Below are 72,089 nucleotides of genomic sequence, written 5' to 3' on the forward strand. Positions count from 1 at the left end.
CCCTGCCTGGATAGCTAAGTTGGTTAGAGTGTTGTCTGGAAGTGTAGAGGTTGCTGGTTTGATCCCTGGGCACATGAAAGAACAGATTAATGTTTCTCTCTCTTTCTCTCTCTTACCTCCCTCTCTCCCTTTTTCTCTCTCACTAAAATCAATAAATAAAAATTAAAAAAATTTAAGTTTATTAGGTCAACTCCTTTTTTCTTCACAACTTTCAGTGAGATTATGTCATACATTTGTAATATAATGAAATTCATTTGTTACAGGTTCTGTTCATCTTGAAATATTCTGATATACTGGTTGATTTTTTTAAACCTTACATACATTCAAGTTCATTCTTTGTGTTATACAATTTTATAAATGCATAGAATCATGTATCCACCACCTCAGTACCATACTGAATAGTCAGTCACATCATATAAAAATTCTCCTGTTCAATCCATCAATAGTTAACTAGTCCTCTGGCAACTACTTATCTGTGTTCCATCCTTACAGTTTTATCTTTTGCAGAAACTCATACAGATAGAATCAGGTAATATGTAGCTTTTTGGATCTGGCTTCTTTCACTTGTTAAAATGCATTTGTGATTCATTTATTTTGTTACATTAATCAAGTGTGTTTCTTTCATTGCCAGGTAGTATTTCATTGTATATATAGAACTTAGTTCTTTTTTGACAATTATCTGTTTGACAGACATTTTGGCTGTTTCCAGTTTGGAATAATTATAAATAAAACCACTTTAAATATTAGTATACAGGTTTTATGTGCGTGTGTTGATATAATTCACTTGAGTAAATACCTAGGAGCAGGATTACTGAGTTGTATGATATGTCTATTATATATGTTTACATTAATAAAAACTGCTGTTTGATCCCCGGTCAGGGCAACTCAATGTTCCTGTCTTTCTGTCTCTCTTTTCCTGCCTGTCACTAAATAAAAGAAAGAGAGAAAAAAAGAAACTGCCAAATTGTCTTTTTTCCCCCAAATTGTCTTTCAAGGTGGCCATACTATTTACATCTTCATCAGCAATAAATGAGATTCCTCTTATTCTGTACTCTTTATAATATTTGGTATTATTGTCAAGGAGGTCCTTAAGACCACCCTTAGGTTCAATAATTCACTATAAGAACTCAGAACTTAATACTCATGGTTATAGTTTATTATAGTGAAGGATATAGATTGATTAAAATCAATCTAGGGAAGAGGTGCATAGGGCAGGGTCCATGGCTATTTTAAGTGAGAATCTTCTAGCTGTCCTCTTCCAGCCAAATCATGAACAGAGCTAACTCCTCTAGCCATGGTGTGTAACAATACACACGGATTATTTTCAGCTGAGGAAGTTCACCTGAACCTTAGTGTCCAGAGATTTTATTGTGGCTCAGTCACATAGACATGGTTGACTGCCTATGTGTGGAGATGAAACTATGACAAAGGCCCAACCGTAAATCACATTGTTTGATTATCTCATGTGGCCATACTAAGAACTCAGACATTATCTTCCAGGAGCCAGGGACACTAGCCAGATCTCTTTTTAAATAAGGTTAACAGTTTAAAAAAGGTTAACAGATAAAAAAAACTTAGTATTTTTAATCCATTTTATCAGTTTGCATTCAGGAAACTGAGGCTTTTTTTCTATAAACAAAAATAGTTACTTTTTCACTAAAATATAGTAGTACTGTGGTGTGTGTGTGTGTGTGTGTGTGTGTGTGTGTGTGTGTGTGTAAGGACAGACTGAAATTATAGTAATAATACATTTAGAAATATTTTCCAGATTTCATTACAGTCATTTCTGAGTTTGGTTCCTGTTCCATTTGGTTGCTAGGAGGAATGGGATGAGAGGTAAAGTCTTTTTTCTATTGTTTTCTCTTTTCTAAACATCTCATATCAGTATTGTTTAGAATTCAATTAAATTGTATTTTTTACTTCATTACATTGTATCTTTTAGTATTTTACGATTGATAGATCATAGACCTGATGGACAAGTTTTTCAAAGGTCGTCAGATTTCAAGTATAAGATGAGAAACCAACATTTGTATTTACCTTGTCTTTCTTCCACATCCTAGTGAACTGCTCAAATAGATGTTTTAAAAGATATCCAAAAAAGTTCTGAAAAAAGTAAGGTGCCAGCAGTGGATCAAACATTTTAATTGAATTCTGGAAGATAAAAATTGGAAAGTTTCCTATTGATGTGAAAACCAAAAGAGGAGAGCTGTCTGGAGGAGACCCCTTTTTTCTCCAGAAACCTGAAGACCAAACTCAGTTCACCAGCACAGAGAGAAAGAATAGGGTCATTATTGTAATAAAGAGGTATTCTAGTGAAGACATAACTTGTATATTCAGTGTTTCCTAGTTCATACAGCATCTTTGTGCATAGATAATAGTGCCCCTTGTTAGTAAATTATTTACAAAATGGCACAACTTCCTTATGAATTTGCCCAAACCAAGGCACAGAATTCTGAAAGGGGAATGTGACTGAATTTCAGCCCTCTACATTATCTCAGTCGGGTGCCTTTGTTCAGGGTAAATCCTCCACAAGTTTAGCTGGTGGCCCTGCTTTTTCGTTTTCTTTTCTTTTCTTTTCTTTTTTTTTTTTTTTTGTGCTTCTTCAATATAAGTACACAGGAGTTCCTCTGCCCTCCTTAAAGAAGGTTGTTCTTCAGTGCTATGTGGAAAGGGTCCTTAAAGGCAGCACATAAAAACTTTGTTTTTAATATCCAGGTTTTTCAAAGAGGCTCTCAAATCACTTTCAGTTCTATGCAAGATGGAGTATCCCTATTCCTCCCAGTCTTACCTTTTAAAATTAAAAAAACCTAAAAACAAAACAACAACCTAGAAATAACACAGAAATATGAATAGAAGACTCTGAAAGGTAGGAAGAGAATGCAGACTGCCTAAGGACCTCAGAACTTGACAAACAACATGGTAGTAAAGTTACTCACCTTTCTTATTGCTGCCCATGTATCCTGGAAAAGAGACTACAGAAGGCTTGACTTGTGGTGGCGCAGTGGATAAAGCGTCAACCTGGAAACTCTGAGGTTGCCGGTTCAAAACCCTGGCTTGCCTGGTCAAGGCACATATGGGAGTTGATGCTTCCTGCTCCTCCTCCTTCTCTCTCTCTCTCTCTCTCTCTCTCTCTCTCTCTCTCTCTCTCCCCCTCTCTAAAATGAATAAATAAAATAAAATAAAAAGTAAAAAAAAAAGTTATCTACAAAAATAAGTTTAAAAAAAAAAGAAAAGAGACTACAGAAGCCTCCAACCTGGAACTGTCAACAGGCACAGATAGAAATAAAAACAAAATGCCTCAAGAAAGCCCTGCTTACCTTAGTGAAAGAAACACATAAAACAGGTGGCCTTATGTAGCAGAAAAAAAATTGAAAATACCCACCTTACTCCAACCACCATATCACTGTCCCCATGGCTGCAATGGGGCCAAGCATGATGCTGACCTTCCACCTAACCCTACCCCAGACCCCAGTGGAAGCTGACAGTGGTACTCCAATGTCCCTGCCTATGGTGTCAGGGAATTGAGCAGCCTACATTATGTAGGACCTTTTTGGTGATTGCAAAGACTTGGGTTTTTACTCTGAGAAACCAGTGGAGAGTTTTGAGTGAGGAGTAACATGATCTGGTTTAGTTTTAACAGGATCTGGCTGGTGAGTTGAGAATAGACAGAAGGGAAGAAGAACAGAAGCAAGCTGTATTTTCTTTGCTGAACCACAAGAACATACAAGAAAGTTGTCAAGGCAGGTTTTATCATGTTCATTTTGTGGTAAGACAACTAAGGTAGGTGGTATGTTCAAGGTTACACAGCCAGTATAGGACAGAGCTGCATTTAGCACCCAGATCCTCAAACTTCTGTGCGAGCAGCTAAATTTACAGAATGCAATATCACTTCAGGAAGATTTATTAAAGGTCCTTAAAAGGACAGAGTTCCTGCTAAAATACTGTTAAGTGTTTGTGAAAATTTCATCAAAAAAAGAGGATGGAGGCGAACAGAGAAAGAATTGGGGGAAAGGATAATAAATGTAGGCCTGCACTGCCTCTTTTCCACCATTAGATGGCAGTTTTCCATTTCATACAGAGGAAATAAAATAGGGCCACAGTTTTCTGGGCAGTGGACAGAAACTAATGAATGTGTGTAAAACTCTGAAAAGCACAAAATCCAAATTGATCTATTACATGTGTGGGGCAGTGGGAGAAGGGGATCAGAATTCTGAGAACAGCAATTGAACAAAAAAATTGACAATCACAGCTAATAGCACAAATTAGAACATTATTTTTCAAACAGCCCATCATAAAGAAGAGTAGTTCCTAAAACCAATGCTTTGAGGAACATCTTACAGAATAAAAAATGTCAGAATGCATTTTACATAGTAGGATCAGAATTAATTTGTGAATCTTGTTTGATTTTACAAAAATATGTGTAATGCTGGTGGTCGAGGCCAGGCAGGTTCACATCAGGCAGACCACAGAAGAACCATGGAGCTGACAGGCATTGGGCCATTCCGATTTATTGGATTCTCACTGAGGTGGACGAGTGACCAGGCAGAGGCAAATCACTTATTGTGGTGGCTGGTGAGCAAACGGGAAAATTGTCCCTTGTGGCGGCAGGCAAGTGATTAGGAAAACTACTCCCAAGTGGAAGTATGTGTAGCCTTATATAGGTTACACACACACACACACACACACACACACACACACACACACACACACACGTGGCTTTCTCCCACGTGCTCATGCACTAATCATGCAAAATGCTTAGAGTTGGGAAAAAGGCAAGCAAGCCTAACTACAGCTTTTTTTTCTACAATGTTTATGTATGTACTGAACCATAATGCAAAACGTATTTAAAATTTCTTTTTTCGCCTGACCAGGCAGTGGCGCAGTGGATAGAGCATCGGACTGGGATATGGAGGACCCAGGTTCGAGACCCCAAGCTCACCAGCTTAAACACGGGCTCATCTGGTTTGAGCAAAACTCACCAGCTTGGACCCAAGGTCACTGGCTTGAGCAAGGGGTTACTAGGTCTGCTGTAGCCCCACGGTCAAGGCACATATGAGAGGGCAATCAATAAACAACTAAGGTGTCGCAATGAAACACTAATAATTGATGCTTCTCATCTTTCTTCGTTCCTGTCTGTCTGTCCCTGTCTATCACTCTCTCTGACTCTCTCTCTGTCTCTGTAAATAAATAAATAAATAAATAAGATTAAAAAAATTTTTTTTTTCATGGACTGGGTGGTCAAAAAAGTTTGAAAGACACTGGATGAGATGAAATACAAGTGAGCAACAGGATTGTACCTACTTGAATCACATATGATTTTGTGGAGGTGTTTATCTTGGTTAAAAACTATTTTTTCCAAGTTTCTGGGTTTGTTATGGGCTGAATTGTGTTCCCACTCCAAAAATTTATATATTAAATCTTTACTCTCCAGTACCTCAGAATGTGACTGAATTTGGAGATAGGGCCATTAAGGAGGTGATTAAGTTAAAATAAGGCCATTAGGGTGGGCCCTAATCTAATCTGGCTGGTGTCAGAGGAAAATTTTAACAGATAAAGAGACATCTGGGACATTTATTCACAGAGGAGATACCATGTGAGAACAATGGGAGAAGGAGGAAATATAAACCAAGAAAAGAGACCTCAGGAAAAATCAAATCTACAAACACCTTGATCTTAGACTTTGAGCCTCCAGAGCTTTGAGAAAATAAACTTTCTGTTATAAGACACTCAGTTTGTGGCATTTTGTTATGGCAGCCCTAACAAATTAATACAGAACTAGAATCTGATATTTTATTTTTAGGTCCTGGGACAAAAAAAGACCTAGGCCAAGTGAATGTCTTGCTTCTTTCTAAGTGAGAGTTCCTGGATTCAATTCAGTTCTTCACAGAGGACAGCGCATAAGCTCTAATGCCAAATGTACTTATATTCTTATAGCCATTCCATCATTTTAATAAAGACATGATTTTGGCTGAGGTATCTAACTTCTCCAAGATTATATTTTCTCATTAATAAAGTCACACTAGTAAATCTTTCCTCTAATGTTGATAAAAAAATTAAATAATATAATTGCTTAAAACTCCTAGAAGTCAGTAAATCATTGTAGTTTTTCTTGCTATCATTGTAGTTGATGTTTATTAGTGTTTTGAATTTATTTTATGGCTCTTGCAATTTCTGTCTTTCCTTCAAAAGGAGAAGAGAGAAAGAGCAAAGGATTGAGAACCTTTCTGAAAAATAATAAAATTTCCCTAACCTGGTAAAGGAAAAAAGACACACAAGTCCAGGAAGCACAGACAGTCCTAAATAAAATGGACCCAAAGAGGCCCACACCAAGACACATCATATTAAAATGGTGAAAAATAACACAAAGAGAGAATCATAAAAGCGAAAAGGGAAAAGCAGTTACTTACTTATAAGGCAGCTCCCATGAGCTGATTTTTCAACTGATTGTTTCAGGCCAGAAGGGATTGGTATAAAATATTCAAACTGATGCAAAGCAAGGACCTACAACAAAGACTATGTTACCCAGCAAGGTTATCATTTAAAATTAAAGGAGAAATAAAGAACTTCCCAGACAAGAATAAGGTAAAGGAATATGTTACCACTAAATCAGTAATCCAAGAGGTATTAAAGGGCCTGCTTTAAAGAGAAGAAGAAGAATTTTATAAAAGAAACATAGTTTAAAGCATAAACTGGCAATAAATACATACCTATCAATAATTACTTAAAATGTCAATGACTGAAATGCTCTAATCAAAAGACAAAGGGTAGCTAAGTGGATAAGAGAACAAGACCCATATACAATATATGCTTGTTGGGCAGATAAAATGTATTATGCTCACTTTGTTAAAGATGACACGAGGAGGCCATCGCCCAGGTGATATTAATGTGTGTTGGGGGTGGGCTAAAGGCAGGCAGAATCCTCGTAGCCTGGGGCTTGGTTTCGGGATTAAGCCTTTCCTACCCTTTTTGCTGTGGGGCGGTGCAATCCAATCATGCCTCAGAAGTGTCTTTGTATTAGAGACCTCCCTACTTTGTATATTGGATTAGAGGTTGTGAAGCTACAGTATAAAGTGGCGGCAAAACGGGAGTTTGCTCTCTTGGTTCTTGGGATTAGCATTAGAGAGCCGATCAGAGAAAGGCCACGTGGAGGAGGCCAGGGGAAGCAGCCAAGATGGTGGAGTGTTGAGTGAGATGCCAGTTTGTGCAGTTTGATGCTGGAGAAGGAAGGAGATGGGTGTAAATCCAGGAGCCACGGCTGCCACTATCAAAGCAGCCTTCTGGCCCATGCAGGTTCGCATTGGATTCGGACAGTCAGTAAAGAAACAATGGAGCCAAAAACTGGTGGGCCATAGTCTTTAATTCTAGCTTGCACCCAGCGGGCAAGTAAAAATACACACTGGGCTCCAAAACCCAGTCACATTCAGTGCTCACAAAGCCACTGACTTATCCGAGTTTCCTAGAATCAAAGGTTTCTAGCTCACCAGCCTTATTCTCCTCAGTTCCCCATCTCCTTCCTTATCCCAGATACAAACTCTACACAAACTGGAATCTCACTCAGCACTCCGCCATCTTGGCTGCTTCTCCTGGCCTCCTCCATGTGGCCTTTCTTTGCTCTGCTCTCTAATGCTAATCCCAGGAACCAAAGGCCGAGTCCCGTTCTGCCTCCATTTTATAGTGTAGAAATCCAAACCCTTAATCCAATATACATAATAGGGAAGTCTCTAATACAAAGTCACTTCTCTGAGGCATGATAGGATTGTACCACCTCACACCAAAAAGGGTGGGACAGGCTTAATCCCAAAACCAAGCCTCAGGCTACAACAATTCTCAACACACATTAATATCACCTGGGCAATGGCCTCACGTGGGCAGCGCCTATTTTTAACAAAGTGAGCATAATACATTTTATCTGCCCAACAATGGGGAACTGAGGAGAATAAGGCTGGTGAGCTAGAAACCTTTGATTCTAGGAAACTCGAATAAGTCAGTGGCTTTGTGAGCACTGAATGTGAGTGGGTTTTGGAGCCCAGTGTGTATTTTTACTTGCCCGCCGGGTGCAAGCTAGAATTAAAGACGATGGCCCATCAGTTTGTGGCTCCGTTGTTTCTTTACCGACTGTCCGAATCCAATGCGAACCTGTATGGGCTGGGCTGCTGTGATAGTGGCCCTGGCCCTGCCTACTGGCTTTACATTTGGCGTAGTCTGTGGCAGGATTCGATACAGATTGGCAAGGAGCCTTTGAGCGGTGGAGTAGAGGAGTGGCTAGTGTTAGGGTTCCCCATGGCTGTCCTTTTGGGGATTGTAGGCTGGCTGACTTTTATAGCCATGCGTGAGGAAACTGAGAGCTCTGCGGAAGAGGCTGCCCGGGACCTGCAAACCGAGCAGTGGAAGGAGCTGGACCAAACGCAGGAGAAACCGATGCTGACCCTGGAGCTGGAGGAAATGCTGGAGGAGGAGGCCAACCAGGTGTTTGAGATTCGCCTGGAAATGGAGCAAACGCTGGAGGAGGATTCAGAGGTTCGTGAGTTGCAGCTTGCCCTGGATATTGCAGAGAGCCAGCAGCGGCAGGAGGCCAGGGCTGAGGCTGAGGCCGGGGCTGAGGCTGAAGCTGAGGCCGGGCCCGGAGCTGCAAGGTCTGCGGAGCAGAAGGCTGCGGCAGCCTGGGGCTTGAGACCGGCAGCGGGAGCTGGTGTTTTCAGTTCCTCTTTGGAGGATGAGGAGAATCGGACTGGAGTTGTGATCTGCAGTCTCCATAAAATGAGAGCCCAGCTGGAAAGAGCACCTACTGCGGCCCTGGTAGGTCTGCGATCTTGGGGACATAGGATGGACGTTATCATGCTCTCCAGAGCCAAGATGGAAATGCTGACTGCCATTGCCACATGCTTCTCTTTGGGACAGTGTAAGACCTGCCAGGATGGCAGGGATGAAGGGGGTGGCTGATGCCCCATGTGCGTGGACTGGTTTCCTGGACTACGACTGGAGTGGGCATTGACTCCTTTGTTGGATGGATTTACGGATTACAGATTTTGGACAATGTGAAATACCCTGATGGGGGTGGGGGGTGGCTTTGCTGGAAGCAATCCCCTGCCCCGGGAAGCTTTTCCCATGACTAGAAACAAGGCCAAGGATATTTTGCGCTAAATGCTGAGAGACTGGTGAAATGTACCTTTGTAATTGTTGAAACTGTATGATTTTTGCTGTTGTAATCTGTGTAATGTTCTAACTTCCTTGCACAGGAATGCTGGTGATGTAAATTGTGGGTAGTAAAGTGAGCATAGGGGTGGATTGTTGGGCAGATAAAATGTATTATGCTCACTTTGTTAAAGATGACACGAGGAGGCCGTCACCCAGGTGATATTAATGTGTGTTGGGGGTGGGCTAAAGGTAGGCAGAATCCTCATAGCCTGGGGCTTGGTTTCGGGATTAAGCCTTTCCTACCCTTTTTGCTGTGGGGCGGTACAATCCAATCATGCCTCAGAAGTGTCTTTGTATTAGAGACCTCCCTACTTTGTATATTGGATTAGAGGTTGTGAAGCTACAGTATAAAGTGGCGGCAAAACGGGAGTTTGCTCTCTTGGTTCCTGGGATTAGCGTTAGAGAGCCGATCAGAGAAAGGCCACGTGGAGGAGGCCAGGGGAAGCAGCCAAGATGGTGGAGTGTTGAGTGAGATGCCAGTTTGTGCAGTTTGACGCTGGAGAAGGAAGGAGATGGGGAACTGAGGAGAATAAGGCTGGTGAGCTAGAAACCTTTGATTCTAGGAAACTCGGATAAGTCAGTGGCTTTGTGAGCAATGAATGTGACTGAGTTTTGGAGCCCAGTGTGTATTTTTACTTGCCCGCCGGGTGCAAGCTAGAATTAAAGACGATGGCCCATCAGTTTGTGGCTCCGTTGTTTCTTTACCGACTGTCCAAATCTAATGCAAACCTGCATGGGCCAGCAGGCTGCCAGGATGGTGGCCCTGGCTGTGGCTTCTGGCTTTACAATGCTGTCTATTAGAGATCACATGAACTACAAATAAAGGGATGGGAAAGATATTTCATATAAATAGAAATTAAAAAAAAAAGCTGGGGTAGCAATACTTAAATCTTATAAAATAGACTTTGAAACAAAGGTTATAAGAGATAAAGAATGACACTACATAATGATAAAGGAAACCATCTAACAAAAGGATATAACCCTTGTAAACATGTATGCACCCAATGTAAGAGCACATAAATCTGTAGAGTAAATATTGGTGGACATAAAGAGAGAAATCAACAGCAATGCAGTTCATATTGGGGGATTTTAACACCTGATTGACATCATTGGTTAGGTCCTCCCTACAGAAAATCAATAAAGGAATGGTGACCTTAAATGATATATAGGTCAGCTTGGTTTAATTGATATCTTCAGAGCATTTGACCCAAAGCAGCAGAATATATATTTTTTTCAGGTGCACATTAAATATTTTCTAGGATAGACCACATTTTAGGATACAAAACAAGTCTCATTAAATTTAAGAAGACTGAAATCAAATCAAGCATCTTCTCTGACCATAATGGTATAAAACTAGAAAACAACCAAAAGAAAATAAAAAGACACAAAGACATGGAGGCTAACAACATGTTACTAAAAAATGAACAGGTTAACAATGAGACCAAAGAAAAAAATCAAAAGATACCTTGAAATCAATGAAAATGAGAATACAACAACGCCAAAACTGTCAGACACAACAAAAGCAGTCCTAAGAGGAATATTCATAGCAATGCAGGCCTACCTCAAAAAATAAGAAAAATCTAAAATACAGTCTAACTTTACCTTAATGGATCTTGAAAGAGTACAACAAACATAGCCCAAAGTGAGTAGAAGGAAGGAAGTAATAAAGATCAGAACAGAAATAAACAAAACAGAGTCTAAAGAAATGATACAAAAGCCTAATGAAACTAACAGCTGGTTCTTTGAAAAGGTAAAAAAGATTGAAAAACATTTAACCAGACTCATCAGGAAAAAAAGAGAGAGTAACCCTGGCTGGATGGCTCAGTTGGTTAGAGCATCATCCCCAAGTGCAGAGGTTGCCCATTTGATTCACAGTCAAGGCATATATAGGAATTGATTGATGTTCCTGTCTCCTTCTTCTTTTCTTTCCTTTTCTTTCTCTCTAGAAAAAAATTATTAAACTAAAAAAAATGTTAAAAGTCTTTTCTTTAACAAAAAAAAGGGAAAAATAGAGGACCAAAATAAATAAAGAAATATATACAAAGGATTGTCTTCCTTCCTGCTTGTCTCTCTCTTGCAAAAAAAAAAAAAAAAAAAAAAAAAAAAGATTGTATGAAAATATTACAAATAGCTATATGGCAACAAATTAGACAATCTGTACAAAATGGATAAATTCCTAGAAACACACATTCTTGAAAAACTGAATCAGGAAAAATTAGAATATCTGAAGAGACAGATTACAGCTAGTGAAATTAAAGCAGTAATCAAAAAACTCCCAACAAATAAAAGTCCTGGGCTGGATGGCTTTACCAGTGAATTTTACCAAACATTTCCAAAGAATTAACACCTATTCTTCTGAAATTATTCCAAAAAATTCAAGAGTAGGGAAAACTCATAAGCTCATTTTATGAGGCCAGCATTATCCTAAATCCAAAACCAGATAAAGACATTACAAAAAATATATACAGTATAGGCCAATATTCATGATGAACAAAGATGCTAAAATACTCAACAAAATGTTAGCTAACCAGATCCAGCAATACATCAAAAAGATCATAACACCACGATCAAGTGAGATTTATTCTGAGGAGGCAAGGCTGGTACAATATCTGCAATCAATAAGCGTGATACACCACATAAAAATTGCAGGATAAAAATCACATGATTATATCAATAGATGCAGAAAAAAACATTTAATAATATCCAGCACCAATTCAGGATAAAAACTCTCAGCAAAGTAGGCATAAGGAGAACATGCCTTAATGTGATAAAGACCATCTGTGACAAACCCACAGCTGATATACTCAATGAGCAAAAAATACAAGCATTTCCCTTAAGATCAGGAACAAGACAGGAATGTCTGCTATTTCCACTCTTATTTAATATAATACTGGAAGTTCTATCCACAGCAATCAGAGAAGAAGAAGAAATAAAGGACATACAAAAGATGAAAAAGAAGAAGTAAAACTGCATTATTTGCAGATAACTACTAGAACTGATATACATGTATTCAGTAAAGTAGCAAGATACAAAATTAAATAATCAGAAATCAGTTGCATTTTTATATACCAATAATGGTCTATCAGAAGTGGAAACTAAGTAAACAATCTCATTTACAGTTGCTTCAGAAGAAATAAAAAAAAACAAGAAAAATATTTAATCAGGATGTAAAAAGCTTGTACTCAAAAAATTATAAGACATTGATGAAAGAAATTGAAGAAGATACAAATAAGTGGAAGCATATACCATGTTTATAGATAGTTAGAATTAACATCATTAAAGAGTCCATTATTCCCAAAGCAATCTATAGATTCAACATGATTCTAATTAAGATATCAATGGCGTATTTTACAGAACTAGGACACATATTCTAAAAGTGTATATTAAAGCACAAAAGACCCTGTATAGCCACAACAATCTTCAGAAAGAAGAACAAAGTTGGAGGAATCAAGCTATCTGAAATCAAACTATGCTACAAGGCCATAGTAATAAAATAGCATGGTATGGGCATAAAAACAAACATATAGACCAGTGGAACAGAATAGAGAACACAGAAATCAACCCATGCCTATGTAATCAATTAATATTTGACAAAGGAAGTAAGAATATACAATGGGGTAAGACAATATGGTCAATAAATCATGTTAGGAAAATTGACACATACATGCAAAAAATAAATAAAACCAGGCCACGTTCTTGCACCATACACAAGAATAAGCTTTTTCTAAAGGGATTAAAGCCTTAAGTGTTAGACTTGAAACCATAAACATTTTAGAAAAAGACACAGGCAGTAAAATCATGGACATTTCTCTTAGAAATATTTTTCTGATACAGTTCCTTGGGCAACAGAAGCAAACAAAACACTAAAGAAATGGTGCTACATCATACTAAAAAAGTTTTTGTACAACAAAGAAAGAAAACTATCATCAAAATGAAAAGACAACTCATTGAATGGGAGAGCATATTTGCTGTACATCTGATAAGGGATTAATAATTAAAATTTATGAAAAAAAGTATAGAACTCAACACCAAAAAATCAAACAATCCTAATAAAAAATGTGCAAAAGACCTGAGCCACTTTTCTAAAGAGGATATACAGTTACACAATACACATATGAAAATATTCTCAACATCACTAATCATCATAGAAATGCAAATAAAACTAAAATGAGCTATCACCTTATACCTGTTATAATGGCTATCATCACCAAAACAACAAACAACAAGTGCTGGCAAAAGACTGAAGAAAAGAGAACCCTTTCACACTCTTGGTGTAAATGCAGATTTGTACAGTCACTGTGAAAAGCAGTATGGAGTTACCTCAAAAAATTAAAAATGGAACTTCCTCTTGACCCAGCAATTCCACCTCTGGGAATATATCATAAGAATCCTGAAACACTGATTGAAATGAATACATGCACCCTTATATTCATTGCAGTGTTATTTACAATAGCCAAGATCTGTAAACAGCCCAAGTGCCTATCTGTAGATGAGTGGAAAAAAAGCTCTGGTACACAATGGAATACTGACATGGCTATAAAATACACGTAAATCTTACTATTTGTGACAGCATGGTTAGACTTGGACAGCATTTTGCTAAGTGAAACAAGCCAGTCAGAAAAAGACAAGTACCATATGACTTCCCTGATATGTGGAATCTAATGATCAAAATGAACTAACAAACAAAATAGAGACAGACTCATAGACATCAATCAGGCTGATAGTATTAGGGGGATGGGACTGAGTGAATGAGTTGGAGGAATTGAGCAGAAAAGGACCAAAAAAAAAAAAAGGGAAAAAAAAATGTACAGGGACTATAGTGAGGTGATTGTGGGGGATGGAGGGGATGGAGGGGATGGAGGGGATAAATGGTGATGGATGAAGACTTGATGAGAGGAGGTGAACACACAATATGGTGTACAGCGATGTGTTGTAGAATTGGGCACCTGAATCCTGTATAATTGTGTTAACCAGTGTTACCCAAACAAATTCAATTAAATCTTTTTTAAAAAGCCAATTTGGTTTTCCTCTATAAGTAATGCATTATTTTCCTTTGGCTGCTTTCATAATTTTTTTTGTCTCATTAGTTTATCAGAACTTAGATATTTTGATTCTTAGCATACATTTCTTAATGTTTATCCTATTTGGCGTTCACTTAGCTCTTTGCATCTTCTTAAATTTACCAAATTTGGGAACTTTTCAGCCATTATTTTTTTAAATATGTTACCATTTCAGCCCCATTCTTTCTCCTTTCTGGTATTCAGTGATACAAATGTTAGATCTTTTGTTATTATCCCATCAGTCCCTGAGACACTTCATTTTTTTCTTGTTCAGATTGAAAAAATTAATGTATTCTCAAAGTCACAGATTTTATCTTCTGTCATCTTCACTATTTAGGTTGTTTTATTTTTTTAGTTCTTTAATTTCTATTTAGTTTTCTCATATAACTTCAATTTTCTTGTTGAAATTTTCTATATTTTTTCATTTGTTTGAAGAGAACTTGTAATTGCCTGTTGAAGTATTTTTATGATGGTTGCTTTTAATTTTTTTTTTAGGTGAGAGGAGGGGCAATAGTGAGGCAGACTCCCACATGTGCCCTGACCAGGATCCACTTAACAACCTCTGTCTAGGGCCTATGCTCAAGTACCAAGCTATTTTTAGCTCCTGAGGCTGACCTGCTTGGACCAACCAAGTCATCCTCAGCACCTGGGGCCACACTCAAACCAATCAAGCCACTGGCTGCAGGAGGGAAAAAGGGAGAGAAGTGGGGGTGGGAGGGGCAAGAAGCAGATGGTTGTTGCTCCTGTGTGCTCTGACTGGGAATTTAATCTGGGATGTTCATACATTGGGCCAGTGCTCTATCCAATGAGCCACCAGCCAAGGCCTAAATCTTTGTCAAATAGTTCCATAATCTGATTTATTTCTGTGTTTGTGTCTGTTGATTGTCTTTTCTCATATATGTTGTAATTTTCCTACTTCTTGGTATAAGTGACGATTGATTATATCCTGAAGATTTGGACATTATATTATTAAACTCTGGATCCTATTAATTCTTTTTTTTAACAGACAGTTTTCTGGTTTGAGATGTAGCAGGAGAGCTGAATGGGAATATATATTCAGCATCCTTCTGGCCCCTGATGATATTACCTCTAAAAAAGCAAACATTGACTCCCAGTGCTTCATTATAGATACATGGGGTAGAAGTTCAGCTACCCTTTTGGCTTCATTAGCATCTTCTCAGTGAAAATGGGGCACTGACTCTTTCCTACTCACTGCCTCTTAGTGAGTATGTAATGTCATCTTCCCACGGGTCCCTACTAACTTTAGTGACGATTAACTTACTTTGCTTTTTTCCTACAGAGTTGGAGCAGTAGCTGAGCTTTGCACTGGGCCCCCCAGAGACAAAAGGAGGGGAAGAATAAAGTGGAGTGACAACAAAAGTATCTTTCACCACCTCCTTCTTCCCTGTTGACGCATGGTGGGGATAAAGGTTTATCTCCCAAATGGGCCCTTTGATACGAGATTGGAAGAAGCAAAGTTTAGATTAACCCACCTTGTACCACTTCATTGTGCCTCATTAATGTTGAGCAGTGCTGGAGACTAAGCTTTTTACTGGAACTGGCTGGGGGTGGCAGGAGAAAGAGGAGTAGTTATTAATCTTATTTCACACTAACTTATTTGATCTTCTGGCTATTGGGTGGTCATGGAGGAGATTCAGCTCCCTACTGGGACTTGCTGACACCAGAGACAGGGAATAGTGATATTAGAGTACAGATTGGACAAGACTGACACCATCTTGTTCAGTGTGGTTGATTCCAGGTAGAGATTGATACTTATAGTTTCCGCACTGCTGGACCCTGCTACTACTTGGGAAAGAAAGATAGCAGAGTACTGACTAGCCTTGTTTCTCTCTGCTTCAATTCCCATTACTGTCCAAAGAGGGTAGGAGCTCAGCTTACTGCTGAATCTGCTGACACTATTCTATGTAGGAATCAGAGCACTGACTGCTTTTCTGCACAGAGATAGAAGCTCAGCTTTCTGCCCAGCACCATTAGTACTGCTGCAAGGTAATCAAATACCACCTATTCCTGCCAGTGGGGATTGGAAGATCATTGGTGTATGGTTGGAGTTATACTGGTATTGCCAAAACATTTTCTGTTGTTATGCCATTCTTTTCCTGATCCTTGGCTAAAGATATCAATTTTTTCTTGGATTTTGTTTATTTTATTTTTTGTCTGTGCTAGTTGGCAGTTCTGGGTTGGAGGTTTTTGTAGAGTCCTGTCTGATATATAAGGGAGGCAATAAGGAAACCCAGGGAATTCCCTTGTGTTGTTAAATCTGAGGTCCTTAGACAGTTTATCTTCTTTCCACCTTTCAAAATCTTCTTATGCTTCTTTGCTGTGTGATGTCCAGGGTTTCTTAGTTGTTAGGTGAAGGCCCTAAGAAAAATGGGGCACCCTATCTTGGCCTGGGCTAAAAGTCCTTTATTTTTCTTTTTAATATGGGAATAAGTTTTTTGAACAATGACTTAAAGTTTAGAATAAATAAATGAAAGATTAATAAATTTGTTTACATTATAACACAAAGTCATAATCAGATTTAAAATAAAACTGGCCCTGGCTGGTTAGCTCAGTTGATAGAGCATCAGCCCCATGTGTGGATGTCCTGAGTTCGATTGCAGATCAGGGCACACGGGAGAAATGACCATCTGTTTCTCTCTCTCTTTCCCCCTTCTTGTTCTCTTCCCTCTCACAGCTGGTGGCTTGATTGGTTCGAGTGTCCTCTCCGGGCTCTGAGAATAGTTCATTGGTCCAATTGTGTCTGTCAGCTTCAGGAACTGAGGATACCTTGGTACACAAGCATCAGCCCCAGATGAGATTGTCGGGTGGATCTTGGTTGGGGCACATTTGGGAGTCTGCATCACTGTTTACTCTCCTCTCACTTGGAAAAAAGGGGGAAAAACTGAAGAAATATTTGACCTATATATGACAGAAAAAGGATTAACCTCCTTAACACATAAAGAGATCTTAACCAATTGAGAAGAGATGAAAATTTTGATAGAGAAAATCAACAAAAGGCAGAGCTTACAAAGAAGTATAAGTTCACACTTGAAAAGATGCTCACTTTTCACTCACAAAATTAGAAATGCCAATTAAAACAACACTATTACCATTTTACCCAAATCACACTGGCCAACATCTCAAAGTTTGAAAAAAAAACATTACTGTCAGACCTGCAGAGAAGTGAACAGTCTAATACACTGCTGGTGAGAGTGTACCATGGTTAACATCTTCTCAGGAAAGAGAATTGGGCAATATCTAACAAAATTACATTTACCTCTTGACTTAGAAATCTCACATCTAGGAATTTACCCTGAAGGTAGACTTCTATAATTATTAAATAAAAAGTGCATAAGGTTATTTATTGTGGCCTTAGTTCTAATAGAGAAGACTGTAACTATTTGAAATGTCCACCAATAAAATACTGTTGAATTATTGAAGGTACAGCCTTATAAAGAAGTACTATACAGTTTTATAAAAAGAAAAACAAGTCTATGAACTGATATGGAGGTTATTATGCTAACAAAAATGTGCAGAACTTGTATATAGTGTTTTGTTTTTTGTATATGAGAGGAGGGAATTTTTTTTTTTTTTTTTTACAGGGACAGAGAGAGAGACAGATAGGGATAAACAGACAGGAACGTAGAGAGATAAAAAGCATCAATCATCAGTTTTTCGTTGTGACACCTTAGTTGTTCATTGATTGCTTTCTCATATGTGCCTTGACCGCAGGCCTTCAGCAGACCGAGTAACCCCTTGCTCACGCCAGCGACCTTGGGTCCAAGCTGGTGAGCTTTTGCTCAAACCAGATGAGCCCGTGCTCAAGCTGGTGACCTCGAGGTCTTGAGCCTGGGTCCTCTGCATCCTAGTTCAATGCTCTATCCACTGCGCCATTGCCTGGTCAGGTGAGAAAAGGGAATTTATTTGCTTCTTTCCCACCCCACCCCCAATACTATAAGAGTAACCAGAATGTAATAAAAATGGTTACTAAGTGGACTTGCAGAAGGGCTGAGACAGAGAGAGTAGGAATGGGAGAGAAATTTCTGAGGATGTCTTTTTATGTAGTTTGACTTTTGAAATATAAAAATAAAAAAGAAGACAAAGCAAAGTCTGCAATTGGAAACAGATAAATGAGCTTAACTGTATATCAAAAGTAGCAATCTCACAGAAACAAAATTTCAAATGACTAATAAACATAATACATAAATTGTACTCAAGTAAAAAAGAAGTAAAGAGAAACCTTAAACATTATTTAGTCATTTTGTTAGTAGTAACATGGTACTGAAAATTTGAACTTTATGTAGGTGTATGTATTATAGATAAAGCAAATAAGTAATTATGTTAACTATGGTTTGAACCAAAAATTTTAGTTTAATAGAACATAAATACATGTATAAAATAAATGTTTAGGAAAACCTTATGATGTTAAATTTGAATGAAAAACTTTAATTACATAATTAATGTATAATATATATCATATATATATATATATATATATATATATATATATATATATATATACACATACACAGTGGTCCCTCATCTATTGTGAGGGTTAAGTTCCAGAAACTCCCACGATAGGCAAAAATCCATGAAGTAACAACCTTATATTTGTTTTATTATTTATATATATCTTAAGGCTTTGTAAACCCTCTCCAAAATCTTATAAACCTTTCCCACACTGTTATTAACCTTTCCCACACTCTTATAAACATTTCCTATGCTCTTAAATACTTTCTACACTCTTAAACCTATGTAATTTTAACAACATATAAAATTCTATATGGGTACTCACCAATGAATATACTACAACTTAAATGATGAAGATTTAAAAAATATTAATTAATATGTTTTAATTAATATTTTATATTGCTTTCAATTTTTTAGGCTAGAAAATGCTTATATTACTGCAAAACTAATTAAAATAATAAAAAATACTTATATACCACAAAATTCCACAATATAGCAAAAAATCTGCAATACAAAATTAGATATATACAATTTAAAAATCCACGATACAATGAGATTGCAAAAAGTGAACCATGATATGGTGAGGTATGACTGTATATATATACATGCACATATATACTTATTTATATATATAAGAGCAGAGACATAATTAGTGTGGCCAGTGTACAATGAAATGTTGGACCACTTGCTCAAAAAGCAAGAATAAAACATTGTTAAAATAAATATAAAATTTTTTCTTTTTTTCCAGTTTTTTTACTCACTCAACTTGTCATAGCGTTTGTTATTTAATGTTGTTCTAAGTAAAGAAAAATTGAAATGTTAAATTATTAGCATGAATTTTACCTTTCATCTTTACATTGTGCAGTGATTGTTTTAAAAGCAAATGTAAGAGTATTTAATTTGCATGTGGAATAATTAAAATTTCCTAATTTGTATTTTGTGACTTGTCCTAGAGACTGCCTTGAATTGGGAAGGAGAAACTAACACAAAACAGATTCAGGAAGGTAGGAAGGAAGAAGAAGGGGTATCTCTATGTACAGGATACTCAGTTTCTACGGAACACTCAAGGGGCAAGTGCGTAGGCTCATAGGCACCCAGAGACCCTTCCCTATGATATGGAGCTTGTAAGCACTCTAGCCTGATGGTTGCCAGTTTCCCATTCCTATCAGTCTCTTGACTAATGTAATGTGATGTGCCCTCTGGGTTAGAGGCAGCAAGTCAAGCCAGGCATTTCTCCTTTCCACAGTCTTGCTGTTCCAAACCAACAGCTTGATGGGAGACCTCCAAGTATATTACAACCTCAGTGCTTGAATGCACTAGGGACCTGAACTGGTAATGGGTGAAAAGTTACCCTTGTTTAGTTACCTGCTAAATTTGGTGTGGCATTGCCAACCTGGGGTGGGGACAACACTACCATGCCTGATCTTAAGATGTGGTAGGGCAAATACATTCAACCCTATCTTCCTTGTACTCACAGCCAGACCTCCACTGGAGACAAAGATAAACACTAGTTTCTAAGAAGTGTTGGAGATAGGGAGACTGGGCAGGGCCTATGGCAGGAGTCCCCAAACTTTTTACACAGGGGGCCAGTTCACTGTTCCTCAGACCATTGGAGGGCTGGACTATTAAAAAAACTATGAACAAATCCCTATGCACACTGCACATATCTTATTTTAAAGTAAAAAAACAAAACGGGAGCAAATACAATATTTAAAATAAAGAACAAGTAAATTTAAATCAACAAATTGACCAGTATTTCAATGGGAACTATGCTCCTCACACTGACCACAATGAAAGAGGTGCCCCTTCCGGAAGTGTGGTGGGGGCTGGATAAATGGCCTCAGGGGGCTGCATGCGGCCCGCGGGCCGTAGTTTAGGGACCCCTGGCCTATGGCATCAGGGGTTAGGGAGTGACATCCAAGAATCTGTCTTAGGACACCATGAATGAACTGAATGAAGCTCCAAGCCCGTGTGGTGCATGTTCCATTATCCTATTGGACTCCATTCACCAAACACAAATATAAAGATAAAATTGCAAAGAATTTCAAAGCAGTGATTATAGAGCATTAAAACCCAGGTATAAGACTTTTCTGAGCATGAATACCTGTATGGCTATGCAAGGAGCTTGCTCATTAAGCTGGTCTTGCTATTTCCTATTGTTGCTCACTGCTCTGGCCTAGAAGGAATGACATCCCCATCCCAGTAACAATAATCTTACATTGAAACCAGATCTTGGTTTCTAAATAACATTACATAATAAATGAAAACAGTGCTCCTTGGAGAAATAGCTCATTCCTGGCTTGGTACAGACAAAGTTTAAGTTGCGACTGGGAGTTCTTATGCCAGAAAATCAAGAGAGCACCAAAAAAACCCCAAAACAATAAGGTGTGTCAAAAGAACACGGAACCAGCTTAAAGGGGTTCGCACTTGGCTACAATTTTAGGACATGTGAGCATTAAGAAGAATAATGAATGCAGATGATTATAACAATTGAATAAATTAAAACTATGTGTCCATTGTGATTCTCAAATAAGAGAAAATACTCATTAATGGTTGATAATGACTATTATACTGACAACTTTATTCTGAAAATTAGAAACTGAAAGAAAATGTCAAGCATTTATCCTAACTCTAAGTAAAACTGAAGCTCGTCTCCATTTCTTTCTTCCTTTTTGAAGAATGGCAGCACACAATTACAAATAAATTTTACAACAGCTTCATTTTTTAATCCTCCAGGAATATAATCCATTCAGGTAAGGATCATTAATGTATGCTAAAGCAACTGGCTGACAGATTGATAGAGGCAGCATACATATGTAGTGACAAAGTATCATCCCACAAATTACTTTATCATTGCAAATTGAAAAACGTAGCTTGTTTGTCATAATCTTAACCCAGTGATGACACTTAATATCACTTATCGTGAGAGAACTTGATGATATGTGATATAATATGACGTGCACAGCATCACCTATGTAGTATTTTTACCAAAACTGCTTAACCTCATTCTAATTAAGACTCTCTAGACTTAAGATCAAATAAATGTACAGGTATATTAGTTTGCTAAAGCTGTCATAACAAATTATTACAAACTGTTCTTGAACAACAGAAATTTATTGTCTCATAGTTTTGAAGGCTAGAGGTATGAAATTAAGGTGTGGGCAGAGTTGGTTCATAACCCTTATGAGGGTTATGAAAAAGTATCTATTCCATGCCTCCTAAATTCTGGTGGTTTGCTGGCATTCTGAAGTTTCTTTATATGTAGAAGCATAATCTCTGCCTTGATGTTCACATGGTGTTTTCCTTGTGTGTCTATGTTCTTTTATAAGGACACCAGTCATTTTGGATTAGGGACTCACCCTACTCCTGCATAACCTCATCTTAACTAACTATATCTGCAACCACCTTACTTTCAAATAAGGTCATAATCTGAAGCATTGGGGGTAAGGACGTCAATATACTTTGGGGGACAGACACAATTCAACTCATAACAACATGAAATCAAAGAGATAGAAGAACAAGTTTTTTAACTTGTTCAGATAAACCCAGAATGTAAGACTTTATACAAAGTCTCTTCAAAGAGTTAATGACATTAAACAAAAAACAAACAAACAAACAAACAATAAATAAAAGAAGATGTAGTAGGGAGACTTCCAAGATGACTGTTGGGCAGATAAAATGTATTATGCTCACTTTGTTAAAGATAACACGAGGAGGCCGTCACCCAGGTGATATTAATGTGTGTTGGGGTGGGCTAAAGGCAGGCAGAATCCTTGTAGCCTGGGGCTTGGTTTTGGGATTAAGCTTTTCCTACCCTTTTTGATGTGAGGTAGTACAATCCAATCATGCCTCAGAAAGTGACTTTGTATGAGACTTCCCTATTTTGTATATTGGATTAAGGGTTTGGACTTCTACACTATAAAATGGGGACAGAGCGGGAGTTTGTTCTCTTGGTTCCTGGGATGATTAGCATGAGAGAGCAGAGGGAGCAGAGCAGAGAGCAGAAAGAGGCCATGTGGCCAGGAGAAGCAGCCAAGATGGCGGAGTGCTGAGTGAGATGCCAGTTTGTGTAGTGTTTGTATCTGGGATAAGGAAGGAGATGGGGAACTGAGGAGAATAAGTCTGGTGAGCTAGAAACCTTTGATTCTAGGAAACTCGGATAAGTCAGTAGCTTTGTGAGCACTGAATGTGAGTGGGTTTTGGAGCCCAGTGTGTGTTTTTACTTGCCCGCCGGGTGCAAGCTAGAATTAAAGACTATGGCCCACCAGTTTGTGGCTCCGTTGTTTCTTTACCGACTGTCCGAATCCAATGTGAACCTGCATGGGCCGGGCGGCTGTGATGGTGGCCCTGGCTGTGGCTTCTGGCTTTACAATGACTAAAGAAACCAAACGTATAAACTGTGATTGGATCCTGGTTTAAAAAAAAGAAACTGTTGCAAGCATTATAATGGAAATTAGGAAGATTTGAAGATGGACTGAGATTCGGAGAGTTAAATGGTATTTGGAAATTACTGTTAATTTTCTTAAGGGTGTTAAACGTTATAAGAGAATGCACTTATGTTAAGATATGCAAACTGTACCTGGCCGGATAGCTCAGTTGGTTAGAGCATTGTCCTGAAGCAGAGATGTTGCTGGTTCGATCCTTGGTCAGGGCACATACAGGAACAGAGCTATCTATGTTTCTGTTTCTTTATCTCTCGCTCTCTCCCATCCTCTCTCTCTAAAAATAATAAATAAAAATTTACAATACGCAGGTTGAAGTATTTGGGGTGAAGTGTCACATCTTTGATTTACTTTTAAACAAATTAGCAAAAAAGTACATATATACATGCATGAAGCAAATTTGTATATATAGTTGTGTATATAAAGAAAATATACCAAACGGTTAGCATTTGTTGAATTTAAATGGTGGTGATATAGGATACTTATTGTATTATTCTTTCAACTTTCTTGCATGTATAAAATTTTTTCACAATAAAAAGATGATAACAAATGAAGAAAATGTGTTTTTGCTTGTTTTTTTAAAGAGAATAGTATGTCCACCTTTCCGCTGAAAATGGAACATGAAAATAATCTAATAAACTTAAGGTAAAGGAGGGAAAATTTAGTAAAAAAGAGAAATTCCTTGTCAGGATTGTTAAGCAGTTGTGCTGGTTTCCTAGGGATTCGTTCACTCAAAGTCTTTATTACTGTGCATTAAAGACTAGAACACAAGGCTCTTAATCAAGAATGATTTGAGAGCCCCCAGAAGACCTGCTGACCTCTAAATATCTCCCCTGCTGGCTTCCTATGTGGCCTGAAATTCCTGTAACCTGAGTTAGTTCTTAAGAATCAAGCCTTTTCTCACTATTCTGAGGCCCCTTTTTAAAATGCAAAGCTGGGTGGATTCTGGGCCTATTAACTGGGAACAATTGCCTAAGGAGCCAACACCCGCCCAAAGGCCCTCAATTCTAATAGTTCCTTTCCCAACCCCTTACCACCGCTGAGATGGGACTATACACGCCCTAGGAAACTGAAATTGCACAATGTGTGCTCTAAGAAACTTCTTAGGTGAAGATACCATTTTAAGAAAGCTTATTTTCTGTGAATAAAATGGGGTGCATGAGGTCATTGCTTTTTTTACTTTGTAAACTGGGTGGCCTCTGAAAGCTTCTTAGAACTCTTCAAAGGAAGCCTTCTCAACAATTCCAGCCCCCTACCCGTTCCTTTTGTAACCAAATTCTTACTGACCTCAAAGCTTTTCACTGAATGAAGCATTTCCAAAGGGGTCTAAAAAATACCTGAGACAATTAGAGAAATGAAAACCAGGAGGTCAAGATGGATTGACCCTTGGCAGAGGATTTACATAAATAGGTCCTAACCTTTGGCTGTGAATAAAAGATAAATGCTCCATTAGGGTCAGAACCTCAGTTCAAGGGCATTTGTGAGGCCAAGCCTGGCTTCTCTGCTATGTCAGGAATTTCAAGAATGCCACTGATCCTTGTGTGTTGGCAGAGCTCAGGGGGTTGCAGCCAAGCCAACAGAAAAACAACCCTGCCCACTGGGTGAGAGACTGCAGCTCTCCCATGCAGGGATCTGCTAGTGGAGAGAGAGCATGGGAAACCTGAAAGTTGAGAGAGGACCCAGAAGTAATGCCTTCCAAAATGAGAAGGATTTCTGCTCCTGAAAGGTAACCAAATTCATTTTTAGATGGTGGCATTAACCTGAAAATAGAGGAGAGAAAGGGCAAGTCCTCTGCAAATAACCAAGTTACTCTCTCTGTAGAGTGCAGCTCTGTGGGAGGCATCTGCCCCTTACCTGTAAGCCACGGTCATCATGATTCCTTCTGCTGCTAGCTCAGAAAGAGGTCTTACAAGGATGTTACAAAACAATTTCAGAAAAAAAGGTAAAATTGTGACCTTCACAGCAATATAAAAATGAACATATGTTAAAGATTTTATTTTATTTATAATAACTGAGGGAAACAGACACGTGTTATAACTGATTTTTTTAAAAAGCAGCCTAGATTCATATAGAGTAAATGAAATGAATGGCAAATGGAAATGAACTGTTCCCCCTACTCCCCCCCACACAAGGGAGAATGAAATCAATTAAACCAGAAAGGACAGAATTTGCATGTTCTATCCTATACCTTTACAGAGTTATAAAATAGCTCTTGTAGCAGAAGCAAGTACTATAGGCAATAAATAATTTTCCATTGTATACATTTTCTCTATTGGGGCAAAAATTTTTGCTTTACAAATATTGCCTTAAAAGAAGTGTCTCCTGTATCCACTTACCTTTCAACTCTACCCTTCCCCTTCCCAACCAATACATACTATTTTTTAAACTGTAGAGAGTGAGGTAGGATTGAGAATCTTTTACCAAATTTGATTCTCAACTTCCACGATTTCCTACCTCACTTTATTTCCCTGTCACATAAAAATGCACACAATTTTGGTTGGGCTGCTCTTTGGTAAGGTGAGAAGGATGACAAAGATACTGCTTTGACTAACCAAGAAACGTGAGGAGATTGAGAATTTAGGATGAGACTCCACTTGCTCTGTAGCTGTTTTGGCCAGCAAATACCCTAATCTTGATGGCCATCCTGGGCTCATTTTTCTGAAAGCCTTCAAAGTGACACATTGCACCATAGAAACAAGGTGCAGGGATGTCTTTGTGAACCCTTAGAAGGAAGTTATCTGCTGAAATGGACTTCCCATGGTTAATCAAGGGACCAAATTTTATGAATAATAAGTCTATGGCCTGACAAGGCGATGGTGCAGTGGATAGAGCATCGGACTGGGATGTGGAGGACCCAGGTTTGAGACCCAGAGATAGCCAGCTTGAGCATGAGCTCATCTAGATTGAGCAAGGCTCACGAGCTTGAGCCCAAGGTCACTGGCTCGAGCAAGGGGTTATTTGGTCTGCTGTAGCCCCCCAGTCAAGGCACATATGAGAAATCAATCAATGAACAACTAAGGAACTGCAAAGAAGAATTGATATTTCTCTTCACTCTCCCTTCCTGTCTGTCTGTCCCTAACTGTCCCTCTCTCTGACTCTCTCTGTCTCTCCCACAAGAAAAATAAATAAATAAATAAAGAGTCTATGGCCTTTTGCTGACAGGAGCTCATCATGAACTCTGTATACAAGAAAGAATGTTAGCTTGAACTCTGGGCTTCCTGCACCATGTCGTGCTTGTTTGTGCAACATGGGTCAACCACTGCAACGAAGCCCTGGTTTTGTCTTTCTACCAATGGATTAAGACCTGCTCCATCCAACCAAATTGTATCTTCACTTGTATCTACGCCTACCAATCATAACTGTTTTATATAACCAATTAGAAATAGAACTGCATGATTTGGTAACCTCATTTGCGTAAAATTGAGAACTGGGGCAGAAATTTTTCCTATAAAAGATGGCCTCCCCTTGGTCTCAGTGGAACACAGTCTCTCAGGGTGCAGTTCCTTTTGCTCAAATGAATGCTTTTTACTCTTTATTACAGTCTAAAATTAATTTTGGTTTACACCTGAATTTTATTGCTTAGAGAGTATGTTTTTTTCCCATGTTACATCAAAGAGGTCTTTCTAAAAGTACTAACTCTGACGTGATAGCTAAAGTAACAGATGGAAATTTGGGCTTTTTTAGGTGGAGCTCTTTCCCTTCTAACTGAATTTAAGTGAAGAGGTGGAAATTCAAAACAAAATTATGTTGGAAAATTATTTTTTATTCTTGGATTTAATTTATATTTATATTGTTACAGAAAAAAAGTATTCTAACAAGCATCTATTTGTGAATTCAGGAAATCTTATTCTAGGTTTGTTTCTTTAAAGACAAACAAATAAAAATACTAAAACCAGTAGCCCAGGCTTTTTTGAGCATCCCTCCCCTTATTTTCCTCTGGAGCAGTAATGATGGGGCTAGTGCATGACTTTCACTCTATTATTTAATGAACAAAACCAAGGCTGGTAATGCTGAGAAAGCCTGAGAGGAAAAAAGATATCACAGTGACAGCACACTTTGGCAGAGTTTCATCCAAAAGCAAGTAAGCGATCTACATACTGTTCTGTAATGCACAGGGAAGATTCTCTCGATTAAAAATTGCTCTCAGAAGTGTATGTAAGACCCTGGTATGTGTAAAGGAATTTACAGAGCTCTCTTCTTGCTGGCATGCAGGTATGTTGGTGTGGGTTAGCAAACATTCCTTTCTGACTCATTACCCATTCTGCCTCTGTGCTTTCCCCTCTGTAGTGCTTGAGGCACTTTTTCCAGCTTTCACTGGACTGGGTCAGAGATTGATGGCATCTTGGTGCTTTCCAAAGAGAAGCTGTGCCCCTTTGCACTTTCCTTTTGTAGCTGGTTGTTAAGACACTGCCAAGCTCTGTTAAATGAATATGGCACAGCTGCTTCTAAGCTGAGAGCTGTTCCCTGTCACCGGCCCTGGTACATGTAAATTCTTCTGGAAGTTGGCAGTCAATACATATTTATTAATCAGATAGATAGTAATGTAGGGGAAGAGAACTTTTACTCTAATATCTTATGTTCTATAACTGGGGGTTGCAAATTAAATGGACACACAATAGATTGACAAAATAAATTGATGTTAATACTTTTTACATTCACAAGGTTTCAGAGAAAAGAAATAAAAACCCAAAGGAGTGATTAGGCCTGGGTGCTTGTATACCATTTTAAAAAAGGGTGATAGTTATGGAGAAGTGACTAGATACAGAGAAGAGAGTTTGGGCTTTTAAGGGTTATAAGTTGTGGGAAAGTGACAAGGAAATATATGGGAGAAATTAATGGTAGCAAGGAGTTACTTAATAAGGTTGATTTATATAACTACAACTTGGTACGTTCTCTGTCTTCAGTGATAAGTGCTGTTCTCCTCTTCTTGGTATGGGAGAGGGAGATTGCCTTCAAAAGGGAAATGATGTCAGAGAAATGGCTCCATGAGGAGGGCTCCCGTTACCTTTCCCCGAAATTTGAACAAGTTTGACAACTAGAGACAGAAAAACGATCCCAGGAGCATCTGAAATACACATACACTGAACAAAGGTATGATTGGGCAAAATGGTAGCTAAATATATATTGACCCTGAAGGAAATAAGATGGAGAACGGAGCACTCCGCCTTCCTCACTGACCTGAACAAGGGCTACTTTCACTTGGAACGGAGAGAAAGTGAGGGCTGGGGTGTGGAAAGAGATGGGCTGGGGCAGAGACGTTCAAGCTGAGGAGAGAGTATGCCCGTGGCGGCTCAGCCCATGTGAGCTAATGCCAGCGGTGTACCCGGAAGATGTGGGTGAGCAGTTGCCTTGTTTATTCCCGATATCCTGGTCAGCGAGTGCACACAGTGTGCGAGTGCTTCCTCTTAGTGTCCCAGGAGTGGGCACCCGCTTTCTCTGACAGAGGGGCAGGGTCGGAGACTGTCAGTAGTAGCCTTCTGCATGGGCTGTGACCACAGTGTCGGTATAATCCAAACAACAGCGCATGGGGTGGTGCTTGAAAGCCGACTTCCCTACACCCGGACCTCTCCGGGCAGGTGAGGCACCTCCGCCAGCCATATAGGCTAACAAAGCACATTTCCGGGGAAGAAAATATACAGAAGTGCTAGGGGAGGGGTGCTCAGGCAGCTTGCAGACAGTTTCTGGAGCAGATCTGTGGATCTAATAACTAAAATTAGCTTAACTCACAGTCTGCGCACTGCCCAGCTGGCTTACGTCGGCAGCGGCTCTGGCTGACAAGGTCTTCTTTCTCAGGTCAGCGATCTAAGAAAACCCAGTGGAGAGACGTGATATTTTTTAGGGCCTCTTGCTCTGCACGCAGTAGCTGGGGCAACTTCCTGCCAGTGATACAGGGTGAAAAACACATTCCTATGGAACAGACCTCAGAGAACACTGCAGAAGTTGGGCAGGCTAGGCTGTAGGCTTTTTAACAAGGGAGAAGCCTGCAGAGAGCAATCCCACAGAATGCTGAGGCAAATTAAACTACATATACCCGGGGAACCTTAGAAAGGAGTCTGAACAGAAGTCAACTTGCCCCCCTACCTGCTTAAGCTGGTGGCTCTTGTTGGCAGAGCTCTCATACTCAGGGCTGTGCTCTAAAAAAACTGGGAGGAGGGACTTGGCAGCTTTTAAGACTTTCTGTTCTGCAGGCAGTGACTAGGGCATTTTCCTACCAGCCAATACAGGTTACAAAGTGCAAAAAGCCTGGGAAGAGCAGTCCTGCTGAGTGCTGAGGCATACTAGACAGGCCTGGAAGCTCATAGAAAGAAACTTTGAGAGCAATTGGTTCCCAGCCCTGCCTGATTATGCTGGTGGCTCTGGCTGGCAAAGCCTTACACAGAGCCCTGCACTGAGTGGGGATTTGGCAGCTCTTAGGGCTTCTTACTCTCCAGCCAGTGGCAGGGGAAACTTCACAGCTGGGTCACCAGGATGCTGATTCAAAAAGAAGAGACTTGTAGAGAGGCTCCGGGAAAATGAACTCTCCCATTGTTGGAGCCTGCAAACGCTAACAAGCTTCAACTACCAACAAGACTGAGGCCGAGTATATGTCATCACCATAGCAACATATCAACTGCAAATCTCTACCTAAGTGTACCACAGGGGAAGAGCCTGGGGTACAATGCCACCAACCAAAAAGAGAGAAGGAAAAAGGAAGAAGAATAACCTCTCAAAATCAAGTATAATTCACAGTTTTATAACATTTTCCACTTTTATTTCTTTCATTTTTTAATCTTTTTTTTCTTCCAACTTGGTCCTTTTATTCTCCTTTTGTCTTATTCTTTTTTCTTCATCTTGAAATTCATTACCCATAGGTGTTACTTTTTCCATTCTTTTTTTTCTGTTTTCTTTTTTCTTTCTGTCTATGAGGGTTACATTCCAAAACCCTTAACTCTCTTTTTTTCTTTTTCTTTTTTTCCCTCTCTATTGGTTTCTTTTTTTCTTATTCACTTTTTCTCTCATTCAATTCTCACCCACAAACAAATTATTTTATTTTGGATTCAAATTTTTTGTTTGTGGCATTTTGTGTGCTTTTTACTTCGCTTTTTAACTCATTAGCATTCTCCCCAACCCCAGCTCTCCATTCTATGTAGTTTGTGTTCCCATTAATACAATAGTATTGTTTTCTTTTTCTTGTTTTCTTCTTGTCTCTTTCACTATATCATTCATTCAACTGTCATTTACAAGCAAATTATTTTATTCTTGATCCAAATTTTTTAATTGTAGCATTTTGTGTATCCTTACCTCATTTGTAGCCCCTTTGTCACTTCTCCGAACTCAAGCCCCCTGTTCTAGGTAGTTTTTCTTACATTTAGAAAAATATAATTCTCAGTTTTTCACGGTATTTTCTCAAAATAAAGAATTAATAATAATTTTTTATTCTTTATTAATTCTTATTAGTGTTATTAACAGAACCACTTTCAGATGCCATTAAGGAAAGGGAAATCGAATATCATGGATACAAAAGACAGAGATGTAGCACAGATAGATGAGGAAAAAAATCTATAGAAAAAAGTTGAATGGATTGGAAACATTGGAATTAATGACAGAGAATTTAAAATAGAAATCGTAAAAATGAAAATATACAAGAAAGCACAGAAAGGCAATATAGGGAGCTCAAAAAACAACTCAGGCCCTGGCCAGTTGGCTCAGTGGTAGAGCGTTGGCCTGGCGTGCGGGGGACTCGGGTTTGATTCCCGGCCAGGGCACATAGGAGAAGCGCCCATTTGCTTCTCCACCCGCCCCCTCCTTCCTCTCTGTCTCTCTCTTCCCCTCCCGCAGCCAAGGCTCCATTGGAGCAAAGATGGCCCGGGCACTGGGGATGGCTCCTTGGCCTCTGCCCCAGGCGCTAGAGTGGCTCTGGTCACGGCAGAGTGACACCCCGGACGGGCAGAGCATCGCCCCCCTGGTGGGCAGAGTGTCGCCCCTGGTGGGCATGCTGGGTGGATCCCGGTCAGGAGCATGCGGGAGTCTGTCTGACTGTCTCTTCCCATTTCCAGCTTCAGAAAAATACAAAAAAAACAAAAACAAAACTCAATGAACAGAAAGAATATATTACCAAGGAAATTGAAACTATGAAAATGAATCCAAATGAGATGAAAAACTCAGTACATGAACTGAAAAACAAGGTAACAAGCTTAGCTAATAGAACAGACCAGATAGAAGAGAGAATTAGTAACATAGAGACAAGCAACTAGAGGCAGAAGAGAGAATAAGAGAGAGACTCATGAATTAAAAAAAATGAGAAAGCCTAAAGGAATTGTCTGACTCCATCAAAAAGAACAACATAACAATAATAGATATATCAGAAAGTGAAGAGAGAGAAAATAGAATGGAGAACATATTCAAATGAATAATAGATGAGAACTTCCCAAGCCTATGGAAGAACTAAAGCCTCAAATTCAAGAAGCAAATAGAACACCAAGTTTTCTTAACCTCAACAAACCTACTCCAAGGCACATCATAATAAAATTGGCACAAACCAATGACAAAGAAAAAATTCTTAAGGCAGCCAGGGAAAAGAAGAATACAACATATAAAGGAAGGTCTATTAGATTTTCATAGGATTTCTCAGCAGAAACTCTACAAGCTAGAAGAAAGTGGACCCCAATATTTAAAGTTCTCAAAGAGAGGAACTTCCAGCCAAGGATACTATACCCATCAAAACTATCCTTCAAATATGAAGGAGAAATAAAAACATTCACAGATACAGAAAAGATGAGGGAATCTATCACCAGAAAACCCCCACTTCATGAAATACTAAAGGGGGTTTTCCAACCAGATATAAACAACAAAACAAAACAAAACCACAAGTAAAAGCTCCACCAAGAACACAATAAAATCAGATTTAAACTGTGACAACAAAAACAAAAAAGGGGAGAGGAGTAAGATTAACAGTAGCAAAGGAGGATGGAATGCAGAAGCACTCATAAGATAGTGTACTACAATGAACATGGTAGGTACCCTTTTCATTACTTAATGGTAACCACCCTTGAAAAAACCACCACAGAAGCACATGACTTGAAAAAAGAAGTAACAGAGGAAAGAAGTATGGATTACAACCAAACAAAAACACATGATAGAAAGACAAAAAATAAGAATCAAACAAGATACAAAACTAACAGAAAGCAATATATAAAATGGCAATAGAAAATGCTCAAATGTCAATAATTACACTAAATGTAAATAAATTGAACTCACCAATAAAAAGACACAGAGTAGCAGTATGGATTAAAAAAGAAAATTCAACTGTATGCTGCCTACAAGGAAGTCATCTAAGCAACAAGGATAAAAACAAATTAAAAGTGAAAGGCTAGAAAACAATACTCCAAGCAAATAACATCCAAAAAACAGCAGATGTAGCAATACTTATATCAAACAATGCTGACTACAAGACAGTAAAGGTAATTAGAGACAAAAATGGTCATTTCATAATGATTAAGGGGACACTGAATCAAGAAAGCATAACACTACTTAATATATATGCACCAGACCAAGAAGCACCAAAATATATAAGACTGCTATTGACTGACCTAAAAACAAAAAGTGACAAAAATACAGTCATACTTGGAGACCTCAATACACCGCTGACAGCTCTAGATCAGTCATCCAAACAGAGAATCAATAAAAAATATTGGCCTTAAATAAAATACTAGAACAATTGGATATGATAGACATCTATAGGACATTTCATCCCAAAGTGCCAGAGTATACATTTTTTTTCTCTAGTGTACATGGAACATTCTCAAGAATTGACCATATGTTGTACCACAAAAATAACATCAGCAAATTCAGAAAATATGAATTTATACCAAGCATATTTTCTGATCATAAAGCCTTGAAACTAGAATTCAACTGTAAAAAAGAGGAAAAAACCCCCACAAAAATGTGGAAACTAAACAACATATTTTAAAAAATGAGTGGATCAAACAAGAAATAAGCGCAAAGATCAAAAGATACATACAGACAAATGGAAATAACAATACGACATACCAGAATCTCTGGGATGCAGCAAAAGCAATAATAAGAGGGAAGTTTATATCACTACAGACCTTTATGAAAAAACAAGAGAAAGCCCAAGTAAACCACTTAATATCACATCTTAGGAACTAGAAAAAGAAGAACAAAGACAACCCAAAACCTGCAGAAGAAAGGAAATAATAAACATCAGAGTAGAAATAAATGAAATAGACAACAGAAAAACTATAGAAAAAATTTATAAAACAAGGAGCTGGTTCTTTGAAAAGATCAAAATTGACAAACCCTGGGCAAGACTCACCAAGGAAAAAAGAGAAAGGACTCATATAAACAAAATCCAAAATGAAAGAGGAAAAATCACCACAGATATCATAGATATACAAAGAATTATTGTAGAATACTATGAAAAACTATATGCCACCAAATTTAACAATATAGAAGAAATGGATAAATTCCTAGAACAATACAATCTTCCTAGACTGATTCATGAAGAAGCAGAAAGCCTAAACAGACCCATAATCAGGGAGGAAATAGAAAAACTATTAAAAACCTCCCCAAAAATTAAAGTCCAAGGCCAGAGGGCTATACTAGTGAATTCTATCAAACATTCAAAGAAGACTTGGTTCCTATTCTACTCAAAGTCTTCCAATAAATTGAAGAAGAAGCAATACTTCCAAACACATTTTATGAGGCCAACATAACCCTCATACCAAAACCTGGCAAGGACGGCACAATAAAAGAAAAATACAAACCGATATCTCTAATGAATACAGATGCTAAAATACTAAACAAAATACTAGCAAATAGAATACAACAACATATTAAAAAAATAATACATCATGATCAAGTGGGATTCATCCCAGAATTACATGAATGGTTCAACATACGTAAAACGGTTAATTTAATACACCATATAAAAGAAACACAGAACAAAAACCACATGATCTGAATAGATCTGCAGAAAAGACATTCGATAAAATACCACATAATTTTATGTTTAAAACACTCAACAAAATGGGTATAGAAGGAAAATATCTCAACATAATAAAGACCATTTATGATAAACCATCAGCTAACATCATATTAAATGGCATAAAACTGAGGACTTTTCCCCTTAAATCAGGAACAAACAAAGGTTGTCCACTCTCTCCACTCTTATTTAACATGGTGCTGGAAGTTCTAGCCAGAGAAATCAGACAAGAAAAAGAAATAAAAGGCATTCATGTTGGAAAAGAGGAAGTAAAGGTTTCACTTTTTGCAGATGATATAATCCTATACATCGAAAACCCCAAAGACTCCACAAAAAGATTACTAGAAACAATAAACCAATACAGTAAGGTCCCAGGATACAAAATTAATATACAAAAGTCCATTGCCTTCCTATATGCAAACAATAAAACATCAGAAAACAAACTCAAAAAAATAATTCCCTTCATGGTTCCAACAACAACAAAAAAATACCTAGGAATAAACATAACAAAGAATGTAAAGGACCTATATAATGAAAACTACAAAGCATGGTTAAGGGAAATCGAAAAAGATACAATGAGATGGAATAATATTTCTTGTTCTTGGATAAGAAGAATAAATATAATCAAAATGATCATATTACCCAAAGCAATGTACAAATTCAATGGAATTCCCATCAAAATTCCAATGGCATTTTTTAAAGAAATGGAACAAAAAAGCATCAGATTCATATGGAACTATAAAAAACCTCGAATAGCCAAAGCAATCCTAAGGAAAAAGAACAAGGCTGAGGGCATTACAATACCTGACTTCAAAATACATGATAGGCCCTGGCCAGTTGGCTCAGTGGTAGAGCATCGGCCTGGCGTGCAGAAGTCCCGGGTTCGATTCCCGGCCAGGGCACACAGGAGACGCACCCATCTGCTTCTCCACCCCTCCCCCTCTCCTTCCTCTCTGTCTCTCTCTTCCCCTCCCGCAGCGAGGCTCCATTGGAGCAAAGATGGCCCGGGCGCTGGGGATGGCTCCTTGGCCTCTGCCCCAGGCACTAGAGTGGCTCTGGTCGCAACAGAGCAACCCCCAGGAGGGGCAGAGTGTCGCCCCCTGGTAGGCGTGCCGGGTGGGTCCCGGTCGGGTGCATGCGGGAGTCTGTCTGACTGTCTCTCCCCGTTTCCAGCTTCAGAAAAATACAAAAAAAAATTACATGATAGAGCCATGATAATCAAAACAGCATGGTATTGGCAGAAAAATAGACACTCAGACCAATGGAACAGAATAGAAATCCCAGAAATAAAACCCCATATATATGATCAAATAATTTCTGATAAAGGGGCCAACAGCACACATTGGAGAAAAGAAAGCCTCTTCAACAAATGGTGCTGGAAAAGCTGGAAAGCCACATGCAAAAGAATGAAACTCGACTACAGTTTGTCCCCTTGTACTAAAATTAATTCAAAATGGATCAAAGACCTAAATATAAGACCTGAAACAATAAAGTACATGGAAGAAGACATAGGTACTAAACTCATGGACCTTGGTTATAAAGAGCACTTTATGAATTTGACTTTAAAGGCAAGGGAAGTGAAGGCAAAGATAATTGAATGGGATCACATCTGACTAAGAAGTTTTTGCACAGCAAGAAAAACTGACAACAAAACAGACAGCCAACTAAATGGGAGATGATATTGTCAAACAACAGTTCAGATAAGGGCCTAATATCCAAAATATACAAAGAACTCATAAAACTCAACAACAAACAAACAAACAATCCAATAAAAAAATGGGAAGAAGACATGAACAGACACTTCTCCCAGGAAGAAATACAAATGGCCAACAAATATATGAAAAGATGCTCAACTTCATTAGCTATCAGAGAAATGCAAATCAAAACTACAATGAGATACCACCTCACACCTCTTAGATTAGCTATTATCAACAAGACAGGTAATAACAAGTGTTGGAGAGGCTGTGGAGAAAAAGGAACCCTCATCCACTGTTGGTGGAAATGTAAAGTAGTACAACCATTATAGAAGAAAGTATGGTGGTACCTCAAAAAACTAAAAATACAACTACCATATGACCCAGCAATCCCTCTACTGTGTATATGCCCCCAAAACTCAAATACACTGGTACGTAAAAACAAATGCAGCCCCATGTTCATTGCAGCATTGTTCACAGTGGCCTAGACATGGAAACAACCAAAAAGCCCTTCAATAGATGAGTGGATAAAGAAGAGGTGGTACATATATACTATGGAATACTACTCAGCCATAAGAAATGATGACATCGGATTATTTACAACAACATGGATGGACCTTGATACCATTATACCGAGTGAAATAAGTAAATTAGAAAAAAGTAAGAACTGTATGATTTCATACATAGGTGGGACATAAAAATGAGACTAAGAGACATGCACAAGAGTGTGGTGGTTGGGGGGAAGGGAGGGGTGGGAGGATGTGGTGGGAGGGGAGGGGCACAAAGAAAACCAGATATAAAGTGACGGAAGACAATTTAACTTTGGGTGATTTGTATGCAACATAATTAATTGTCAAAATAACCTGGAAAAAAAGAAAAAAAAGGGAAATGGATGCCCTGATTTTAGGCAAAGAAGTCTTCTTCCTGTGTTTGCTTTTTCTTAATTGCCTTTAGTTCAAAATAATCCTTATGCCAAAATTATATAATTTGAGGTATCATATTTTGACCCCCTCTGTGAGAAGGCATCAAAATGTTGCACAGGGCTTTAAAATATTTGTACTACTGGAATAAGGAAATGAACTTCTAGCATGGCCCAGAGATCCAGAGGCCATGGAACATGAGGCCAACTTCCCCCATCTAAGGACAGGACTGAGATGCTTGGGAAGCCAAAAACAGGGATGGGAGCCAAGGATGAGAGGGAGTTACAGGAAGGGGATGAGAAAGAAGGTTCTTGATCAAGAGTTATCCATAGGCCACAGCTGCCCTTACTGCCCCAAAGTTAACATTTTGGAGGCACAGTGAAGAAAGAGTCAAAGCTTAGCATCTTATGTCCTGAAAATAGGCTGAGGGAGCGAAGAAGATGGAGAAAGAAATAATGTGTTATGAGCCTGCTCTTGTGCCTCAAGTTCCTGGGAATTTCTTATTGGTTCCTTACTGTGTCCTGTTTCTCTGTACCCTCTGTAAAGGAAAGATGAAACTTATTACCTTGTAGGTACAGATATAATCTCCAATGAAGAGGATAAGAATGTGCCACCCCAAAATATGCCACTTTGGCATAAAGAGTATTTTGAACTGAAGAAAACTGAAAAGCAGCAGACTCAGGAAGAATGCCCCCTTTCTGCCTAAAAGCAGGGCATAAATTTCTCTTTGTAAAAGTGACTTAAATTTCAATTTGTAAAAGTGCCTCCTTCTCCCATACCAGGAAGAGGACAAGTCTCTTATCAGAGGATAACAACTTGAGTCTGCAGAACAAACCTTACTAAACAACCCTTATCTATCATACATTTCTTAGTCACCTTCTCACAATTTACTACCTTTTTTCCTTTGTCTAGTCACTTGTTTACAATTTATTGTCCTTCTTTAAAAGATTTTACCACCTTTGGGTTTCTTTTCTGTGAAGTCTCTGTGCACATAAAAAATATTAACATCAATAAAATAACCTATGTGTTTTCTCCTGTTAATTCGTGTTCTTGTCAGTTTAATTCACAGGCCCCAGTAACTAAATCTAAAAGGGCAGAGGAAGTTTTTCTTCTGTTACACCACCATCATGTTTTGCATGACTTTGTTGAACTCCTCAGGAAAAGGTATTGGATTCCCCTTCACCCCCACTTCTATTAAACACGGGTTTAACATTGCCCTGGATAAGCCCCAATTAGAGATCTCCATAAAAACTCCTCTAACATGTTGCTTATTCTGGACTACAACAATTAAGACCCTCATGACTATGTTTTCAAGGGGTGCTTCCTTAAAAGACCACTGGTTTGTACTTTTGCAGTGCTGCTTTACTGACTCTCAGCAATCCAGAAAAATCCCCTGAGTTAAGACAGTCTCATTATTTTGGAAAATTCATTTTTCTTTTTCCCCACATGGGCCTACTTAGACAGAGTGACTATAGACCCCGGAATATAAAGTCTTGGTCAATCAAAAAAAATGACTTCTCCATTCTCTGTCTGCAGTGCTCATAACAGAAACTCAGGTACTCCCTAGTCTACACTCTCAGGGAAACCAAGCAGAAAAAAGCAGAGAGGAACCATAATTATTGTTTGAATTTCATGTTTGCAATTATCTATGAATCAAAAAAGGGAAATTCACACTGGTTCTGTGTAACATGTGAGAAACCACAGCATTGCTATCAACAGCTTCTTCTCTTTTAGTGAAAGTGCATATTTTTAGTTTTGCAATACCTGACACATAAATTGTAAAGAGGAGAAATTTTCACAGGCTAAAGTGATATGAGGAAAAGGAACATTTCTGCGGGCTATATATTGTCCTATGACTAATTCTACTTTTTCTCAGGAAAACATTTGTGAAAATGTCTAATTGTGATCACAAACTACCTCCTGTGAATTATCTGTGATGTCTATATTGATTTCTCCTAAATATTTATATAGCCAGGATATTTGAAAGCTTGGGGCATCATCTCTGACATAAACAATTTTCTGTGAAATTGTTCCATGTTAACTTGCAGTACCTGATTCCAAACTTGATATATATTTAATCTGTTCTCTTTTGTCACAAAATGTCTTTGATGCTAACTGTTTTGCTATTATTCTCAAAGTGTACGCTCTGTTCCCCTAACTATGAACCCCAAATCTCACACTTTGGGAGAACCACAGAATAGTAGAGAAAAAGAAACATTGCTTTACCTCCGTGAGGACTTTTCATCAAATTCCACCTCTCTGTTGAGTGAATACTATTTCGTATCGGAGAAAGAATAGCATTTGCAATTTCATCTTCCAGATTTCATTTATAACTACTTCAATTGGTGCCTTTTTAAAAACCTTAAAAAAGCAAAATGGCAAACTCTAAATGACAGTTTTTCTTTTTTGGCCCAAGGCACACCTGAGGCTCAGCGTACATCCATCATTACCAAAAAACTGCCTTGTATATATTTTTAAGAAACAGAGATGAGTTTGTAATGTTTTACAAGCCTGGTACAGAGCTCTATGTTTTTTGTGGTTTTTTTTGGTAGTCAACTTGTTATATCTGTGACAAAAACAGTTACTATGTATGTATAAATAATTTCAGAACTAGAAACCAACAAAAAAATTAAGATTCTAATAACTTGAGAATCTGTTATTGGAGAACCCACCAGATTCTGACCATCTGAAAATGTCATCTCTACACCTCCCAGTCTCCAGTGATCATAAAAGTAATTAAAGCCCCGAGCTCCTGATTTTATCACAAAGACATTGTTCTTTGTGGGTACCTTGGATCTGGAGATAGAGAATCATTCAATCAGATAAAACCATGTGGAGGGCTCAAAGTTTACTGGAATGATGCTTAGGGCACAGTTTATGCTGTTGGAGCATTTCCTGTGTGCCCTTTGAAACCTCTGAACTCAGCTCTTCAAAGTGAGAGCTAACTTATTCTGCCTTTCCGCTGAACAAATTATATTTGCTGCTTATCATTTTTTTTGCCACCCCACCCTAATTGACTTAGCTAACATTGATTTATGAAAACAAAAGCATTGCCCTGACTGAGTCACGAGTTACAATTTTACCTGACATTATCTGGACCTTTAGAAATGAAATCATAAAAATAATGGAGGTTTTGTGCAAAAGTGCACATGTACATATATGTATATTTACGTTTGCTTTGTTCATCATGCTTTCTATATTTCCACTGTTTTTCTCCCCACCTTCCAAGCTCTCACTCATAGTTTATGAGAGAGATGTGTTTTCTCATGAGCTAATAAGTAATTTTTCAAGTTGAATATTATTAACATTAGTTACAAATGCTCATTTTCTTGAAGTTCTTTGCAAAACTTGTTTTTATCTCAGAAAATACCTTTCTCTTTAGAAAGCCTGTGGGGCAAAAAGAAACTGAAGCTGGTCTCTGGGCGTGTGTTTGTGCTGATTTGCTGTACAATCAAATATGGATATAGGTCAATAAAAGCTGTTCTTTGATCTGTTGCTACAAAAGATGCATTGTATATACATTACTGGATAAGAGGGTTACAATCGCATAACTACCCCTTGCAAACAGTGCCCTGTACCACCCTTTAGCATAGGCAAGAAGTGAGACAACTGGTTTCAGCCTGCCTGGGATTTAAAAAAATTTTTATTAATGTGCTAAAAAACACATAACATAAAATTTACCATCTTAACTATTTTTAAGTGTACAGTTCAGTAGCATTAAGTATAGCCTCACTCGATTTTACTTTGCTAATTTATATTTTTAATCTGTAGGCACAGTATAATTTCATTTAGGGGTATCTCCATAAAAGAATAACATTCAGGCAGAAGGATAGCTTTAAAGAACAATAACAATAATAGCAGTAAAAACTTAGCAATAAGTGAATAAACCAAACAAGGCCAATATTCTTATAGATTATTAAGTATTTTGAATTCACGTATTTTATTATTATGGGTATAACACTTGCCAAGGCATTGTAAAGAATGCAATGAGATATGATCAATGATCCCAAGGTGTTTACACACCTGTTATGAGATGGAGGTATCAGAGTAAATCCTAGTCACTAAAATGGGAATGAAGATTTCTAACTATTTACCTCACTCAGTGTTTGCATATGGAGGCACATTTCTTTTTATCCATAAATGTATAGTTTGTGCAATGAAATACCAAAGTAGAGCAACCAGCTCAAAAGGTTATTGTTTGAAATCAAGAACCTATCTATTATAGATATGACAAACAACTCATAATGGCAGAGGATTTGGAACCATCCACTGCTGGTGTGGCAACAGTGTGGTTCATAAGGATCTTGGTGGAAGAACAGGAAAAAAAAAGCCTTGGTTGTAGAGAGAAAGTGATATGACCCTGAGTCTTCTTGCCTCTTCTTACCTGCTTTGTGAGATTGGAGGGCAAACTGGAACCGAAAAGATATAACCCATGACTCAAAATTGCTTGTCGAGCCTTCTATAAGAAAAATATTCGCTTTCTTTCCTCCCTCCCTTCCTCCCTCCCTCCCTCCCTTCCTCCCAACCCCCTCCCTCCCTTCCTTCCTCCTTCCTTCCTTCCTTCCTTCCTTCCTTCCTTCCTTCCTTCCTTCCTTCCTTCCTTCCTTCCTTCCTTCCTTCCTTCTTTCCCTCCTTCCTTTCTTCTTTTTTTGAAAATGTGCCTGGATATTGGTAGAGTGTGGCTAATTCCTAACACAAAAATGGTGTGTATTGCATGGATAAAAACTTCACCTCACAGTTACTATTTAGACAACACCCCCATAGAGTTTACACTACTTGCTGTTATAGCCTTCAACTTTAGGCCAATCATTTAAGCCAAGTTGATCATCTCACAAGTGATAATGGATATACAAAAGCATTTATAATCTCCAAAGTGCTAAGCAAATATGAATGATATGCTTTCAGTTTTTATATTCTTAAAATTAACCTTTCAAAAATATCTTTTCTATTTTTTAGAATATTCATTAGTCAAAGTTTCTGGGCACCATCATATATATAAATTTGATTCAGATGTCTTTGTCGTTGAGTCAGTATTAAATTGCTTATTTTGCTCCATTGTTCAAAATTGTAGGGAATGAAAAGAATTGACCTTTTTAAAATAGAACGTGGGTGGTGCATAATAGAATATACTTCTGAAAATTTCATGAGTTTATTCCTGCAAAGAATACAAAAAATCCTGCATTTGCCCATTGCTAAGTAAGACACATACCATTTTATATTTATTTGTCCCAAGTGTCTTTCTGTAAGAGGAGAATAAATAATAAGAGATTTTTTAAGTGGCTTTTTTTTGCTGTTTCCTGTAAAGGCGGCATCATCCACCCTGGTTCTAGGGGAAGAGATGGAAGAAAGAAACTGATTTTTGTTGTTGTTGTTCACAATGGAAATCAAACTGGGCACACCTTGCCTCCAGTCTGAGTCAGTGACTCTTATTAGTTTTAAGAAAAACATTATTTCTATTGTTCGCCTTGACTTATGCTGCAATCAGCATGCACATGTGTGCAACAGTCCCATGAGCAAACCCACTCAACAGAGCATATTGAAATATATCATTGCTATAGTGATAACCTTGAATCTGTGAAAGAGCACATCGTTCAGAATCTTCCAAACTTATATTAGCGTTAACAAATTACTTATGACTCACCTCATAAATGATCACAACAACACCTGTGATTGTAACTAAATGTTCTGAGTCTCAGTCTGGCTCTCTGGCAACAGAATTGTTGTTTCTCCTCATGCTGACTCCAGTTCTGGGAAGCTTCCAAATCCTTTCAGTTCAATGATTTCTACTCAATTCCACAGACATTAAGTACCGACAATGCTCAGGTACTCAGATGGGCCCAGGGGACACAAACATAAAGCAGACCTGGTTTCCACCTTCCTTTGCTCACAGTTTAGTGGCAAGTTGCTCCCCTTATGCTCTCTTCGGCTCCTTTTCTCCTTCTTCCATTGGTGACTTCTGGTCCCAGGTTTCTTTCTTCTCCCTGGAGTTGAGGTCCCAGTAAGACATTTCAGAGAACATTCAGGGGTGGTTGAGACTCCTCTTTGCTCTCATAGAACTTTGGATTTATATTTACCAAGCAAGGCATATTGTACTGTATCTTACCTTATGTATAGGTGCTGTGTGTTTATTCCTCACACCTTATGAAGTAGGTGCAAAAAAGGAAACTAAAGCAAAATAAGCCAAATAGCTTGTCCAAGATCACATAAGCAGTAGCAGAAGAGCCCTCACTTGAACTAAGTAATGTGATTCCAGAATCTTTGTACTATTCTAAGAGGTATGTACAATTTAGAGCCCATGATCTGTAACCATCAACAAATGTGTGACATTTAAGAAAATATTCCAACCATGATTATTTGAAGACCCTATACATTTTCCCATTTCTGTACAGGGTAGGCAAAAGTAGTGTCACAGTTGTGAATATGTGAAACACAGTTTATTCTTGTATTATTATTTATTAATTATTGCAGTATTTTTGTATGAATAACTGTAAACCTACTTTTGACCACCCTAGTATATTCCTGATTCATGACACTGGGTCTTAGGAATATTTTATGACAGCTGTGTTCACTAAAATCTTTTTTAAATTGATTTTATTGGTGACACTAGTTAACAAAACCATACAGGTTTCAAGTGAACAATTCAGCAAAACATCATCTGGCATAGCCCAAAATAAAGTCTTTCCACCTTCCTTTAACCCCCCTTCCTTTGCCTTCTTTTACCTCCCCCAACCCCCTTTTTTTCTGGCTATCACTATACTGTTGTCTGTGTCTATGTGTTATATTCATATACAAAACTTTTTGGCTTAATCCCTTCACCTTTTTTCACCCAGCTCTCTAGCCCCCCCCCCCACTCCTATGACAGCTGTCAGTCTACTCTCTGTATCTATGTTTCTGTTTCCATTTTGTTTGTTAAATTATTTTGTTTATTAGATTCCACATATAAGTGAGAGCATATGGTATTTGTCCTTCTCTGTCTACTGAAATTTTAATACATTTAAGACAAGAATTTTAAAAAGTGCAAATAACTTTGAAAAGACCCAGTGTTTACTAGTTCCTCCCCCCCCCCCCCCCACCCACACACATACCACCCAACATGAAGTGTACCAGGATTCTACCTTAATTGACAGGCATATTTTTCATGAACCTGTTGATGAGTGGATACAAGCATGGGGCAGAGCTCTGGAATCTGAGGGAAATCTTTTGTGGAGAGATAGCCTGTACTATCTATATGAAAAAGCTTTGTTTTGATTTTTTAAAATACTGTTGTGAAAAATGACTGAAGAGCTGCCTGACATACCAAGTAAGGTAGAATCAATGTGTAGGACATTTCATGAGTGGAGACACCAACATTAGCTGTGTGGTTTATCTGTAGCACATTTCATCATATGTTCAGAAAGATAGGTCCAGTGTCTTCCTGTTAAAATGCTCACTAAAAAAAAATAAATAAAATAAAGCCTTTCCCCAGGTCAGTGAAGTTACATTGTTTTATCCTATGCTGCACAGAGCAAAACAGATTAAGAAATAAAGTTAGGCAATCCTCTTACACATTTCCCCAGGATCCTCTCTAATGTGATTTTATTGACCTGTTTCCTTTCATGAAACTTTGAATCCTGCGATTACAAATGGATTTTCAACTGACTTTGCATCTGGAAGAAATTGTTGTTAACCATGGTAGCCAGCCTACATAACAGAAAGGTATTTTCCCTTTTTCTTTTTATTCAGTGAGAAGGGGAAAGCAGAGACAGACTCCTGCATGCACCCCGATAGGGATTCACCAGGCAAGCCCACTAGGGGAAGATGTTCTGCCCACCGAGGGCATTGCTCCATTGTTCAACCAAACTCTTCTTAGTGCCTGAGGTGGAGGCCATGGAGCCATCCTTGGTGCATGGGGCCAGCTCGCTCCAATACAGCCATGATTGCAGGTGTGGCAGGGGAGAAGTGAGAGGGGAAGGGATGGAGAAGCAGATGGGCGCTTCTGTGTGCCCTGGCCGGAAATCGAACTCAGGACATCCATACCCTGGGTCAGCACTCTACCACTGAGCCAATTGGCCAGGGCCCAGAAAATTTTCTAATGTATCTTTTTCTTTGCATGGGTTTCAGTGAATAACTTGTGGGGCACTTCTTCACACCCTGAATATGCTGAGATTCACAGTCTAAAAACTGAGCACATATCTTTTTCACCTATGAAAGGCTATATAGCCAAATATTTGGCCAACCAGGCACAGAACCTGGAAGGTCCCTGAATCTACACGTTTCTGGAATGAATAGTGTTAAGAGGCAACCAGAGCTGGCAGAAACCACAGAGGAATACAAAACCTACCATGTGTTCAAAAATACTCCCATATGTTCAGAAAGATAGGTCCAGTGTCTTCCTATTAAAATGCTCACTAAAAAATAAATAAATAAAATAAAGCCTTTCCCCAGGTCAGTGAAGTTACATTGTTTTATCCTATGCTGCACAGAGCAAAACAGATTAAGAAATAAAGTTAGGCAATCCTCCTACACATTTCCCCAGGATCCTCTCTAATGTGATTTTATTGACCTGTTTCCTAAACTGGATTGCAAATTTCACAAGGGCCAAAGATATACCTATCTCATTTATCCTATTGCAAGAACTCAATAATTATTTGTTGAAATGATGAAATGACTGAATAAATAAAGCTTTAAGAATGCTAATTTGATTTAAAAAATTGATAATAGACTAGAATTTTTATGTAATTAGGTGATCTTATTAGAACTAAAATGGAGAGAAAGGGAAGATATTGAAAGAAACTGAGGCTCAGGGAACAAGTCATTTTACTCAGATAGAAGAGGTATGGTGAACAGTGGGAAAGGACCACCTTAGCTGATCGGAATTCATTAAGAAAGGCAAAATGGCTTTAGATGCCACCCAAAGAAAAGGACTACATGAAGATGATTTTATAATTTGAGGGTCGGAGAAGCACAGTGGGAAGGAGTGTGGGAAAACAATCCAGACTAAAATAAAATCCTAAAGAGTCAGAAAATAATCTCCGTCAGAGAGCTAAAAGAGCTGGGCTGCAACTGGAGCTAGGACAAGAAAACAGTGGATGCACTGAGCAGAATCCAGCTGGGTTACCATGCAGCCAGCCAAGTGTTATTTATGCCTGAGGCAACCCTGTCATAACTTGACAGCCAAGATATTTTTGTACCAAGGAGCTGATTTGCAGTGGTAAGAGTCCTGGAGGGGCTGCCTCTATTCCTAAGAGTATAGACTCAGGATAAACAAACTAGGGTCCTTGGTCCAAATGCAGTTTGCCACCTGTTTCTTAAATAAAGTTTTATTAGATCACAGTCACCCTCATTTGTTCACATATGTCTATGGCTGCTTTTCTGCTACAATGGCAGGATAGTTCCGACGGAGACCATCTGGCCCACAAAGCTTAAATTATTTACTAATTGGCCCTTTATAGAAAAATTTGCTGACCTTGGTGTAGGCAGTCAGTCCTGAGCACCTCTCCTTACCTGCCATTGTGACCAGCAGAAAGTGGACTAAGCACAGTGTGCCCGGTGGAAGTAACCTTCCTGTCCCTAGTTTCAGTCTTAGTTCATCACAGACAAGTTATGTAACTTCCCAAATGCAAGTGTTGCCAGTCATGGTGCAGATGATAATTATTACCCTTTCTACTGTGCAGAGTCCAGTGAGAAGCAAATGGGAGAAGCTGTGGGAAAATGACCAACAAAATGCTCCAATAAGTTGTCCCTCGGGACAGCCAGCCCACACCTTGAGGAGTTGTTTGCCACATGAGGCAGGCATGGAATATTTGTATCATACACCTTCTCTTAAGAAATATTTAGCAAAACTTCTATCCTATAATTTTCCCCCCAAAATTTATTTTATTGTGATAAAATACATGTAACATAAAATTTACCATCTTAAACATTTATAAATGTATATATAGTTTGGTGGTATCAAATACATTCACAATGTTGTATGACCATCACCACCATCAATTTTCAAAATTCTTATCTTGTAAAACTGAAAGCCTGTACTCACTGAAAAATGAGTCCCCATTACCCCTCTCCCAGGCCCTCAAAAACACTATTTTACTTTGTCTTTATGATTTTGACTACTCTAAGTACTTTATACTTGTGGAATCATGCAATATTTGTCTTTTTTTATGTGACTGGTTTATCTCACTTAGGTTCTAAAGGTTCACCCATGTTGTAGCATGTGTCATAATTTAATTCTTTTTTAAAGCCAATCAATATTCTATTGTATGTATGTATCACGTTTTTCTTATTCATTTATTAATCGATGGACACTTGGATTAGCTATTGTGGATAATGCTGCTATGAACAAGGGCGTACAAATATGTCTTTGAGACCTTGCTTTCAATTCTTTTGAGTTTATATTGATTTTCTTGATTTAGTTTCATCATTAAAAATTGGGATCTTTTAATAAAATTTGGAAAGTTTTTAACCATTATTTATTTATTTTGTCTGCTCCTTACTCCCCTTCTTTTCTTTCCAGCACTCACATTAAGCATATGTTCATGTGTTTAATGACGTCTAAACTGTCTCTAAGTATTTGTTTATTTTCTTCATTTTTCTTTCTCTTCTTCATATTGCATAGTCTCTTTAGATTTATTTTTAATCTTTCTGATTGTTTTTTCTGCAAGCTCAGGTCTACTGTTGAGCCTCCCTGGTAACTTTTTTATTTCAGTTATTGAACTTTTCAACACTATATTTCATCTTTGGATCTTTTTGAAACATTCATCTCATTATTGGCATTCTCTCTCTCTATCTCTCTCTCTCTCTCTCTCTCTCTCTCTCTCTCTGTGTGTGTGTGTGTGTTTCTGAAGTGAGAAGTGAGAAGGCAGAGAGACAGACTGCTGCATGCACCCAACCAAGATCCACCTGGCAAGGCCACTAGGGGTGATGCTCTGCCCATCTGGGTCGTTGCTCTGCTGTAATCGGAACCATTCTAGCACCTGAGGTGGAGGCCATGGAGTCATTCTCAGTGCCTGGGCCAACTTTGCTTCAGTGGGGCCTTGGCTGTGGGACGGGAAGAGAGAGATAGAGAGAAAGGAGACGAGGAAGAGTGGAGAGACTGATGGACATTTCTCCTGTGTGCCCTGGTCAGGAATCGAACCTGGAACTTCCACATGCCAGGCCGATGCTCTACTGCTGAGCCAACCGGCCAGGTCCCATTTCTTTAAACATGCTTTCCTTTGTGTTTTTTGTTTTGGAGGGATTTTAAAAGATATTATTTATTGATTTTAGAGAGAGGAGAGAAAGAGACAGAGAGAGAGGTAGGGTCGGAGAGCGAAGCATCAACTTGTTGCTTCTTGTATGTTACTTGACGGAGGAAGCCCGGGATTTCAAACCAGCAACCTCAGTATTCTAGATCCATGATTTATCCACTGTGCCACCACAAGTCAGGTTTCTTTGGTTTTTGAACATATTTGTAATAGCTGCATTAAGTATTTTCCTACTAAGTCCAATACCTTCACCCTCTCAATGGTAGTTCCTATCACCTGGTTTGTTCTGTGCATGGATCACAGTTTTCTGTTTTTTGACTCTCTTACTATTTTTTGGAAAATTGGACATCGTATAGAATATGTTATACTAACTCTTGGTTTTGATTACTGTGTTCCACTTATCTCCTGGCTCCCCACCACCACCAAGTTTCTTGTTGTTGCTGCTGGTTTTATGTTGTTTGCTTATTTGTCTAGTGACTTGTTTGGGATAATTCTATGTGCAGCTTGTGATATGCCTGCTTATTCTTTTTCCTTATTGTTATTTTTTTCAGTTGAATTGTTAAAAAATTAAATTTATTGAGGTGACATTGGTTAATAAGATTATGCAGTTTCCAAGTGTACAGTTCTTTGATACATCATCTGTATATTGCATTGTGTGCCCACCACCCAAAGTCAAATCTTCTTCCTTCACCATTTATCCCCTTTTTACCCTTTACTTCCCTTCTACCCCTTTCCCTCTCATAACCAGCATACTGTTGTCTGTGTTTGTGAGTTTTTATTTGTTTGTTTTGTTTGCTCATTTGTTGCTTTCAGTTTTCAGTTTTATATCTCTCATTCAAAAGAATGAAACTGTTTGTCCCTATATACAAGAATTAACTCAAAATGGATCAAAGACCTAAATATAAGATCTGAAACAATAAATTCCATAAAAGGAAACATAGGTACTAAACTTATGGACCTTGGTCTTAAAGAGGAGTTTATGAATTTTACTTCAAAAGCAAAAAAATTAAAAATAAATAAATGAGAGTATATCAAACTAAAAACTTCTTCACAGTAAGAGAAATCATCTCATTCTTTTAAAAATTGATTTTAGAGAGAGAGGAAGGGGGAGAGAGAGAGAGAGAGAGAGAGAGAGAAAGGAATATCGATCTGCTTCTGCATGTGCCCTGGCTGGGGATTGAATGGGCAACCTCTATGCCCTGGGATGATGGTCTAACAAACCGAGCTATCCAGCCAAGGTGAAATAATCTTATTCTTATTTTAAGCCTGGCATTTTAAGAGTCATTCCTGGTCAGCAGAGTTTATTGGTCAGTCAGTAATTGGCCAGCAATTGTGCATATGCCCTTTGAGCCAGTAAGCTATCCATCCTTTGATGTTAGATCTGTGTGTGTAGATTTGGGGCTGCTTTCAAAGTGCAAAGACCATACAAGTATGTTCCACACTTATTCAGGGACTGGAAGATCACAAGTACTCTCCATGGATGCTCTAAGAGAGTGCAGTCTTGCTTATACACACAGCTTTCTGAAGCATCAGGGGTAAGTATGATCTTTGACTATCTCTTTTCCTGCATCTCCCTCTTAAATATCTGATTGGCCTGTCATTTTGTTTGCCTGTACTAGTCTCATGAAACTGTTAACAATCTCTAATTGTTAGCCAGTAAGATCACTGTTTTCAACAATAGTCTCAGGCATAGATTTCTCCATATCCTGCTCCAAATAAAGTCATCTCTCTTAGGCAGGGCCTCAGATCTGCCAAGCTTCAGAGTTTCCCATGCCCTCTTTTTTCTCTCCACCATAGAGAGAGTTGGAATAATATGGACATATAGGAACTACTGTTATTCATGTCCTGCTTTATCCTTCCCAAAGTTTGTATGCTTCCCAAAGAACCCTCTGTGCTAAAGATCTGGTGTTATAAGAGGGATTTAGAGGGGAGAGCCACAAACCTTCATCTGCTGCCTCATCTAGAGCGGAACTTCTACACTATGAAACTGATTGTCTTCATGGGCTGCCTTACCCACCCAGAATATATCTTTTACAACACAGAGCTATTGAGAATGGGAGCAGCTCCTGGCTCAAATGTCACAGGCTCTCATTGTTTTTACTGAGATTTAGTAGATTTTCTTGAATAAATGTTTCTCAGTTTGTTTTTGTTTTGACAGTTTTCTCCAGTTTTTGTCACTGTTTTTCTGGGGAGAGTATTTACTGAACTCCTTATTTAACCACTCTGGAAGTCTCATTTATCCCATGATGATTTGATAACAATAATTAAATTCTTTCTGTTCTATGAAAGAATCAGATTCATAACACTTCTGAGGAAAACATCAAAGTTAATATGGAAACCACTTACCTCTGGTTGTAGTCCCTGGTAAGGCTTGCTGTTTCAACCCTTTACTAAGGTGGATGGTTTTTGCCATACCCTGTAGGAGCCCAAGTGATCCTTTGCCTCGCTGTTACAAGTGTTTGTCAGAGTGGATAGAATTTGCGCATCTCTAGCTCAGGGAAGATTGACAATCTGATAACAGAAAACTGTTCATATCCTTTTATGTAGCTTGGTTAGGCTCCCCTGACTTTTGCATACACCTCTTACAGGGTTCAGTAAGCATATATCCAGGTCATCTGTGGCCCAATTCCTTGTGTCTTAATTTCCTCCCACTTGCCTAGATTAATTACCCTAGATCAGTGGTCCCCAACCTTTTTTGGGCCATGGACCGGTTTAACGTCAGAAAATGTTTTCATGGACCGGCCTTTAGGGTGGGACGGATAAATGTATCATGTGACTGAGACAAGTGTCAAGAGTCTTAGACGGATGTAACAGAGGGAATCTGGTCATTTTTTAAAAATAAAACATCGTTCAGATTTAAATATAAATAAAACGGAACTAACGTAAGTTATTTATTCTTTCTCTGCGGACCGGTACCAAATGGCCCACGGACCAGTACCGGTCCATGGCCCGGGGGTTGGGGACCACTGCCCTAGATACCTTTGGTTCAGTAGACATCACATAATAGATATTGCTATGAATTGTTTATGTCTCTGCTTTGCTTTTGCCAGACTTGCTGCCTCTGTGAGGTAAAAAATCTCATCTTATCCAAAAGAGTACTTGATACATTATTGAAGTGATAATATTTATAATATTAATAACTAAATATTATAAAATAATATCTAAACTAAGGGCTAACTATGTTCCAGGAAATATTCTACAGAATTTACATTATTAACTCACTATTAATAAAGCCTCACAACAACCCTATGTGTTATTATTATCTCTGTTTCACAGATAAGAAAACTGAAGCACAGAGCATGTAAGTAACCTTTGTTAAACTGTATCTGCTAATAGAATAAAAATTTGAAATAAAGAAAATCAGTCAACTGCAGAAAAGATAGCCAAGTCACCTCCAGTCTGTGATATAATAAAGCTTAGGATTCCAGGGAGACTATGAATTTTGTTGGGGGAAAAAATGATTTTGTGTCTCTAAGGCTTTGAAACAGTGCCATTTCTCAAGTGTGTCAGTCTGTGACTTTATCCAGAGAAATTGGAGTGATAATGGAATAGGGGTTTGAAGCGGTATCCTGCTGCTTCCTTCCAGAATTGTCAGGACAACTTTCTGAGGGTGGGCTGCCTCGGTCATGATCCTGCTCCTTGCAAGGACATGTGTGCTCTCAGGCCTGAAACCTTTTGTCATTTAAACTTTCATCCTGTTGGTGGATTGGGCATGTATTTTTGAAACTGCAGTTTTTTCTTTTTCTTTATTTAAAGTTAAAGCTAGAAACTTTTGACTATCCTGAAACTCTCTCTTTTATAATGTCTCACTTTTTAAAAAAAGTGAAAGAGTTGAACCTCGGTCAGACAGACTAAAATAGTCACATGGAGGGATGTAGAGGCAGACACTCACAGCAATGTGATTATTGTGTATCCTGGGCCAGGGTCCTGACATTACACCGACTTTTTATAGTTCAGTTTATGCATGATTATACACTGCTCACAAAAATTAGGAGATCAGGAAACATGCAGATACTCCAGTACTTTCAGCCCTTTGTATAGTGCATTTTCACCAATAAAATAAAAGTTGGTTTTGCATCACATTTGCATAATGTTGTAATTTGCTTTTCTGATGTTCTTGTTTTTAAAAAAATCAAATGCTTCTTTTTTATTGCTTAGTTGGTCCAATAAGTTTGTAAAATATGATTTTCATGTTTGCTTGCTTATAGTTTGCATTGGGGGCTGGGCAGCACCAGGTATATGTGGTCTGTCAAGTTGCAAATTACCTTTCTTCTTGGGAAAGGCCATTGTTTTGCTAATGTTTGCTGGAGGAGAGGTCTTCATGCCAGAAAGTTTTGAGATGAGAGAGCAAGAGAGAAGAAGATATAGAGTGTTGAAAAAGAAACCATGTTGACAGAGAAAGAGAGAGAAGCCATGTTTGCAAAATGAGAGTGGAGAGAATGCGGAGTGCTGAGAAAAAAGCCAGTTTGTGCAGAGAAGCCATATTGGCAGGGAAAGAGAAGGTGTGCAGATGGGTAACAAGAGCTGAGGGGCTTTACGAGCTCTGCTAAAACTGGTGAGGCCTTTGATTCTAGGAGAAACTGGAGAAGATTCTCCTGGTTGTGGAACCAGAGATTGAATCAGTGGCTTTGGAAGCCCTGTGTGTTTGCTCATCTACCAGTGCGAGATTTTCATAAAGGAATGGTCCACTACATATTGGTTCCACTCTTTGTTTACCATTTGCCTGAATCTAATGGGAACCTGCATGTGCATGGCCTTGATGGCTGCAACTACTGGCCTTACATCTGGCATAGTTGGCAGGATTCAGATCAGGTCGGTATGGAACCACCACCACCAACCCAGATGACTGGTTGTTGTTATGATTCCCCATGGCTGTCCTTTTGGGGACTGTGGGCTGGCTGTTTATTACAGCCCTGTGAGAGAAAATCGAGAGCGCTATGTAAAAGGCTGCCTAAGGCCTGCAAACCTAGCAGCAATGGAAGGAGTGGAATGGCCATGGGAGAAAGAAATGCAGATCCTGGACCTGGAGTGAGCACTGTAGAAGGAGGCCGCACAGATGCATGAGTTGCAGTTTACCATGGAAGTTGAATGTTGGCGGAAGTAGTTGTTGGAGGAACAACTGTGGGTTCAGTTTCACAAAAGCTGGCAGCTACTGGAGCCTAAGATGGAGCCGTGCTGATGGAGTGATTCTGAGTTGGTGGAAGCAAGCATTTCCTGCTTGCCTTCTGAAGATAAGGAGACTTGGGCTGAAACTGCCAGAAGACAAACTTCAGAAGATAAAAGCTCAGCAGCAAAAAGTACTTACTAAGCCCCTGGTAGGTTTGCGATTGTGGGAAATAGGGGTGGATGGCATCATGATCTCTGGAGCAAAGATGGAAATGTTGGCCACCATTGCCATGTGCTCCTCCTTGAGGCAATGCCTTAAGAGCTGCCAGGATGGCAGGGATGAAAGGGGAGGCCTGAGGCCCCATGTGCATGAACTGACTCTTGGACTGTGACTAGAGGGGGTGCCAACTCCCATGTTGGATGGACATGTGGCTTTGGATAATATGAAAGACGCTGGTGGGGGGCAGCTCTGGTGGAGGCTCTCCTGTACCAGGAAGCCTTTAATCAAGTTGGAGAGAAGCTCCAAGGACACTTTGCACTTTGGGCAAAGTGCTTAGGAAGACATTATAAAGGGTACCTTTGTAATTGTTGAAATTGTATGACTTGTACCGTTACTGTAATTTGTTTGTATAATGTACCTCATTCCTTGCGCATAAATGCCTGTGGTGTGGATTGCAAAGAGAGTAAAAGGGGTGGAATGTTAGTCAAATAAGTTTGTAAAATATGATTTTAATATTTGCTCGCTTATAGTTTGTTTTGAGGACTGGGCAGCATCAGGTATATGTGGTCTGTGAAATTGCAAATTACTTTCCTGATTGGGAAGGGCCATTGTTTTGCTAATAATGTTTGCTGGAGGAGAGGTTTTCATGCCAGAAAGTTTTGAGAAGAGAGAGCAAGAGAGCAGAAGATAAAGAGTGCTGAAAAAGAAACCGTGTTGGCAGAGAAAGAGAGAGAAGCCATGTTTGCAAAGTAAGAGTGAAGAGAATGCAGAGTGCTGAGGAAAAAGCCAGTTTGTGCAGAGAAGCCATATTGGCAGGGAAAGAGAAAGTGTGCAGATGGGGAACAAGAGCTGAGGGGCTTTGCGAGTTCTGCTAAAACTGGTGAGGCCTTTGATTCTAGGAGAAACTGGAGAAGATTCTCCTGGTTCTGGAACCAGAGAACGAGTCAGTGGCTTGGGACCCCAATGTGTTCGCTTGTCAGCCGGTGTGAGACTTTAATAAAGGCATGGCCCACCGTTTTTTGGCTCCACTCTTTCTTTACCATCTGTCCTAATCTAATGAGAACCTGCATGTGCAAGGCCTCGACTGCTGCAACTACTGGCCTTACATGCTTCATATTCATTTTGAAATACCCCCTAATTTTTGTAAGCAGTATACATTGCCGTTGCCATGAAAACCCCACACATTATCCTACTCTCAAGTAATAATGTAAAAGAGCCTGCAAAAAGGCACTGTTCTTTCCTTGTGACTGTGACAATGTTTTGACAAATTGCCAGGCTCAGAGGGAATGTATTATCAGAGCCTTCATTCTGCTTTTCTCCCCAGAGGCCAGAGACCAAAATTCATGTGATAGCTCAGGGGTTTTCTTAGCAGTGGGTGCTGCTGGTTACTCCATCATAGAAAGAAAAACTGGGAGGGATTTTACCTTTTTGGATTACAGTTACTTTTTGAATAGGGGCAATTGCAAATGTGAAATGGCTGAGTCAGAGCACTTCCTCTGTTTGTAAAGTAAAAATGCAACGGGCTAGTGTAATTTGTGACCTGGAGCCTTGCTGCATATCCTGGAATATCCCAAAGTCCTCTTATTGAAATATCTGCTCCATATTTCCAACACCCTTCTTCCCAAATTCCCTTTTCTTAGATAACTAAAGCCCACTCTTCCATTTTATTAGGTTAAACCACATGAAATAGCTGACATTTGATCACTTTTTACCTCCAAGATGCTTAATCTAGTTAGTTTTTTTTTTTTTTGAGCCAAGAAACATCACAATGAATGAGAACCAGAGACAGCACTACCTCTCAAAGGAGTGGGTCCAGAGATAAAGGGCAGATGGGTTCCCAGCACCATTTTCAGGTGCAGACTTAGCAGCTGGTGCATGGATGCCTCAACTTCAGCCTCAATCTGAGGAGCAGATGCTGGTTGGAATGGGGTGGACATATGCCAGGCTCTAAGAAATATCAGTTTCACCAATAAGTCATGAAATTCTATAATGTTAAAGCAGGTTGTCGTGGCTGAAAATGCAAAATATCTGTGTCTTATTCAATGTTATAAAACATTGTTTATGTGTATGCTCAAAGAAGTACTTTAAACCTGCTGCATTACCCTTGCTTGAGAAAATGTTGAGATTTAATTATTTCCCTCTATGTTCTTGATGGCATTTGCTTTCCTAGATTAGAAAGGTTTTCATTTCCTTACATCTTTCTCTCAGACTGAGCATGATTATTACATAACTTGAATCAAAGTAATAACAGAACAAACCAAAACTCCAAATAAATCTGATAGAACATGTAGAAACTAGCTGTTTGGAGAACAAATGTAACCTTTCAGTCAGCTAAAGTATGAGTTTTAAGTTTATTCATGCCAATGAATAATTAAGAAAGTGAACATCACTATTTGAAATGGTGGACCTTTGCTTTTCTTCCTCAGCATCACATTAAAGTGTGATTTATGCTTGTGTTGGTTGCAGCATAGGATACAGGCTTTTATAGGATTTATTTTAGCTAGAGGCCACTGATTGATAGAATGCTTTGGATTTTGTATTTTCTCCAGAAATCGACATGCTAAAAAGGATAGACTCTTGTGGGTGGTAAAAAATTTAATACTTTTCCTCCCACATTCTAAATTTTTCTACCTGGGCTAATAATCAAATTAACAGAGATAGATTCACAGATAAAATTAAAGATTAATATATGTGCATGAGGAATTCACAAAGGCGTGAAAATGCCAAAGAAAGGCAACATTGGGTATATAAAACATTAAAAAAAAACATTACTGCAGAGTGTCTTCCAATCACCAGCTATGGAGCAAGCGGGAAATGGAATGAGTACCTCTGACAAGCTTACTTTCTCTCCTTTCTCCAAAACTAGCAGAAGATTAGACACTCTCCAGACATTTTGGACAAAAGAGAAAGAGAGTGTGTGGTATTAGATTTCAGAAGTGAAAATGGGTGATTTACAGGTATTGTAGTTGAGGAATAGTTCCTTGCTAGGCAACTCAGAAACAGTGCATCAGAGGGGTTATCTAGCTCACAAGTCCCTTCCTAAAGCCCTCCTATTTACTGGAGTTAATTCAAATTAAGCCAAGGAGACCATCCTAAGATTCCCTTCTTGGAGCAGATTTCTCTGCCTGAATATCTTGGGTAGGAAAGGAAGGAAGACTCAAAGTTTCCCTGTAAGTCTTATTTCTTAAAAAACAGCTTAAAATCAAAAGGGCAGTTTCAGGGTGGAGGAATTTTGGTTCCCTTTACCCTCTTTTCTGGCATCTTCGAGAAATTTGCACCAAAGATCAAGAGAAAGCAAGAGCAGAGAAAGCATTCAGTTCTTGAGCAGTGTTTTGAAGAAAACCAAAAGTTCTGCCTTTTTTTTAAGTGAGAGGAAGGAAGATAGTGAGTTAGACTCCTGCCTGTGTCCTGATAGGGATATACCCAGTAACCACTGTCAGGGGCCAGTGCTCAAATCAACCAAGTTATCCTCAGCACCTGAGGCTTTGAGAGGGAAAGAGAGAGAGAGAAGGAGGAAAGGGAGGGGAAGAGAAGCAGATGATCGCTTCTCATGTGTGCCCTGATAGGGGATTGAGCCCAGGATGTCCGCATGTCAGGTCAACACTATCCATTGAGCCAACTGGCCAGGGCCAAATTTTGCCTTTTGGGATATTGATTTTTAAGTTGGTTATTAAAAAAGGACTCAGAAAGAACATTTGACCCTTTCCCCTTTCCTGTCTAAGAGATTCAGAGAGAAAAATCTGCTTCAGAAAGGAAAGTTAGCATAATCACCTTAGCCTTAGATAGGATAACTTCAAGCAGGAACCTGTTTACTAGGCCTCCTTCCCACTCTGTCCCATTGTTTCTGGGTTGCCTAGAAAAATTTACCTGTTATGTATATTTTCCTCTTCTTCAGCTGCATTAAATTGCCTACTTGGTTTGAAATCTCAGACCTTCTCACCCCTTTCTTCTTTGTCCAAAATTATATATATATATATATATATATATATATATATATATATATATATATATATATATATATATATATATATATGCATCTATCTATCTATCTATCTATCTATCTATCTATCTAATCTATCCAATTTTGCCTCACTCTCTTTGGACTTTTTATGCTTTTGTGAATTCCCATGCACATGTATTAATTTTTAAATTTTTCCCTGTCAATTTGTCTCTGTCAATTTGATGATTATCCTCACTGGAAGAACTAAGAAGGTGAAAGGAAAGGTATTATCTTTTTTAATGCCCACAGTTTTTATGAACCCCTGTGCCCAGAGCCTCTCTGCAGTGTCATAGAAGTCACAATTCTCTGTTTCTGGCTCTTTTTTGTGCAAATAACAAACCATCCAGTGGCACATTAGTCATCGCAATACTAATCCTGGTTTTGCTTTGGAAAACCATGCATTCCTTGAACCCAGTCCCCCAGAGCACTCTTGGAAAGACAGTGTACCCAATGCTCTCTACTCATCTCATGTAAGGATTTTTACCACCTGACAAGTAGTAGTAGTGTTTTCGTAGTCATTTGTTGCAGTTCAGTTAACCTCTCAATTGATTAATTAACTAGTTTCCTCATCTGTAAAACTGGTGTAATCATGTTACCTTACAAAGTTGTTGCTATGAAAATTAAGATTAAAGAGCCTGAAGTAGGTACTGATATATAACAAATGCTCAAGAAATGTTTATTATCATACACTAAAAAAGAAAAGAAAAAGAAAAAGCAATCCACCAATTTAATTTAAAGCATTTACTTGGTGTTAGCATTTGGAAACCAAAATTCCATGAAATTCTATTTTGCTTCACTTTGCTGCTGGTCCACTATCACTAACCACCCCAGGACTTGGAAACCCCATAACTGGGCCCCAAGTGAAAGCCTCTCAGCCTCACATTGACCCACTGGGGGCCTCCTTGTGTCTTTTATCAGCTCTCCTGCAGAGCAGCTATTCTTAGCGGCTGAGGCCAGCAGCAGCATTTCCTAGGAACTTGTTAGAAATGCAAATTCTTGGGTCACATCCAGGCCTACTGAGTCAGATACCCTGGGTTTAGGCCCAGCAGGTTTTGACAAGCTCTGCAGATGCACCAAGTATGAGAACCACTGCTTTAAAATGTGGGCCACAGAGGGAGGTAAGGCAGGGGGCCGGTGTTGGCTTCTTTCTTCTGAGGGAGTCTTTTCTCCTTCCTTATCTCAAGAGAAAAAAGAGAAAAAGTTAAACCCTTGCTATTGTTAGCAGAAGCTGTCAGGAAATGCCTTTCATCCAGCCCCTTAGTTCCAAATGTTTTCCCTCTCTTTCTCTCTTCTGGACCCTCAGTTACAACTTTAGTGGTTACCCTTTGCTTCTGTTTTCTGGACACCAGTAGCCACTTCTGAATGTTGGGCTTTAGGCAAGAATAACTTTATCTCATGTTTCTCCCCTTGTTATTATCAGAGTCAGGCATATTTGCTCTCAGAGGCTTAATTTCCTTGCCTACTCAATATGCTTAGCTCCTTCCTTTTCTTCACCAAAGAGGTAGAAAAATGGGGTGAACTGGAAAAGGAGGAGGAGGCTGACAAGAAAAATGGAACCACCCTGGGTTTTGCTATTAAACAGAGGGTAATAGTTTTCAGTCCAGCTTCTTGTCCTGGAGTGTGTGTGTGTGTGTGTGTGTGTGTGTGTGTGTGTGTGTGTGTTTGTCAGAGACAGAGAAAGGTACAGATAGAGACAGACAGACAGGAAGGGAGAGAGAGATGAGAAGCATCAATTCTTTGTTGCGGCACCTTAACTGTTCATTGCTTTCTATTATGTGCCTTGACTGGGGGGCTACAGCAGACCAAGTGACCCCTTGCTCGAGCCAGCGACCTTGGGCTCAAGCTGGTGAGCCTTGGTCAAACCAGATAAGCTCATACTCAAGCTGGCTACCTTGGGTTTTCGAACCTTGGTCCTCTGCATCCAGTTCAATGCTTTATCCACTGCACCACTGCTTGGTCAGGCTTGGATTTTTCTTTCAGGTTGTTTTATCTGAAGCACATTAGAAGCTCTCTTGCTATTCCTTCCCCATCTAATTCCCTTGAGACACTCCTCTGTGGTCTCTTTAGTAGTCTACCTGTTTTTGAAAAGATTAAATTAGAAAATATAAAGCACATTTGAAAACATTAGGTATTTCTAGGAGTGGAGTGAAAAAGGCCAGATATGATTTTTACCTACAGAAAAGTTTTTATTCCAATCAGAACAAATAAATCTCCCTCAAAACAACAATAAAAAAGAAAAAGAAAAAGCAGGCTTTTCCCCAGTACACTTTGGTGTCACTTGTTACTCAAAAGTCATAACGACTGTCTACTTCCATAGAAAATGATCCTATTTAAGTTTTATCCTACTGATACCATTTAAGTTTTAGCCTAATGAATGGTGATTAAAAAATGAAAATTAGATGTGTAAAGTATCATAGAATATATATTTTTAGTATTTATTTTAAATATCTTTATTATGGAGAATTTCAAACATATAAAAAAGGCAGACTAATGTAATGAATCCCCTTACATACTAGTCAATCAATTTGAACAACTAGCAGTTCATGGCCAATCTTGTTTCATTTATGTTCTCATCTACTTATCTCCTTCCCATAATTTTTAAAACAAATCTCAAATGTTATATAGTATTATTTAATCCATCACTACTTCAGCATGTACCTCTGAAGGGTAAGGAGTTAAAAAGGTATATATAGCGATAATACCATTATTACTATACTTTAAAAAGGTAATAAAAATTCCTTAATGTCATCATATTTCCTTAAAGTGTTTAGTTTTACAATTTTCTCATGAATAGTACAAATTATTTGTTTGTTTTAATCAGGATCTAAATGAGGTCCACACATTGTAATTAGTTATTCAGCTTTTAAGCCTTTTTAAATATAGAAATCTTTCTCTTGCAATTGATTTGTCATTTAACATGTTCTCTTGTCCTCTGTATATCCTGAAAAATATTTTTGAACTAGACTTGACCATATTCAAGTTAGACTTTTTTCAACAATGCTTTATATGATGTATTATATATAGCATATTTCAGAAATAAATATCAAGGATACAGGCATATCAGCTATTTTGAATTACATAAATTGGCATTTTATCTCCATAACAGTAGATTCTTGAGACTCTGTTAATATTTCTCAATATATTTTAAATCAACTTAAATTCTGCAAACATTTTTTTCCAATGTAAGAATTCTATGGGCCCTGGCTAGTTGGCTTAGTGGTAGATCATCGGTCTGGCTTGTGGTTGTCTCTGGTTCAATTCCAGATCAGGGCTCACAGGAGGAGTGCACATCTGCTTCTCCATCCTTCCCCCTCTTGCTTCTCTCTCTCTCCCCCTCCTGCAGCCATGGCTTGGTTGGAGTGAGTTGTACCAAGGTGCTGAAGATGGCTCCATTGCCTTCACTTCAGGCACTAAGAAGAGCTTGGTTGTAGAGCAATGGAGCAATGCCCCAAATGGGAAGAGCACCACCCCCTAGAGTGCTTGCATGGTGGTTCACAGGGCACATGCAGAAGTCTTTCTATGCCTCCTCTCCTTTCACTGAAAAAAGGAAAACAAATTCTGTGAGGGGTGGGAGGGCATCAAGTTTACACTTAGACTACAGCGTCTTTCAGAAAACAGTTAAGGGCTTACCATTTGATATATATTTTTTAAATTTGCAATTGTCTCTAGAAAAGTTTTTCAGTGGTAAGATTTAGCATAAGTCATATAAAAGTCATGTAATTTTCATTAGGGTTCTAATTAACAATGTTTGCATGTCTTCCCAACAGCAATAAGATATTAATCTAAAACAAATACTTTTATTTGCTTAATATTTTCTAAAACCTCAGTTTCCTTAAGGTAGGATGATATTTGAGAATACCACCCAAATATGCTACTGCTTAATTGTAGAAGAGGGTTTCCTAAAGGCTTTATCTTCCTAAAAGTTTAACCTAGAAAAAAAGCTGGTCCAAATTATGCTTGAAAAAGAATGTGTGTCCATGTTATCAAGTCACAAGAAAAGGAAGCAAAATGTTAACGTTTGATCATAAAGAACAAACACCTATCTGTAAAGCTGATTTTTCTTTTTTAATTTTATTTAGAAAATTAACTTTAACAGGATGACATTGATCAATAAGAGTACATAGGTTTCAGGTAAACATCTCTATAGCATTTGAACTGTGGATTATGTTGTATACACATCACCCAAAGTCTAATCAGTTTTTGTCACCCTATATTTGTCCCTCTTTATACCTTTACCCCAACCCCCTACCCCATGTTCCCTTGCCCCTGGTAAACACTTCACTTTTATCTATGTCCATAATTCTCAGTTTTATATCCCACTTATGTGTGAAATCATAGTTCTTTGCTTTTTCTGATTTACTTATTTCACTCAGTATAATGTTCTCAAGGTCCAGGCATATTGTTGTAAATGTCATGTCATCATTTCTCATGGCTGAATAGTAATCTATTGTATATATGTACCACATCTTCTTTATCCAATCCTCTATTGAGGGACACTTTGGTTGTTTACATGTCATGGCCACTGTGAATAAACATGGGGGCACATGTGTCTTTACATAACAATATTTTTGAATTTTGGGGGTAGATACCCAGTAGAGGAATTGCTGGGTCATATGGTAATTCTATTCTTAATTTTTTGAAGAACCACCAAAGTTTCTTCCATAATGGTTGTACTAATTTGCATTCCTACCAGCAGTGAATGAGGGTTGCTTTTTCTCCACAGCCTCTCCGACACTTGTTATTACTGTATTTGTTTTGTTGATAATAGGCAATCTAACAGGTGTGAGGTGGTATCTCATCATAGTTTTGATTTGCATTTCTCTAATAGCTAATAAAGATGAGAATCTTTTCATATATCTATTGGCCATTTGTATTTCTTCTTGGGAGAAGTGTCTGTTCAGGTCCTCTCCCCATTTTTAAATTGGATTGTTTGATTGTTGCTGAGCTTTGTGGATTCATTATATATTTTGGAATTAACCCCTTTAAAAGCTGTTGTTTACAAATATCATCTCTTATTTAATTGGCTTCCTATTTGTTTTGTTGTCAGTTTCTTTTGCTATGCAGAAGTCTTTTTAGTTTGATATAGTCTCATTCATTTATTTTTGCCTTTACTTCCCTTGTCTTTGGATTCAAATTCATAAATTATTCTCCATGGTCAAGGTCCATGAGTTCAGTACCTATGTTTTCTTCTATGTAATTTATAGTTTCAGGTCTTATATTTAGGTCTTTAATCCATTTTCAAATAGTTTTTGTGCAGGGAGACAAGAGTCAAGTTTTATTCTTTGCCATGTGGTTTTCCAATTTTCCCAGTACCATTTATTGAAGACGCTTTCTTTCCTCCACTGCGTGTTTTTGGCTCCATTGTTGAAGATGAGTCCATATATATGTGGTTTTATTTCTGGGCTCTCATTTCTGTTCCAATGGTTGCTATGTCTGTTTTTATGCCAATACCATGCTGTTTGATTATAGTGGCTCTATAGCAGGCATCCCCAAACTACGGCCTGTGGGCCGCATGCGGCCCCCTGAGGCCATTTATCCAGCCCCCACAGCACTTCTGGAAGGGGCACCTCTTTCATTGGTGGTCAGTGAGAGGAGCACTGTATGTGGCGGCCCTCTAACGGTCTGAGGGACAGTGAACTGGCCCCCTGTGTAAAAGTTTGGGGACTCCTGCTACACTTTTGAAGTCAGGTAGTGTGATACCTGTGGTTTCATTCTTTTTCCTCAGATTGTTTTGGCTATTTAGAATTTTTTATGAATTTTACCACACAAACCTGGTAATTTTTCATTCTATTTCTTTCAAAAATGACAAAATTTTTATGAGGATTGCATTAAATTTGTATACTGCTTTGTGTAATATGGCCATTTTAACTATATCCATTCTTCCAATTCAAAAACATAGAATATTTTTCCATCTCATTGTGTCTTTGTCAATTTCAATGTTTTGTAGTTTTTAGTATATAGGTTTTTCACATTCTTTGTTAAGTTTATTCCTAGGTATTTTATTATTTATTTTGTTGCAATTGTAAAAGGAATTGTTTTTTTGAGATCATTTTCCAAAGTTTCATCATTGGCATATAGAAAAGCAATGGACTTTTGTATATTGATTTTGTATCCTGTGACTTTATTGTATTGATTTATTTTTTCTAATAGTTTTTTGGTGGAGTCTTTGGGGTTTTCTATATATAGGATCATGTCATCTGCAAAAAGTGATACCTTTACTTCTTCTTTCCCGATATGAATGCCTTTTATTTCTTTCTCTTGCCTGATTGCTGTGGCTAAAACTTCCAGAACTATGTTGAATAAGAGTGCAGAGAGTGGGGAGCTTTGTCTCGTTCCTGATTTTAGAGGAAAATCCTTCATTTTTTGTTTTACCATTAAGTGTGATATCACCTGATGATTTATCATATACGGTGTTTAATATGTTGAAGTACTTTCCTTCTACAGGTATTTCCATTTTATTGAGTCTTTTAAACATAAAGGGACATTGTAGCTCATTGAATACCTTTCTGAATCTCTTGATAGGATCGTATGTTTTTTGTTCTTTGTTTTGTTGATGTGGTGTATTATGTTGATTGATTTCCTTATGTTGAACCACCCTTGTGCTCCTGGAATGAATCCCACTTAATTATAATGTATTATTTTTAAAAATGTATTATTGTGTTCAATTTGCTAGTATTTTGTTTAGGGTTATTGCAACTGTATTCATTAGAGTTATTGGTGTGTAGTATTCTTTTGTTGTTGTTGTTGTTCTTGCCAGGTTTTGGTATAAGGTAGTGGTCAGCAAACTCATTAGTCAACAGAGCCAAACATCAGCAGTACAACAATTGAAATTTCTTTTGAGAGCCAAATTTTTTAAACTTAAACCATATAGGTAGGTACATTCCTTATCAAGGTAATGCCTGCAGGTGGTATTTTGTGGAAGAACCACACTCAAGGAGCCAAGGAGCCACATGTGGCTTGCAAGCCTCAGTTTGCTGACCAGGGGTATAAGGGTTATGTTGGCCTCAAAAAATGTGTTGGAGAGAATAGCTTCTTCTTCTAGTTGTTGGAAGAGTTTGAGAAGGATAGGTACCAAATCTTCTTTGAATGTTTGGTAGAATTCACTAGTGTAACCACCTGGACTTTTGTTTTCGGTAGGTTTTTGATAGTTGTTTCTATTTCCTACCTGCTCATAGGTTTATTTAGGTTTTCCACTTCTTCATGACTCAGTTCAGGAAAATTTTATAGTTCTAGGAATTTATCCTTTTCCTCTAGGTTCTTAAATTTGGTGGCATATAACCTTTTATAATATTCTACTATGATCTTTTGTATATCTATGATGTCTGTGGTAATTTCTCCTCTTTCATTTCATATATTGTTTAGATGTCATTGCTCTTTTTTCTTTAGTGAGTCTAGCCAGTGGTTTGTCAATTTTATTGATCTTTTCAAAGAACAAGCTCTTTGTTATGTTATTTTTTCTATAATTTTTTATCTCTATTTCATTTAGTTATACTCTAATTTTTACTATTTCCTTTATTTGCTGACTTTGGGTTGCCCTTGTTATTCTTTTTCTAGTTCCTTAAGGTATGATGTTAGGTTGTTTACCTGAGATCTCTATTATTTTTGGATTTAAACCTGTAATTACATAAAATGTTCTCTTATTTCTGCTTTTGTTGCATTCCAGATTTTGATATGTCTTGTCATTTTCATTTGCCTATATATAAGGTCTACCGGAAAGTTCTGTTCGTTTCTATAACAAGTTTCGACACGTAAGCACAAGTTTATTTGGTGCATGTGTGCCTCTCTATTTTTATCACTTAATATATACATACTGACATAGCAAATTAACTAAAACAAAATTGATTCATGTTAGTCTTATGTGTGAAGCGATAGTGTACCCATGGCTACTGATAAAGTTCATATATGCCACTGTAACTTTTACGAATTTCAACAAGGAAGAAATGCTACAGAAGCATGTCTGTCGCATCCATCATATTCCCCGGACTTAGCACCCTCCGACTATCACTTGTTTTTGTCCTTACAAAATTTTTTGAAGGGCAAAAAATTCAAAAATGAAGAAGATATCAAACAAGCACTGGTTCAATTTTTCGCATCAAAAGATAAAACATTTTTCAAAAATGGGATATACAAATTGCCGTCATGCTGGGAAGAAATCATTAATAATAATGGCAATTATATTATTTAATAAAGTTTATTGACGGTAAGAAAAATTTGTATTTTGTTTTATTCCAAAAACGAACAGAACTTTCTGGTAGACCTTATATATCTTTCGATCTCTGCTTTTATTTCTTCTTTGACCCAGTCATCTTTTTAGAGGTATGTTGTTTAATTTCCATGTTTCTGTGGGTTTTTTTATTTTATTTTTTTACAGTTGAATTCTAATTTCAAAGCTTTATGATCAGAAAATATGCCTGGTATAATTTCAATATTCCTGAATTTGTTGATGTTAATTTTGTGGCCCAACATGTGCCCTATCTTTGAGAATGTTCCATGCACACCGGAGAAGAATATATAATCTGATGATTTGGGATGAAATATCTTATAAATATCTATTATAGCCATTTGGCCTAGTGTGCAATTTTAGGCTAATATATATTTCTTTTTTATTTTTAATTAAATTGTTTAATATATTGTGTTAACATAGATTCAAGTGCAACTCTATATAACAGCCTCATCCCCCAAGAATGTGCCCCATATTACACCCTATTTCACCCTTCCCATAACTTCCTTATGGATATATAATTTCACTTATCCTTTCACCTTCTCTGATCCCATCTCCTTCCCCCTCATCCTTTTGAATGTTGTCCCTTTGCTTCCTGTGACCCCCACCTCTGCCTCTACTTCATTCCTTAGTTCACCTTATTCTTCAGATTCCACATATAAATAAGATCATATGATATCTTTTTTCTTTGCCTGGCTTATTTCACTTAGCATAATCATCTCCAGGTCCATCCATGCCATCACAAAAAGTAAGATGTCTTTTTCTTTTTTTTAACAGCCACGTAGTATTTTATTGTGTACATACACCAAAGCTCTTTTATCAATTCATTGACTGATGGAGACATGGGCTGTTTCCAGATCTTGGCTATCGTAAAAAATGCTGCAATAAACAAGAGGATGCATATCTTCCATTGAATCAATGTATTGGGATTCTTAGAATATATTCCTAAAAGTTGGATAGCTGGGTCATAAGGCAGATTCTTTTTTAATTTTTGAGAAAACACCATACTCTTTTCCATAGTAGATGCACAAATCTACATTTCCACCAGCAATACAGGAGGGTTCCCTTTTCTCCACACTGTTGCCAGCACTTGTTATGTGTTGATTTGTTAATGAGCACCATTCTGACAGGTGTGAGGTTGTATTTCTTTTTTTTTTTTTTCTGAAGCTGGAAACGGGGAGAGACAGTCAGACAGACTCCCGCATGTGCCAGACCGGGATCCACCCGGCACGCCCACCAGGGGGCTACACTCTGCCCACCAGGGGGCGATGCTCTGCCCCTCCGGGGCATCGCCCTGCCACGACCAGAGCCACTCTAGCGCCTGGGGCAGAGGCCAAGGAGCCATCCCCAGCGCCCGGGCCATCTTTGCTCCAATGGAGCCTCGGCTGCAGGAGGGAAAGAGAGAGACAGAGAGGAAGGAGAGGGGGAGGGGTGGAGAAGCAATGGGTGCTTCTCCTGTGTGCCCTGGCCAGGAATCGAACCCAGGACTTCTACACACCAGGCCGACGCTCTACCACTTGGTTAAAGGTTCTTTAATCTTGATTATCTTAAAAGAACCAGTTCTTGGTTTCATTGATCATTTGTATTTTCTTTTAGCCTCTATGTCATTTATTTTTATTCTGATCTTTATTATTTCTTTTCTTCTACTTCCTCTGAACTTTATTTGTTGTTCTTTTCCTAGTCCCTTTAGATGCAGGGTTGTTTATTTGAACTTTTTCTTGCTTCCTAAGGTGTGTATGTAATGCTATGAACTTCATCTCTGGGCTCCTTTTTCTGTGTCACATAAATTTTGAGTTGTTGTATGTTCATATTCATTTTTTTAAGGAAACTTGATTTCTTCTTTGAACTCATTAACTCATTCATTATTTAATAATGTGCTCTTTAGCCTGCAAGTGTTTGAATGTTTTTCAGTTTTTCTATCATAGTTGATATCTAGTTTTATGCCATTGTGATCAGGGAACATGCTTGATATGATTTCAGCCTTCTTAAATTTATTAAAATTTGTTTCGTGTCTTAACATGTGGTCTATCCTGGAGAATATACCATGAACACTTGAAAAGAATGTATATGCTGCTGCTTTAGAGTGAAAGCTTCAGAAGTTAACAATAAAATCCAGTTGATCTAGTGTTATATTTAATGCTGCTGTTTATTTTTTAATTTTCTGTCTAGAGGACCTATCCATTGATGCTAATGGAGTATTAAAATCTCCTACTATTTTAGTATTGCTGTTGATCTCACTCTTTATGTTTAAGAAAATCTGCTTTATATACAGTATGTCTGTAAAGTCATGGTGCACTTTTGACCAGTCACAGGAAAGCAACAAAAGATGATAGAAATGTGAAATCTGCACCAAATAAAAGAAAACTCTTCTAGTTTCATACCTATTCAGTGCAGTTTGATGTGGGCTCACGCATGCACAGATTTTTAAGGGCCCCTTAGGTAGATATCCCATATAGCCTCTACAGACTCGTTACTGACTGATGGCCTACCAGAACGGGGTTTCTCCACCAAACTGCCGGTTTCCTTCAACTGCTTATCCCACCAAGTAATGTTATTCCTGTGTGGTGGCACTTCATTATAAACATGCCAATATTCACATTACACTTTGGTCATGGATTCGAACTTAAAGAGCCACAGAATACACTGAACTTTCCTCTGTACCATCCACATCTCTACTGGCATGGCCGTGTGCTGCTCCACTGTATACACAGTGCTACATCATCATCTGAGCATGTGCACATGCTGCTACATCATCCTACAGAAACTGGGAGGGTTTTCCTTTTATTTGGTGCAGAATTTCACATTTCTATCATCTGTTTTTGCTTTCCTGTGACTGGTCAAAAGTGCACCATGACTTTACAGACACACTGTATTTAGGTGCTCTTATATTAGGTGCATAAATATTTACAATGGTTATATCCTTTTGTTGGATTGCTCCCTTTATCATTACGTAGTGACCTTCTTTATCTCTTATTATAGCTTTTGTTTTAAAGGCTATTTTTTCAAATAAGTATTGCTACCCCCACTTTTGTTTACATTTCCATTTACATGTAATACTTTTTTCCATCCTTTCACTTTCAGTCTATCTTTTGATCTGAGTTGGATCTCTTGTCAATTACATATGTTTGAATCCTATTTTCTTATTCATGCAGCTACCCTACATATTTTTATTGGAACATTTAAGTTTTTTTACATTTATGGTTATTAATGACATGTACTTATTTATTGCCATTTTACTCTTTATTTTTAAAATTATTTTTATTTATTTATTTATTTTAGAGAAGAGATTGAGAGAGAGAGAGAGAGAGAAGGATTGGAGGAGGAGCAGGAAACATCAACTCCCACACATGCCTTGACCAGGCAAGCCCAGAGTTGTGAACCAGCAAACTCAGCATTCCAAGTCGACGCTTGATCCACTGTGCCATCACAGGTTAGCTGCCAGTTTACTCTTTAAATTCACAATTCTCTTTCTCTCGATTTCTTATTTTTTTCTTTGCTCTTTTTACAGAACACCCTTTAACATATCATGTAGTACTGGTTTTGTTGTAATGAATTCCTTGAGTCTTTTTTTGTCTGGGAAGCTTTTTATTTCTTCTTCAATTTTAAACACTAACCTTGTTCGATAAAGAAGTCTTAGTTGTAGGTTCTTGTTTTGCATCACTTTGAATATTTTTTGCCAGTCACTTTTGAACTCAATTGTTTCTGTAGAGAATTTGCATGTCATCCTTATGGTGGCTCCTCCTTGGGTAATTAACTGCTTTTCTCTTGCAGCTTTTAGTATTCTTGCTTTGTCTCTTAACTTTGGCATTTTAATTATGATGTGTCTTGGTGTAGGCCTCCTTGAGTTCCTCTTTAATGGGCCTCTGTTCATCTTGAACTTGTGAGACTTTTTTCTTCATTAATTTAGGGAAAATTTCAGCTATGATTTCTATAAACAGGTTTTCTATCCTTTTGTCATTTTCTTCTCCTTCAGGAGCACCTATGATGTAAATGTTGTTTCTCTCTATGTTGTTACAAAAGTCTCTTAAATTTTCCTCTGTCTTCTTGCACCTCTTTTTGTTTTGCTGCTCTATTTCTGTGCTTACGTTTACCTTGTCTTCTAAATTGCTGATTCAGTCCTCTGCTTCATCCAGCCTTCTCTTGGTTCCTTTTAGTTTAGTCTTCAATTCTGATATTGTATTTTTTTATTCTGACTGGTTCTTTTTAATTATATCAATGTCCTTTTTGATGCTTGCTATCTCTTTATTTAGGTGCTCATTATGTCCATCCACTGTTGCTCTAAGGTCATTGAACACCCTAAATAATCATTATTTTATACTCTGCATCTGTAGTTTGGTTACTTTCATTTTATTTAGTTCTTTTTCTGGCGATTTCTCGTTGATTCATTTGGGTTGCATTTCTTTGCCCATTTGTCTGTGTACTAGGTAGCTCTGTCTGATCTTGAAATTTTTGTGGTATCTTTATGAGGAAGATGGACTTGGTGGTACTGACCTCTAGGCCTCCTGATTTTCTTGTTCTAGGGATGCTTCTTGAGGGTACTATTTTCCTGTTGTATGTGAGTATTAAATGCAGTTGGTCCCTTCATAGGTATTGTTCTTTCAGGTTGGCTGGCTCTAAGCATCAGCCTTGATCATGTGTATTATGCACTATGCAATGTCTGTCTTGTTGGGCATATTTATTCTTCACATTGTCCAGTGCCTGCTAGACTCCTTCTTTGGGTGTACTGCTTGTGTAGCTGGCTGAGTCTAGGATTAGTGCTGTCTGCTACCCACTACCAGTTGTGTTGGTTCTAGATCTTCTTGAATTTGGTGTCAACTGATGTTTGTAACCCACTGTGGGCTACCTGTCCAGAGTTACTACTCCTTTTGCTATTTGTGTCTTTGTTTTCTGTGCCTGGGTAGTGTGGGAGGGGCCAACCTGTTTATAGGATCAGCTTCCTCTTACTTAGAGATGAAAGCAAGCTTAACAAGATTTGTCTCTACTTTTCAGCTGCTCCTCCTCCTCTTGCAGCTGCATGATCTTCCCTCAGAGTCTTCTATAGAAAGACTGTAGTGTGTACTCAGACTGGCCTCACCCAACCGACCCCTCTACAGGTTACAAGCTTGTTTGTTTAGGGCAGCTGAGGTTGGAAATACAAAATTTGTGGGACCCCCTACTTCAGGGGTTTCTTGATCAGTAGCTCAGAATGGGGAATGTGGATTCTACTCCAGAGCCTAATCTCAGCCATTGCTGGATACTTAAATTTTATTTCTTTTCAGGAAGGCAAGTAGCAGGTTCAGATTGAAATGTGGCCAACAGTCCCTTTTGCAGAAGTTTTCACAGCTGGTGAGACCCTGGTCTCAGAGAGGAAGACTGAGGTAGTCCTCTCCTGGGGCTTACTGTGCCCCCGCCCCAGAAAGTGATTAAGTCTCCCTACCAGATCCAACAATAGGTTCACAGGGACCCACATGTTAGATGTGCACGCTCTAAGCCTGTCTCCCTTCCCCATGTGGAATCTAGTCCAGCATGGCAGAATATCCAGCATTCAGGCCAGCTTACTGTGAAGCTTCACTTTATCAAATGCACATGTGCTACTGTTCTGGTGCTGATCAGAGAGAGTAGATTAGAATGTACCTCAGCTGAACCAAATGTGAGAAGCTCTTTCTTAGGATTCCACTCTAGCAATGGTTGTTAGGTCCTGAACCAATGCTCTCCACAGCTTGCCACTGGACATGCCTGCCCTTGGCCTCCCTGGTAGGAACCCAGTGCAGACCAGTGGTGGATACTGCCCGTGACTGACCCTCAGCAACCTTCTTAGAGCTACAAGCAATCCAGAGTTTGTGGCTTCCTCTGCTGGGCCAAGGTGCACATGGACATATCTAGCTGCACACCTAGGCAGGCTTTTACTCACACTGGGCCTAGGGGAATGTCTTCATAAAAGGCCAAGTTTCCCTGAGCCTCTTGTAGCCTCTGTCTGCTGGCTGTTGGGCTCAGCCACTGAGAAAAACTCTGGTAGAGTCTAGAGCAGGGGTCCCCAAACTTTTTACACAGGGGGCCAGTTCACTGTCCCTCAGACCGTTGAAGGGCCGGACTATAAAAAAACTATGAACAAATCCCTATGCACACTGCACATATCTTATTTTAAAGTAAAAAAAAAAATCAAAACAGGAACAAATACAATATTTAAAACAAAGAACAAGTAAATTTAAATCAACAAGCTGACCAGTATTTCAATGGGAACTATGGGCCTGCTTTTGGCTAATGAGATGGTCAATGTGCTCCTCTCACTGATCACCAATGAAAGAGGTGCCCCTTCCAGAAGTGTGGCGGGGGCCAGATAAATGGCCTCAGGGGGCCATATGTGCCCGCGGGCCGTAGTTTGGGGACCCCTGTCCTAGAGCTTAGGGCAATTCAGGGATTAGGAAGGGTAGTGGGTGTGGCTCTTCCCCTTGGCCCCAGGTGTCAGTCTGTCCAAACATTTTTTACAGACCTCCGTAAGTGTGGCCCCAGGAGTCTGGTATGTGTGGCCTCTGAGATCCAGAGATGTGGTCTGCCTGCACTCTTGTCAGTTTCTAC

General features: G+C 38.5%; 1 long non-coding RNA gene and 1 other non-coding gene across 2 annotated transcripts; both read right to left on the reverse strand.

Moving 5' to 3' along the window:
- Nucleotides 1-17,049: 17,049 nt before the first annotated feature.
- LOC136386171 (uncharacterized) lies at nt 17,050-42,679 on the reverse strand. Its single transcript, XR_010747900.1, has 4 exons — nt 42,407-42,679; nt 38,992-39,126; nt 23,305-23,444; nt 17,050-17,174 (listed from the first exon to the last, which is right to left on the reverse strand). It is a non-coding gene; the product is annotated as an uncharacterized lncRNA (long non-coding RNA).
- A 13,400-nt stretch (nt 42,680-56,079) lies between these two features.
- On the reverse strand, nt 56,080-56,222 carry LOC136386646 (small nucleolar RNA SNORA7). Its single transcript, XR_010748004.1, has one exon. It is a non-coding gene; the product is annotated as a small nucleolar RNA SNORA7 (small nucleolar RNA).
- Nucleotides 56,223-72,089: the final 15,867 nt, after the last annotated feature.

Source organism: Saccopteryx leptura, chromosome X, assembly GCF_036850995.1.
Source record: "Saccopteryx leptura isolate mSacLep1 chromosome X, mSacLep1_pri_phased_curated, whole genome shotgun sequence".
NCBI classification, from domain to species: Eukaryota; Metazoa; Chordata; class Mammalia; order Chiroptera; family Emballonuridae; genus Saccopteryx; species Saccopteryx leptura.